Raw genomic sequence first — 52,582 nt, 5'->3', positions numbered from 1 at the left:
CTTTAACAAGGGAAATCTACTGTCACCTTCTATGTTTCTACTCCTCTTACCACCACACACACACACACACACACACACACACCACACTACATGCACCCCTCCCACACCAACACCCCTCACACAAACACACCCCACACTCTACACTCCCCCACACCCACAAACACACCACACACACATGAACACATTACACACACACACACACCACACTACATGCACCCCTCCCACACCAACACCCCACACACAAACACACCCCACACTCTACACTCCCCCACACCCACAAACACACCACACACACATGAACACATTACACACACACACACACCACACTACATGCACCCCTCCCACACCAACACCCCACACACAAACACACCCCACACTCTACACTCCCCCCCACACCCACAAACACACCACACACACATGAACACACTACACACACACACAAACACAGCACATACTCTACACCCCCCCACACACACACTACACACCAACTACCTCCACACACCCCACACACTACACCCCCGACACAAACACTGAACATACTCTACACACACACCCATACTACATACCATACCACCTACCCCCCCACTACACACACTACACACCCCCCCACACACAAACACAGCCCACACCACACACACTAACTGCACACACACACACACACACACACACACACACACACCCTGTACCTCACAGACACGCACAGAGGCCTGGTGCAGGCCAAGGCAGCCTGCTTGAACCACGCTTCCCACTTAGCCTGGTCTTCTTCCTCCCTCGGCCCCAGACCACACACCCTAGAGGCAGCGTGAGGCGTGCACACAGCAGGCGAGTCTGCATGTCAGTCCTCTGTCCCAGCTGTTGGGTGGTGCTGCCTGCCTGGCTGTTCTGTGGCCCCACTGTGCTGTGCACTCCTAGTAACACGATGGCTTCGAGGTGCTGGCCACGTGCTGTCTCTGCTGGGAGCTGCCCGGGGCTGGCGGACGGGTGGCGAGGGAGCCTCAAACAGCAGAAAAAGTCAGCATTTCCCCAGCTCCCCTGGGCATGTGGCGCTCAGCCTGGCCAACCCAGGTTTATTTGGTGAGTAGATTTGGCTTTGTTTTTTCCTCAAGCCTCAAGGGTGTGTACCATGCAGAACCAGGCCGGGTTGTCTTTATTATTTACTAGAGTCCCAGTGCACGGATTCGTGCATTGGTGGGGTCCCTCGGCCTGGCCTGCGGGGATAGGGCTGAAACCGGCTTTCTGACATCCCCCGAGGGGTCCCAGATTGCGAGAGGGCGGTTCTTGGGTGACACATCCCGGAATCGGGCTTCCTCCTCTATGGTTCCCCGTGTGTCACCTGAGAACTGTAGCTGCCAAGTCACCCTGCGTTGAGTGTCTGCCTCCTGGTGGCCAGTGCATGTCGTAGCTACCGATCGGACGGTCAAATGGTCAGCTGGGCGCTTAGGCTTTTCTATATATAGATTAGTTCCGGAGCTGCCCCTCTGAGCCGGGCTCTGGTGGGCACCAGAGCAGCCTGGGTCAGAGCAGTCTTGCTCACCTGCGTCCTCTTCTCCGAAGGGATGGTGATGAAACGGCCCAGGAAATGCTGCCCCGACCTGCTGCCTCTGTCTAACCCCCTGAGGACCAGTCTCACCAGAGGCGGGGATGGGGTGGGGGTGGGGGCAGTCTGCAGTCTGTCGGCTCGGCTCCCTCTGCCTTATGGATTGGTCAGCGTGCCCTCTAGTCATAACAGGAGGGATGCTGTGGGCCCTCTGATCCCCCACCCCCCACCCCATGTGGAACATTCTGTCTGTGGTTTGGGCCTGGGGTGGAATCTCCACGTGGCTCTTGCAAAGATAGACTCTAATCTACTAGCTCCGGGGCGTCTGCAGCCCAGGTGGGCTGGCCAGGGCACTATCATCCTGGAGGCATGAAAACATGGCCACTCACTCGGGACGGCCTTAGGGGGTGCGCAGCCTGCACTCAAGGCCCCTGTGCTTGGCTTAATGATCCACTGTTGCTGTCTTGAAATCCTTCATAACTTCTGAATAAGGAACCGGGCATTTTCACTGGGCACTGGGTCCCGCCAGTTATATAGCTGGTCCTGCTTACGTTCTGTTGTCTTCCCGTTAGTAGCTATGGAGACATCCTTTCCATTTCATAACGAAACCCCGCAAAGGATCAAAACAGAGGACACATTGATCATTTATTGTACACATTCAGAAACGGTCCACATGTCCGTTGTGGTGCCCGAGCTGCTGCGCGCACATTCCCACACTCCATCCCTCCGACCCACAGCCCCTCCGACTCCCAGGAGAGCCAAGCGGGGTGCAGAATGCCAGCCTAGGAAAGACACGGACACAGCTGGTCTCCAGGCCCCCGGCCCCCGTGCCGGGTCCATACTACTGCCCAGGACAAGCCAGTTTTTACTCCACAGCTGGGGAGGGGAGAAGGGGCTCCTGACTCCCTCTCTGACCACCCCCACCCCCTACCTCTTCAGGGTCAGGGGACACTCAGAAGTCGTAGACTAAGGTCGCCAGCTCTGCTTGCAGCGCAGGAAGGATACCTCTGTGTAGACAGGAGACTTCTGTGGCCATGAGGACGTCTTGGCCACCCGCTTGGAGTGAGCCCTGTCTACTTTCTGCAGCCAGAAGAAAGACTATAGCCTTAGACTCTGCAGGGACAGAGAATCCATGAGCTCTTGGGGCCCCTCATTCTAGCATTGGTCACTGATGTGGGGTTCTTGCTTGAATCACCGATGTTGCAGTTTTGCCCACATCTTACTAAGCGTAAGGAACTGGGATCCTCCGTCCCCACGAATCTTGAAGCGCTGACCTACCCAGAGCCCGCTCTTCAAGCGTCCTTGGAGCGTCCCCTTTCCGCTCAGCCTGAACGAGAGAGCACTGCTGCCCTCTGGTGGCCAGTCAGCAGAGGCTCAAGGAACCACCCAGGAGGCGGGGCTCCCTTCACTGGCCCAGGGACAGCAGCTGTGAGCGCTCAGGTGAATGAATGTCCTTTCACTGTTGCTAGTACACAGCAAGCTCATCCTCACCTGGGGCCTTGGTCCTTGCTGCTCTCTCTCTGGAATGTTCTCCGTCCAGATCTCAGGGGGCAGCCCCTTTCTCATTCTCTAGCCCTCACGCCAAATTTTACCTCCTCAGGGAAGTCCTCCTGGACCACTTCTCTGTAAATTCTCTGTCTATTGCCCCTCTTCCTACGGGCTCCTTGTCTGTTTTGTGTGTCAGTGGATCTCAGTGCATCACAGGTAGTAGAGAGTCAAAACGACTTGTTGGAGGAATAAATAAATGCATGTCAACAAGAGTAACTGCGATGAAGGCAGAGCTCTGCTCCTCAAAACCACACTCTGAGGTGGGTGGACCCCCATTCGACAGATGAATAGGCTGAGGCTCAGAGACACTTATGGGAGTTGCCTGAGCACCCAACGAGGGGGAATGAGCCCTTCCCTGGTGGCTTTTCCTGGGCTCCTCAGTCCTATACTCTGGAGGGGACAGAGGGTGTCCCGGGACTGGACAGCTGTGAGCGCTCAGGTGAATGAATGTCCTTTCACTGTTGCTAGTACACAGCAAGCTCATCCTCACCTGGGGCCTTGGTCCTTGCTGCTCTCTCTCTGGACAGCTGGACAGCTGTGCGGCGGGCCCCTACGTGAGGTCCAGACCGTCACTTCCTGGCCCTGGCTACTGAGGGAGGCTGAGTCGCACCCTTGTCCAGAGCTGAGCGGCGGCCTTGTGGGTGGCGCTGGCCTGGGAGTGCACAGGGCTCCCGGACAGCGGCCCGTGTCTGCAGAGATGAGCGTCAGGAGCAGGAGTGTGTTGGGGTGGGTGGGTGGGGACAGGAAAGCAGCCAGAGAGGAAATGGTGACGCCTCCAGGCCAGGATTTCACGGCGACATTGAGTCGCATCAGGACTCCCAGGACCCAGCCCTGTGCCCACTTCTCTCGGCTCAGCCCAAGGGAGGGGTCGCCCTCTGATTCTGGGCCCAGCACAGACACAAGGGGCCAGGGCCCTGCCACAGCGCCTGGGCCGAGCCTGGGCGGGCGGTGCAGCTGTTGGAGGCCGGGATGACCAGGCCCAGGGCACGCCGAGTCTCTGGTGTCCAGAGCGGGAGGCTGGGAGGTCAGCAGCATCTTCTCCTGGTCTGGTCCTCTGGCGAGAGCTTGATGGAGTCTGTGAGGTAGTTCTCTGTGTTCCGATACTGGGGAGGAAGGAGAGGAGTCAGAGCCCACCTCTGAGAGGCCGCGAGCACCAATTGCCCGTCTCCTGGTGGCCGATGGTGCTGGCTTTCTGTCCACCCCCTCCCTCGGTGCTGCTGGGAAACAGGCCCAGCGCGGAGCCCCTGGTCGCCTCGCCCCCTTCCGCCCTCACCTCCTCCAGGGACTCCCAGGAGCCCAGAGCGGTTGGGTGGCTGGGTCAGGGACAAGGTGTCCTGACCTCTGAGCAGGTCCCCTAACTCCCCATTCTCTGCAGGGGCAACTGAGGTGACGTCTGACCTCAGCAGAGATGATGACAGCCTACGCCTCGTTTCTGCTGAGACCTCTCCCCGCAACATCCCTACACCCCAACCTTCTCTCACCACGGCCACCTCCCACCTTCCCCACCCTCTGTCAATCGTGTTCTTCCGTGTCCAGGGAGGCTCCGGACACAGACTCATGGCCTGTCTGCCCACCTCCAACTCTCCTGTCCCAACACGGCCCAGAGAAAGCCCCGCCCCTGCTGGGCTGAGGGAGGCTGAGTCGCACCCTTGTCCAGAGCTGAGGGGCGGCAGACAGATGTGTGTCAGTGGATCTCAGTGCATCACAGGTAGTAGAGAGTCAAAAAGACTTGTTGGAGGAATAAATAAATGCATGTCAACAAGAGTAACTGCGATGTAGGCAGAGTTCTGCTACTGGTTCAGGAGCGAGGGTGTGTGTGTGTGGGGTCTTCCTAGGACACGGTTCCACATGCAGAGAGGTTCCTTCTCAAAAGCACCCCATCCCCCTGTGCTGCTGCTCTCAGCCACCGCGTCCCTCCCACAGCGGGTGGGCATGTGCGAGAGGGCGGGATGGGCGCCCTCACCCTGTGTGCAGCTGTGGCCCTGAGAAGGGCAGAGCCTCCTGAGTGGCAGGTGACACTGTGCCTGGTGGTGTGTCCCCAGTGCTCCTCTCTGAGGGGACAACTTCTAGGACCCTGATTTTTCCTCCTCCATGGCTCCCGGGCTCTGGCTGGGTGTCTAGCTGGTGAACATCAACCGAACTCTGATGCCCTTGACCCTGGACCCCAGGAGATGGTGTCAGGCCCACCTGCTACACCCTGATGATGGTGACCCCCAAGACACATGGGATGGTCCCCTGATGCCCTGTCACTCACTGTCACCCCCAGACTGAGCAGTAATGTAGCCGGTGGCACACAGCCAGGGATCGGCCCTTCTTCACATAGTGTGTTTCGTGGAGAGCCCCATGTCTCACTCCTCCCAGACAGGGTCCCGGGGCAGCCACTGTAGTCAGCCTGGATGCTGGGCCTTGAGTATCCCTCAACAAATTCTTTTGAGTTATTAGAATTTTATTTGTAATATTTGAGGCAATATATGCCTGTAAAATTGCATATATATATAATGCAAGGGCAGGGTCAGTGTTGGGGGTGGGAGGAAGTCTCTCTGGTGGACAGCCTGTTCCCTGGAGATGAGAGAGGTCCCCACACCTCAGATGAATCTCAGTCTCTCCTCTCCAGGGGAGGATCTGAGCCTGCTCCGCACAGACCTGACCCGGGGTGCCCAGCTGTCCCCCTGTGGGAGCCCAGACCTACTGTGAGGTGCCTGAGGAGGGACACGGCCCTTATCCCCAGCACCGCCCAGGCCTGGGGCTGGGGCTCCAGCCTATGCAGCCCTGGGCATTGCCCAGTCCTCCAACGGGCCCACTCACGCCACTGAGCTAATTGTAGCTAAAACCCTGATGTCTCTGGACCCTCACGTGAGGCCAGGTCTAGCCAGCTGCAGGGCCCCGCTCCTCACCCCAGGCTGGGGCGCCCCTCCCCCTCCCAGCATCACCCCTCATACCTCCCTCTGCAAACACTCCGGGCCAGTGTGAACCAGCACACGGCTTCCCTGGGAAGGAGGGGAGAGGCCCTTGGAGAAAATGCCTTAGAAAATTCTCCTTTGACCTTAAAACACAGATTTTCAAACTCCAGTTTCTCCTTAAAAATCCAGGTGACTTATATTCTATGCCCTAGTAGAAACCAGGACCTCCTGGTTCATAGGTCGGCACTCAACCACTGAGCCACACCAGCCAGGCTCTATCCAACTTTTTGATTGGAAAATGCCAGCAACTCCTGCAGGTTTGATATTCTACTTGGACAAATACTTGGCACCATAGGGCTTCTCCCCCACCAAGGAGGATTGAACTAATCACATCTCAAAACTCTTACTAATTAGAATCTCCAGGGGTGGGGTACAGGATGGCATTTTTTCCTTTTTTTAGAAACTCCACAAATGACTTTGATATCAGCCAGATGGAGGGACCACCGACTCTCCTCTCTAAAGTAGCTTTGTGCCTCTGGCATCCTGCGGTCCCAGAGCTGGAGTCCTCTTGAGCCCATTCGGCAACTCATTAAGTCGATGAGCAATCCTGTCCGCCCACATCCCTACCCGTGTCCAATATGTTCTGTTCTGGAAGCTCCCAAGTTCCCCCACCCTAGGGGGCCGCCCGGCCAAGTGCTGCCTCCACAGCCACTCACCCTGGACAGAGCTCGGCTGGCCAGCATCTCGAAGGCTTGTACCACGTTGATGTCATTCTTGGCACTGACTTCAAAGTAGGGAATATTCTTCTCTTTACACCAGTCCTGGGCTACCTCCTGTGGCACCTGAATGGACGGAAGACAGGATTGCCGTTTCTGTAGCATCATCCCCACCATCCCTACCTCCATTCTCATTTATTGAGAACCTTCCGAGTGTCTGTAACTTTACACATGCGATTTCTTAACATAAATGTGAGATGGCTATTGTTAGCTTCATTTTCCAGATGAGGAAACTGAGGACTAGAGAATAAAAGAATTTGCCCCAAGCGTTGGGGCTGAGCAGGATTTGAACACAGGCCTGGCAGAATGAGAGCCCCCTGCACTGTGCTGCCTTCCGAAGGCCTACACGAGGGGCATCTTCCTGTCATTGGCTCCTTCTCCAGTCCCTTCAAGAGGAGATGGACATGGCGGACACGCGGCAGGGACGGAGGACTCTCTTCCCGTGAGCTGGCTGACCCAGGAGGCCTGTTGCCGGGCAGAGACTCAGGTCCCCACTAACCCTGTTTTCCAGGGTAGAGTCCTAGGAACAGTTGATAAGCTCCTACTATGGGCCAGACACTGGGTTAGATATCTTGTCATATTAACTTATTTAATCCTCAATAACCCAGTGAGACAGTCTTATTAGCTCTACTTTAGAGATAAGGACACTGAGCCCTAGCCAGATTGACTCAATGGATAGAGCGTCGGCCCGCGGACTGAAGGGTCCTGAGTTCAATTTCGGTCAAGGGCACATGCCCAGGTTTCAGGCTCAATCCCCAGTAGGGGGTGTGCAGGAGGCAGCCAATCAATGGTTCTCTCTCATTATTGATGTTTCTATCTCTCTCCCTCTCCCTTCCTCTCTGAAATCAATAAAAAAAATATTTTTTAAAAATAGAGATAAGAACACGGAGGGTCAGAGAGGTTCAGCCACTTGCCTCAGATCACACAGCTGAGGAAGGCAGGGTTCGGATGAAGCCCCAGCGCAGTGCTCCCATACCATCTGAGCCGCCCTATGCAGAACTGTGCTGCTTTTCTGTCTCTCCCGCTGGACTGCAGGTATTTTGAGTTCAGGGTCAGGGCCTTTTCAGCTCTTGGCCTGGTGCCCTGAGCCACGCAGGGCAGTGAATGAGTACATCACGGCCCACGTGCCAATGGCCGCGCCCACTTAGAGGGTCCGGATTGGAAAATGTCTGGCAGCACTGCAGGTGACTTCCAAAGACATTGGTACCACTGCGTGTCAGGTCTGCTTCTTTCGGGAGGAGGAAATGGCCATCTATTGAACATATGCTACACCTGGGACTTTATAACCATTATTTCCTCTTAAGGCAGCCAAGGTTTTTCTCATGGGGAGAGGGCATTGTGCCCGCCCCCAGAGCACAGCGCAGCAGGGGGAGACCGGAGACTGCCCTCAGCAGGTTGTCTCCCTTGCTCCTGCAGGTTCTCTGAATTTACCCTACTGCGATGAAAGGTACCATTGCTGTCCCTTTCGTCTTTGGTCTTTGCTTTTCTGGTCTCAGGAGTGGCCTCAGGGCCCAGGGCTCATGGCGCGCTTTCACATGCCTCTGCTGTCCCCCAGCATTGCCCTGGCCGGCCGTGTGAGGCTGGCTACCTCTCACTGGGGGGTGGAGACTGGGGTCGGCCAAGCAGCCTGCGCTTCGGGGGGGCCCAGATGACTCCTCTACCTCCCATGCCCAGGCTCTGCCCAGTCGGTCCCCCAGGTGCTGCTGAACGTGAGCAGAGCAGGGAGAATCCCCAGGCCCTGGTCTTGGGCTCTGAGGGACATGACCCTCCTGCCTTTGGGAAAAGGCCCCAGAACTGGCCACGAGCACGCGTGCTCCGTTCTGAGGAGCAGAGTTGCCCACGACCGGGTGAGTCACCAAGAAGCCTCCCAGCTCAGGGGAAACCCGGAACTGTATTTGGGGGAAGAACCAGGGATGGCCGGGCTACCGGTTACTATTGTCCTCACGAGTAACATGCAAATAAATACTCATTAGAAATGAACACGTTATACCTGGATGGCATTTTAGTAACACAAAGGGCTTTGTATCTTTTTAAAAAATGTTTTTATTGATTTTCTTTTTTTTTTTTTTAGAGAGAGAGAGGACCGGAGAGAGATAGAGAGATAGACACACCAAAGAGAGAGAAACATCATCCACTGGCTGCCTCCGGCACACCCCCTACTGAGGATCAAGCCTGAAACCCAGACATGTGCCCTGACCCTGGGAATCGAATCAGTGACCTCTTGGCTCAAGGGCTGCTCTTCAACCACCAAGCCACACTGGCTGGGCCAGGCTTCGTGTCTTTTAAAGTCCTTGAGGGCAAAGACTGCTCCTACCCTTCTGATTGCTCCTTCCTTGTTTATCCCCCCGCCCCTCCTCCCCCGTCCCTCCCCTCTCCAGTCCCACCAGGTGATGAGTATTTTCCTGGGCCCATCACTGGGGCTCAGGAGCTGCGGTAGACTCTGAAAGGAGGCGCAATGAAGTCACGTGCCTCTGCCCCTCCAGGAGGCAGGGGGAGTCTTTCTCTTTAGTGGCACAAGAGGCAGGAGCCAGGATTGGTGCCCAGGGTCACCCAGGGACAGAGCTAGGAAGACAAGTTCCCAACTCCTAGCTGGCTGATCTCAGCTGCCCCTTCTCTCCTGCTGGACCGTGGCGGGACTATGGCGGGTATTTTATTTCATTCTCTCCACGGGTTCTCTGCTCTGTTTGCATGCCGTGATTAAATACACAACTCCAAAATAGCGGTGGGGATCATGTTGCCAATTAACATTCTTTTTCTGTCCCCAGCACCTCTCCATTGAACCTCAGAAAGCTGGCCTGGGAAGAAAGCAACCAGACAGGACTTTTTACTTTCCTCTCCAAGTCCAGTTGCAGTTTCATGCTTTTTAAAGCCGTCTTGTCTTTTATTTATAAAATAATGGCTATGTATGCCTTAGGCTCTGACTGTGGAAATAAACTCGGGGTGTGATACTTGGGGACAGGAGACGTATGAAAGTTTTAGAAATGTTACTTCTATTAATTTTGCTTCTGGCTGACAATATACTACTAATATTTTACTTCTCCTGTTCACCCAAGGGTCTGTTTTTATTGAATTTAGAGCGAGAGGAAGAGAAACAGAGAGAGAAAGGGGGGAGAGAGAGAGAGAGAGGAAGAAACATTGATCACTTGCCTCCCATATATGCCCCAGTTGGGAACTGAACCCAAAACTGGGTATGTGCCCTGGCCAGGAATGGAACCCACGGCCCTTCGAAAGGTGCATGGGATGACACTCAACCAACGGAGCCGCACCGGCCAGAGCTCCTATTACCATTTTGATGTTCATCAGAGGCCAAAAGTTTGACAAAATTAGTTCAGTTTATGTAATTTTATTTGTGATACTTTTCCATCTCATATACATTTTTAAATCATCCATTATATGTGTTAAAATTAGTGTGTCAAATACATCTTAAACTGCTACCCCAAATAGCTAATATTTTCAGAAAACATAATCCCAACATTATGCCTCGGTGGAAAGTCAGAAAGTGCCTACCTGAACTTAGAGCAAAGACTCCACAAGCTGGCGAAGAAATTCCTTGTAGCATAGATGCTAGCAGAGCTATTCTTTTAAACAACCTAACATTTTTTTTCACTCTAGTACCTTCTGTAGAAAGAGTAGGGACTTGAAAAAAACCTAGGTCAGTAATTTCTTTAAAATCATTCTGCCAGCATATATTTCTTATTGTGGTAAAATATACTTAGACACAACGTTTTCCACTTCAACGATATTTAAGTGCACAGTTCAAGGACATTGGTTCATTCACGTTGTTGTGCAACCGTCACCCCCATCCATCTGCAGAACTTCTCCTTCACCTCACATCTTAGCAACAGAGTTTTCAACATTTTCTTTGTACTGAGTAGGAGACGCTCCCCTGTCTCCCCAGCCTGTGCCTTGGAGATAATAAGGAGGATCAGCCTCGCTCCCATCTATTAAGCTCCCCACATGCTTTATAGGCATCATTTCCTTTAATCCTCAAGCAACCCCATGAACTCTGTGTCTGGCCCCCATTTCACAGATGAAGAGGCTGGAATGGGCTAACCACACGGCCCAGAGATGGGGTTGGGCTTGCCCGGGGCTTTACTGCTTCTTTCCAGCCCTCATCTTCCTCTCTCGGCAGATCAGAGCTCATGCCCCCGCCCAGCTTGGACTGGACCCCTCCACCCTCTCAAGGCATCGCCTGTGCTTCCCATCCTGCCAGGACCCCCTCACTCATTGAGCTCTGCCGTCTGGCGAGGCTTCCTCTCCACCTCACGCTGTGGCCTCCACCCCTCACAATAGCTTCCAATGCCTTCCCTTCCGACAGACTTCACCTTCTTTCCTCTTCTTTGCAGGGCCAGACCCGGGATCTCAGAAGATAACATTAAATACTGTCTTCCGCTCTGGCCGCAACCGGCGTCCCTTCAACCCCCTCCCGTGCTCATTCCTTCTGCCCTGCTCCTCCACCTCTGCTGGCCCAGTCCAGGTCCCTCGTTCCTGGCTCCCCCCCCCCCCCACCCCCCCAGGGCTCTTGAAGAAAAACACAACACAGACTCCACCTCAACCTCCTGGTGTCCTTCCGATAAGCCCTGAGTGACACCCATCAGTTCTCGTCTTTGTCGCCAATTAGCTTCTTCACCCGTTTCTCTCCAGGTGACTGGTGAAGAGTCACCATTGTTCCTCAGACTCCTACTCGGTTTTCCCTCAAGAAAATGGTGCCTCTTATTTCACGGAGAAAAAATCAGACTCTCAGTCTTGAACTCCCTCAACCCCCCACCCTACAAGCTATAAGTATATGAAGCAGGATGTTCATTAAAATGGACGTTTTGGGGGAGGCACTACAATCTGATAGATGTCTGATATAAGGTGGGCTGGGAAATAGACTGCCCCCGACCTTGTATATTTCCAAAGTACATGACCAAGAATCCATGACTCCAAACCCCACACCATGGATACTAACAGACTGAAAAGGAGGAGTAGAAAGGATTTCTTTGGAGAAAGTTGTGTTGTGTTGTGCACCCCGCAAAAGACAGAGAAAAGGCAAAGCCTCACCTCCACCCCAAAAAAGGCTTCAAGGAGGCCACTTGGAAAGCCTAACATTCAACCCCTGGAGTTTGGTAGCTACTGGGGATTTGTGTCTGACATGCATCTGAGGGATCCAAGGCAAAAAGTAGCAGGGCAGAGCATCGTTTACGAATTAAGTCTACCTCTGGTCTCTTCTTATTAGTAGGCAACGGCAGTAAACACCACTGCCACTGCAGTAAACACCTACACAGAGTTGTTGCAACCATGGAACAAACAAGCCATCCGGTGGTTAGCCAGATGATCCAGAATATGCTTAAGCTAATTTATTTTTTAAAATATGTTGATTGATTTCAGAGAGGGAGAGAAAGATAGAAACATCAATGATGAGAGAGAATCATTGATCGGCTGCCTCCTGCACGCCCCCTACTGGGGATCGAACCCACAACCCGGGCATGTGCCCTGACCGGGAATTGAACTGTTGACCTCCAGGTTCATAGGTCGACTCTCAACCACTGAGCCATGCTGGCCAGGCTATGCTTAAGCTAATTTAAAAATATATACTACTTTCTCGGAAAATTTGTCGACTCAAGTATTTATAACTGCAGACCCCCTACCTGACCCTGGGTAGACATACTGTTCTACAAGTTAATTCAAATTCTATCTGCCTACCTTTAATGCCTTCATTCTTCCACTCCCTGTCTCTAGACAAAATTGTCTTTAATTCTCAGCTCATAGCATGCTCATGTTGTTTTATCAACCTGGAAGCCACCTACCATAGGAAGCCCCTTCTAGATTTTGGCCTTAGTAAATGCACTTCCACTGTGGTCCCCACATTTCCAAGGTCTATCGCTATCATCGTATTTACCATATTGTATCATAGTTACCTTTTAAAGTGTCTCCCTCCACTACTAGACTGCGAAATTTTAAAGCGAGGACTGTGTATGATTCAGCTCCGTATGTGTGGGATCTAACACAGTGTCTGGCCTGTCGCCAGTGCTCACACAATGTTGGGTGAATGAATGAGTCAATAAATGAATGGTACCTGCCGGTCTTCCAGATCGATCTTGTTCCCCAGCGCCACCATGGGATAGGACTGCTCCGTTGGAATGATTTTGGCCAAAACATCACCCCGCCAGGTATTCAGAGCTTCAAAGGACTCCAGGTCAGTGACATCAAAAGCCAGGATGCAGCCGTCGGAGCCTTTGTAGAATGTGGACACCATGGAGCGGAATCGCTCCTGGCCACCTGTGTCCCAGATCTGGAGGAAAAAGCAGCCGTCCCACGGGGCTGTGATGAGTGGCTGGAGGTTTGGCCTAACTGGATCACATCATGTCAAAGCTTCCGTTTCTGGGTAGGGAGCAGGCGGCCCTGGCACAGGTGCATGTGGTCTTTTCACACACAGGTATCTCGACCCTGTCACCCTTCTACACTGCAGGATCTTGGCACTCACATTTAGCATCCATGAGCACTTTCATATCTGGGCTCTTGTTTTTCCCTGGGCCATCAGAACAGATAATGTTATTCTCATCTGATAGATTTGGACCTTGGGAATGATTTGCCAAGGCCACTCGTCAAATTTTCCAGGGACCTAAGACTAGAAGTAAGACTCTCCAACTCCTGTATTTGAGCTCATCCTTCTAGATCAGAGATCAGCAAAAAGTTTCTTCTGTAAAGGGTCACAAAGTAAATATCTTAGGCTTTTCAGACCATATGGTCTGTTGCAACTACTCAGCTCTGCTGCTCTAGTGTGAAAGCAGCCTTAGACCATCAGTAATCAAGTGGGCATGGCTGTGTGCCAATAAAACTTTATTTGCAAAACCAGGTGGTGGACCAGATTTGGTCCATTAGCTGAAGTTTACAGATGTCAGCTCTAAACCATTCTAGCTCCTAGAACACATGGCTGTGGGTGGCTGTCCAGAGAATGTGGGCTGATTTTCAGGTATGAATGTTGAAGAGGGAAAGGGAGGGCCGCTCACCTGTAGCTTCAAAGTTGTGTCATTCAGTATGATAATCTTGGAGAGGATACTGGCCCCTAGCGTGGTCTGATAATCCTCAAAAAAGGTCTTGTGCACATATTGGTGGAGGAGGGAGGTCTTTCCTACACTGAGGAAAAACCCCAGACACATGTGAACACACACATCCATACCATTCTCAAACTCTCACCAAGCCCCTCTTGCCACCGTCTCTTCCCGAGATTCTGAATTTCTAACATTTGTGGTCCAAGGACCACACTTTGAGTAGCAAGGCACTAGGGAATGGTTTCTAGAAGTAGGAACCAGTCAAAGTGAGCAGAGAGGCTGAAGAGAGCTGGGTGCCCCAAAGCAAAGGTCAGGTCTTTCCTGTAAGTGGCAGGAGGTAGGAAGGCAGATAGATGCTAACTGGCTTGTTTCCACAGAGCTTGGACCAGAAACCAGGCAACCTGATTCCCAGCCTCTTTCTCCTACTGAGCTCCTTTCCTTGGGTGGGATGCCCTCCCTAGTGCCACCTTGAATCAGAAAGGCACCCATGGGAGGTGGAAACACATTCAGGAGGTATCACTACCCTTGGCTAGGGGCCTGCATCCCAACCTCAGACCCCAAGCGGAGCTTGGCTTCACTCACCCTAGGGCTCCAACGATGATGAGCTTCAAATCCACCTTCTTCCGGGGATTCATGGAGGGGCTTCAGAGCCTGTAGGGAAACAGGAGTCACCCACATGTGGGCCAGAGTCCCCTGTGGCTGTTGTCACTGAGGCTGGCCTCTACTGTCTTCTTCTAGGTGTGCAGGTCACTGCCCTGGGCTGAGGACTTGGGTGAGGTCGACAGGTGGATGACTCAGCAACCCGTACACACCCTCCCCCTCACTTCCTCTGGGGGCTTCCCCAAGGCTGGGGGGAGGGCGGGGGAATCCCCACAGGACAGTTGCATCTCTCACCTTTCAGCTCTACCAATTCTGATCTCAGGGGCAGCCTGGAGTGCCAGGAAGGCGGGAGGCGATTGAACAGAGGCCTCACAGACAGTCAAGCCTGGAGCCAGGGATGGAGGGCAGTATGGGAAGAGGAGATGGGGGCAGGACAAGGAGTCCATTGTCAGGACGACCCAAGAGGCTTTGGATGAAAGAGTGCCCCTCCCCCAGCCCGAGGTGTTGCTGCAATTGCAGAATCAAAGGCTCTTCTTTGAGGCAGCTGGTGGGGTTGTAATTGGTACATGTTTCTGGAAAGCTACTTGGCAGCCAGTAGTGAGAGTCTTAAACATGTTCCTGCCCTCCACTTACTAGGAATTTGTCTAAAGAAATAATCTGAAAGCAGACAAAGACTTTTGTTCAAGAATGTTCTTCAGAGGATTATTCATAAACATCCAACAGTAAAGAAGTGGTTAAATAAATTATGGCACACAGTGAGATAGGGGCAGAAATAGAATATTGGAGACCAGCTATAATTGTAAGAAATATTAATTAGGCTCCGTTAACTGTGATTGTTTCATTTTATTTAAATAAGTCACGTTCTAACCTGGCTGGGAGTTGCACAGGGGACCCGGGAGCTCACCTGGAAATGGGACCCATCCTCTCCATGTGGGAGCTGCCTATTATCATGGAAAGATGAACAACCTTGTTGCAGAAACCAGAGCCGCCAGCTCTTTGAAGACTCCCAGCCTTTGCATACCACAGGCCTTTGCATACCCCCCGCCTGCATTACCTATAAACTGCCCATTTGACATTCCCTTTTGCCTACTTTCCTACGTAATCTTCATCCTTCTACCCAATATAAGCAGCTGCCTTATGTGGGGGGAGGTGCAGAGCAGATTTCTGTGGCTGACCTGCTGCTCTCCCGTGCTGCCGGCAGTATTGGAATAAATGCTCATCTATGATTCAACCCTGTCTCTGCTGAATTGGCTCAACTAGTGACAGGTAACCTAGACCCATTGATTGTCTGGGTATTAAAATGATGTTTTTAAGCATCTATAATAATAAAAGCATAATATGCTAATTAGACTTGACGACCTTCTGGATGAAGCTGGGGCTGTGAGGGAAGCCTGGGTCCCGGGTGCCAGAGGGAAGCTGGTACCAGCAGCCGGGGGAGGGAAGGCCTACTCTTGCACGAATTTCATGCATTGGGTCTCTAGTATTATAATAATGTGGGAAAGTGGTGCCTTAAAACTTAAATGAAAAACAGAAGACATTAAACTGTATATGCAATACCACCCCAAATATTGAAATGAGTTCCTACTTGCATAGCAAACGTTCTGGAAAAAAATATGTAAAAAACTTAAGTATTTAATTCTGACTGGTGGGAAATTATATGATTTTAATTTTATTCTGTATGCTTTTTGGTATGCTCCAATTTCTTTACAATAAACATGTCAATCATGTATTGCTCCTATAAGAGAAAAGTACTTGTGTGTGCACTTGTGTGTGTTATATATATAAAGTTAGATATATATGTTTATTCACCTTATTTTATTTAACAAGATAAAGCAAAACTGTTGCAGGGGATTATGCTTAACTGGCTCGTTGGTTCTACCCTTAAATGCACATGTACATATACATTATTCCCAACTCTTGGGTCTTCCGTCCTTGGATGCGCTAGCATATGAGTAAACATTAATCTAACTCTGCCTGGCTGAGTGTCAAAAGTTGGCTAGCTTGAGTTTCCCATGGCACCTGGAAAAAGCTCTAGATTGGATGTCCTACGGCACTGGATGTTCTAGTTCTCACTGTGCCACTGTGTGACCTTGGACCAGTTACTTCCCCTCTCTGACTCTTGGCTTTCCAACTAGAAAATGAGCCACTTGGGCCCCAAAGACTCAAGGTCCCTTCTGTTAGGTCTGATGAGATAATTGAATCAATACCCCCTCCCCTGGGAACTGACCTTTAGACCATTCACAACCGACATTCCCTTTTGCTTAGACCACATTCCACTTGCTAAGACCATTATCTTCCCCCTCCAGACCCACCCAGAAAATTCTCTGCCCAGAAAAAGCCCGCCTGGGTGCTGATGCCATTTTGGGGCTCGGCCCATCTGGTTTTCCAAATGATCTAATAAATTCTTAATTCTTTATCCTCTTTGGCCTGTGTGTGCCTTCTTCCCCGACCCTAACACCTCTGGTTGAAAAATGCTTTATCTACTAGAGTCGTAATTCAGTAGACCACAAGAGCCTTGCCTGGGCATTCCTAGTTAGTGCAGTTAAAATAGAAAACTCTTAGAGGCGCAGGCTTAGTAGTGTCCCTCCATGCACCATGCCATAGGCCCAAAGGTAAATTGAGGCTTTGCTCAGAGCTGTTTGTCCCAGGAGCCAGAGTTGGTAGCACTGGACTTCCTACCCAGGAGAGCTGGGTTGGCGTGGTGGCCAATAGGTCTTCTTGGTGCTTCATGCATTCACTCAATAAGTGCATACACACCTACTGTGTGCACAGCCCTGCACTGGACACTGGAGGAGCACAGAGATGAAGTAAACATGACTCTCCAACCTCCCACCAGTGAGTCATCAGGGGAGAGAGGACAGAGCAGTTACACCAGGAAGTGTCAAGTGCCCCAACAGAGGCACAGAGAAAGTGCTATGGGAATTCAGTGAGGAGAGAAGCTGCCATTGAACTGGTCCTGAAGAAATAAAACATGTGGTTGGAGGCTGATATTTCAGGGGGAGGGAATGACCCTCTGAAAGGGAATGACCTGGGAGCAGCCGAGTGAAGAAGGTGGATGGTCTGCTTCAGGGAAGGATGAGGGGAAAGGTATAGAGAGAGGAAAGCCTGGAGGGATTCAAGTGGGCTTGGAAAGACCAAGGATCCTGTCTCCATCCATCCATCCATTCCTCCATCCATCCATCCATCCATCCACCCATCCAACATTTCCTGCGCTCCAGACATGGGAGGAAGAGAATTCAAGGTATTCACTGGGGCTGGCATTTTGAAATGGGTGTCACTGCCCACAAAGAAACCAGCCAAGGGAGAAGTGGCTCAGAAGCTCCTGATAGCCAGGCCTCTGAGCATCACTTACCACTCTGCAAGGGAAGTGGGAGTGATTGTGAGCTCCGTCCTAACGGCTTTGGTGCACCGTGCTAACAGCTTCAAAGCCAATACTGTGCCTCAGAAAGGGAGTCAGAATGAAAGGAAGGCAGAGGGAAGTGGAAAAGAAACCTGCAGGATGCTCTGCATCCTCCGTGCAGCGTAAGGCATCCTCCCATAGCCCTACAAGATGCTTACAACTGAGGCTCAGAGAAGCCACACACCCTGCCACTTGGTGCCCCTGTCAGAGGCTGGAGGGCCGGGTGGTGTGGGCTTGACCCTGGGCAGCAGAGCTGAGTGCATACGAGCTGGTGTGCATACGAAGGGAAAATTATGTGGTATGTACAACAGAAGTCCAAAATCCAGTATGTGCAAAGCAGTCTACAGATAGGCAAAGACAACATGCAACATAAAAGTGGGCAAAGAACATAAACTAACCCAGTAGAAAGCTTATGAATGATTAGTAGTAAGCTTTGAAAAGATGACTCAGCCTTACTAATTTTTAAGGAAATGCAAATTTTTAAAATATCACTTTACTTCCCCACCGGAGTGGCAAAAAGTAAAAAGATTAATGATACTATTTAGTGTTGGCAAATGTGTGGTGGTAACGCTCTTGGATATTGTTGATAGAGTATGAATTGCCACAGTCTTTCTTGGAGGGCAATTTGACAAGATCAGCACTTAATATGTCCATATTTAGGTTCTAATTCTAGGGATCCTACAGAAATACACATATACTCAAACACACATTTGTATAAAGATGATTGCCGAAAAGCATTGTTGTAACCTAAATGTCCATCAATAAGACACTTTCTATGTAAATTATAATCCATTCATATTCTGCGTGAGAGTGAAGTAATGAAAGATGTGATGACAATGTAAGTAAAAATAGAACATTTTGGCTTGGCCAGTGTAACTCAGTGGTTGAGCATTGACCTATGAACCAGGAGGTCACAGTTCGATTCCGTGGTCAGGGCACAGACCCGGGTTGCAGGCTCAATCCCCAGTTGAGTGTGTGCAGGAGGCAGCCAACCAATAATTCTCTCTCATCATTGATGTTTCTATCTCTCTCTCCCTTCCTCTCTGAAAAAAAAAAAATATATATATATATTTAAAAGAACATTTTGTATAGTAAAATCCCAATTGTATAAAAACAAAAAACTACCTTATATATGACTATATGTTTGATATTATATTTATGCTTGTCTTGTATATACACAGAAAGCTATGAATAGACACATTGAATGATTACTAGGAGGTGGGGAAAGATAGATTAGAAGCTAGAGCTATGTTTTATTTTATACTAGTGACCCAGTGCACAGATTTGTGTACATTGAAAGGAAATTAATTAGAAGGTGGCCAGTGGGGCAGGACTGGGCGAGATGGGCCAGACACAACCTGGAGCCAACCTCCAGGGGTCCCTTCCCGGCCGGTGGCACCTGGGGTGGTGCTGGGGCTTGGAGGACATCTGTGGAATGAGCGGGGTCCCTCTGGCAGGTGGGGTCCCTCTGCCTGGCCTGCGGGGATCGGGCCAAAGCTGGCTCTCCAACATCCCTCAAGGGGTCCTGGAGTGCGAGAGGGCACTCTGCAAAGTTGCTGTCGTACAGGGTGTGGAACACAAACGCAAGTGTGCAGTAAACCAAATTCGTGCCAACATTGCCCCAGCAACAACATAACCCGCGGCCGAAGGTGGAATCGTGTGGCCCTGAGAGGAATCAGGCTCCCTCCTCTCTGGTTTCAGGGTGCATCACCCAAGAACCACCACTGCCAAGTCACTGCAGCTCAGCAGCTCCTGCATTGAGCATCTGCCCCCGGTGGTCAGTGCGCATCATACCTACCAGCCAGTCGGCCAGTTGGCCGGTTTGCAGGTCGCTTAGCCTTTTATATATATAGATGTCTTATATTAAAATTTGTTACACAATCCTAAGTTGTTGTAATTTAAAAATGTCAAATAAAGACATTTCTTTAAATAGAGCACAGGGGCGGAGGGAAGTCCAAAGTCATGTAAATGTGACTTCCTGGCAGGACAAATCATTTGGGGCCTGGGCAGGAGAGAGAGGCTGCCTAGGCTCATGGAGTGATCATGAGTTCTGCAATTTAGAGTGCTCATCCCACTGCTATATATACCTTGGGTTACTTAATCTTGGTGAGTCTGTTCCCTCGTGGGTAAAACGGACATCACTCGTGCCTGTGCTTATTCGGCAGGGTGGCATGTGTCATGTTCTCATAGCAGATCTGGTTCCCCAAATTGGGGAAGAGTCAGATCAATGGTTCACAACTCGGGGGGGGGGGGGGGGTGAGGAGGAGGCAGATTTGCTGTGCCTGCCACTTTCTATGGTGTAAATATTCCCACCATGGCTTGTTTCAAACTCCCAGTGGAGCCTGCTCCGGCACACAATCAGAAGGGCATCTAGTCCGATCTCCCACCCAGTGTTTGAGCCATCTCTCCGCACGCATGGAAAGATGGTCCAGACCTGCCTCCACAGAGCTTCTTCCCCCAATGAGGGTGCTTTTTTCCTGGGGGCACACAAGATGCTTCCTCCCATGCCACCCCTTCTGAGGTGTAAAGTCTTCTCTGAGTTTTACTTGAATATTTTCTCTTCCAGATCCTTGTAACTCACCTCAGCCTTGACTCTGAGCTCCCCTCACCCCACCTCCATCCAAATCCCCTTCCCCTGACGGCCCTTAAAGTGTGCTGCCACTGCAGGCTGCCCCCACGCCCCTTCAGCGATTTGCTGAGACTGCTATTTAAATAGCCTGGCCCTTGGGCCCAGGATAACTGGCAGCAACAAGAGGGTGACCAGGACTGTGTCAGTGGCAAGGAAGGGCAGCTTGAGGGTAGACACTGGCTGGGCTCACCAAGAAAGCATGCACAGATTCCAAACGGTGACTTCCCATGCCCTCTGTGCTCTCCCGTGTCTGGAGTTTGGCAAAAGGTGTCCTTGTAAGCCTCCTCCTACCCATTCAGATCACCCAGTTGTTTCAAAGCCGGGCATCCTCCCACAGGCCAGACTGAGGCAGCACCCTCATTGTTAAATGACAGCGAGAAGCAGGGTTGGAATGCAGGGCACTGCCTTCAGTCAGCCCAGGTCCGCACACAGCAGAATCTCAGGCTGCTGCTCTCCGCTGCAAGTGACTAACTCGACTCCCCACTCCCACCCCTGCTAGCCTGGCAGCACTTCTCAGCCGGGAGCCCTGCCCCTGCCCATCTGCCAAAAGTGAGTGTAGCTCAGTCTCTGGGGAGTACGGAAGATGGAGTTGAACACACACACACACACACACACACACACACACAACACTTACAAATAAAAACCCTAGGTCTTGGGGCCAGTTGTCCAAGAACTCCTGGGCCTGTTGCGCTCGCACATTCCCACTGCCCTTCTCTTCTTATCCCCCTGGCCAACCAGGACTCACTCTTCTGCCCTGTTTGTGCTGAGTGAGGTGCCATGTCTGCTGACAGGGAGGGGGGTTGAGGGAGACCAGTGAGCAGGGGGACATGCGAATTCTGAAACAGGCAAGTCTCTCCACTCCCCTGGACTCTCACCCGTTTCCGTGCCTCGCCTCCCCGCTCCCATGCCTTGGAAAATGCCAAATGTATCCACTTTAAAATGTAATGGGACTTACAATCGTGGGAGTAAAGTTTGTCTTTGAGAAGAGGCTATCCAGGGAGCACAGGCTTCTTGCCTCTCAGGAAGCCTCACAACTCTGCCTTCTTCCCCTAAATCCCAGCAGGTCTAGACCTGCTCCCTCCGGGAAGTGCACCAACAGTTCTGGTTTCAGGAGGCTCAGCACTCCTGCTATGTAAGTTCTTTGGGAGCATGAGTCCCGCCTCCTGAAGTGGACTGGCCATGCCCAGAGGGCAGGACAGTGCCTCACACCTCTCTGAATCCCTCCAAAGAGGCTGACCCATGCTGGGAATATTGAGTTTTCAATAAATAATCATCCATCCATTGATCCATCTATCCATCCAATTTATTTATCTATCATCTCCATCTACCCATTCATCTGTCCATCCGTCCGTTCATTCATCCATCTATCTCCATTCATCCACCCACTCATCATCCTTCTGTCTGTCCATCTGTCCAGAACACATGTACGATATGCCTACTATGCATCAGCACTATGTAAGGTTGGGGATATGGACAGATCCTGTCTCCATGGGACTTGTGTGGTGGGGGGTTGCTAGGTAAGACCAAATAGATTATTTTTATTAATTCATAATGCCTAGCAATTATAGGGCACTCTGCAATTTACAAAATGCCATCATAGCCTAGTGGATTCCTGAGGCAAGCTGAGACTAGAACCCAGGTCTGTCTGACTCTGTTCATTGGCCCGCCCAGCATTTCAGAGCTGTGCTAAGAGCAATACTAATGATTTAGAACAAGAAGAGCACTTTCTTACTCCAGGGTTTCCCCCTTCCTGATGAAACCCTTCGGATGAGATGGCTCCATCCCAGAAGATACCCTGTTGATGTGTCCAGGGGACTCCTGGTGCTGGCAGGACTCAGCCCTCTCCAAAGACTCCAGTTTCTGACTGTTCTTCCTCTGACTGTGCCAGCAGCTGCATCTGCCCATGCAGAGCCCCGAGCTGGGCCCCAGTTCCCTGGGCTGGGCAGAGTCTCTTCTGCCTGGCTCATTGCCATGCCCTGGGAGTTTCTCCTGCGTGAGGGTCATTGGGCTGGATCTCAGCCCTCAGCTGCCAGATTCTAAGACTCATCCTTGTATCCCCTGTCTCCACTCCTTCCCCCCAAAACACACATACCTCCGGGGGTTGCTGGGACAGACAAGAGAAGCAAAAATAAGCCTTCCAAGGCACTTACAGCTGTGGCTGCTTAGCATCCGGCCTCTGAGGACAGGCGGGCGTTCTCGCTGAATCTGAGGGGTCTCCACTTAGATCAACAGTCTCAGCCGGGTCGGAGGAAAAAGGCTTTGGGAGCAAAAAAGAGTTTGTTGAGATCAAGCCAGTTCCTTCTGAGTTTTCCTCCTCTCCCGCTCGTGCACAGACTAGGGAAAGTTGCAAAAGAGGTTGGGCCGGGTGACCTCAGCTGTGTGGGTGGAGGGGGTGGAGTGGAATAGAAAAGCTAGGCTTCAGCACTGCCTGGATTTGGGCCCTGTGAGAATTCAGTTTTTAGGGACTCTGCTCCTTAGGGTGGGGGGTGGGGGTGGGGGTGGGGGTGGGGGGATGAGAAATGGAAGGCTTGAGGGCGAAAGTTTGTGGGTGGCAGGACCTGGAAGGTAACATGCCTTTGTGGGCACCAGAAGCAAGGCCCCTGGCTGGCTTTCAGAACTTCTGCTTCTGTTGCTGGAAGCCACTCAGCAAAGGGGCCCTTTTGTTTGTTGAAGAATTAGGCTCACATGTGTAATAGGTTTGGTCCCTCCACTTGCCTGGTCAGGAGAGGTCCTGATGCTTTGCCCTGTATACACACCACCTCATGCCATCTCACTACAACACACACACACACACACACACACACACACACACACACACACACCCCAGACATATGGGAGGCAAGGCAAGTCCTGACATCTTCCTGGGCTTCTCAGATGAAGATATGTGACCCAACCTGAAGTAGCGAGGAGACTACAGCAATTGAAAATACTGTTAGTGTGAGATGAATGTTGGTATCTCTGTGAGCTGCCTGGAACCATGCTTTGGGTAACTACGGTTGGCAGACATGTCAAACAAACTCAAAAAGGGTCTGGAGGCTTTGGTTAGAGATAAATGACAAAGATTTATTCAAGGGTCTTGGGGTTTGCAAACTGGAAACACAACTAGGCAATACGCAGCGTGTTCCAAAGAAGAAAGGAAAGCTAAGAGTTCTCATAGGACAGAGCACATCCCGGAGAAGAATCAGTCCTGCAGTCTCAGCCTCTGATTGGTCTGGGAGGACAATCTTCTAGAAGACCAGTGGTCTGGAGAATGGATGTCAGGTGGTCCGGGTGCGTGAACATTCTTTCCTTAGTCCTCCAGGGGGGATCAGAGGGTTCTCCAGAGGTTTCATGTATCTCTAGGCATTGACAAAGGACTAGAAAGTTTAAGCTCCCAGGTTGTTAAAACAAAATGGAATGGTTGCCTCCTGCCTCAACCTACTTGGTTTTAGTAATTGAGGAGCTTGACTATAGTGAATCCATTTTACTTTCCCACTCAATTCCTTAGATAAAAGGGGGATAAAGTGAGTTTAGACATGCCCAAATTAAGTGGGTCACTAGATCTCAAGGGGTCCCCCTAGAGCTCAATACAGTTGATGTACCTTTCCACCCCCCATTCCTTCTGAGATGAAATTTTTCCTCCTTTGTTTAATAATCTTAACTGTCAAAATGTTTTTCCTTGTGTTCAATACAAGTCTCTGATGTTGCTGCATTGCTACAGTCTATGTTTGTCTTGTCAACTAGACTATACATTCCTCAAGGGCAGAGGTAATACCTTAAACCCCACACTCAGCCACAGTGCCAGGACAGGCCTTGGTATGGAGTTTTTGATGGAGCAAAAGCTCCAGTTCAAGGTCATTTTCTTGTTCTAATTAGCAAACATGCCTTTCCATGAAGTGTAATATTGGACTTTAATATTTAATAATATTCCACTGAAGTTGGTAAAACTCCAGAGCATGTTTCCCCCAAAATATTCTTTGTTGCTTACTTGGAAAAGGGTGCATTGGTCCACCCTTCAGACAACCCCTGATTCATGCCTGCCGAATTGTTCTTAAATTGTTGCCCTTTAGGATCCCTGAACAACATTCTTCGACTTTTCTGAGACCAGGTTTTAAACATCATTTGGGTGTGTGTGTGTGTGTGTGTGTGAGAGAGAGAGAGAGAGAGAGAGAGAGAGATTTCAGTTCTTGTTTTCTTTTTTTTTCTTTTTTATATTTTTATTGATTTTTTACAGAGAGGAAGAGAGAGGGATAGAGAGTTAGAAACATCGACAAGAGAGAAACATCGACCAGCTGCCTCCTGCACACCTCCCACTGGGGATGTGCCCGCAACCGAGGTACATGCCCCTGACCGGAATCGAACCTGGGACCCTTCAGTCCACAGGCCTAGGCTCTATCCACCAAGCCAAACCGGTTTTGGCAGTTCTTGTTTTCTTGAAGGAAAAAAATTTCAGTCAAGAGACAGAGTGCAGCAAAGCAAGCAAGAATTTGCAGCAAAAACACGCGTAGGACAGGGAAACAAGGAAGGGCATAGAAGAAGCAACAGGAGAGCCCAGGTTGGGCAGCTTTGGCTCAGAGAAGTCAGAGCAAAGGAGGCCTTAGAGACAGGTTCATGGGGCTAGACCAGGACAAGCTGCTGCTGCCCATTGCGCCCCTGGTTGCAAGTCTCGTGGGGTCCCTTACAGTAAAGAAGGGGGGAAGGAAATGGTGCAGGCGAGCTCCCCTGGGGGAGAGCACAAGCTAGGCCCTTTGAATTGCAGGGACTTATCTCTCTTTGCAGGTGGGAATCTCAGGGGAGGTTTCAGGGAAGGGTTTCCGTAGAATATGCATCATCTTTCCAGGTGTGCTCTTTCAATGTCGTGGTCTCTGCTGATTGGATGGCAACAGGACAGGGTGTCATTAGTCATTGCAGCTGGTCCAGAGGTGGCCACCATGTCACTTGTCTGGTTTTGCTGCTTTTCTGGGCCTGGAGCTTAAATACAACTGAGGCCTTGGTGTTATCTTTAGGGGGGAAAGTCAGTGATATGCTATGGAAGAGAAGGTAACGTTGGGGCGAGGTCCTTGTTTTCCTAGTTTTGCCTGTTGCTACACACCCGGGCTTTCTGCCTGGTGACCTTTTGTACCTGACCCCTTGTCCTTGCTCTGCTCATGTCTGTCTAGCTGCCTACGACACTTTTGGGTAGGGGAAATGAGCTATCGTCAGCTAGTCCTTGCAGCCTCTGAACACAGGATGCAATGTATACCTTTAGGGGATGTTTGAAGAACTATCATGAACACCTTTGGCAGCCAAGTCACCAACCATCCCTAGACTCTCGTCCCCACTTCCTCTGTCCGAGTGGATCAAGAGTCAGCAGCTTCCCTTTTCTTGTTCTGACATGTGCTCCAGTGGAGGATGACGAGCAGCCTCTACCCTGCGGGGGAGGCCCTGACGCTGCACTCACTGAATGTCCTTCTTCCCCCCCACCCCCCCCCCCCCCTCCCCCCGCTGCATGCAGTCATGTAATTATCAGGATCCCTGGGGAACACAAAGAAGTGGATATTTGCATTTTATCAGTGCAAGTAAGGCATGGTGCACGTCATGGTATAAGGAATGCAGGGTATAATGGCATAAGAAAGGGTTGTGGGGATCTACAAGACTCCTAGAGGAGAAAATGGCTTTATGGGAAGGAGAGATTTGAATTCGAGCTTGAAGGATGCAAGGATCTGAACCCGTGCAGGTGTGTGGGAAGTGGAGGTGGGAGTCAGGTGCAATATAAGAAGTGATCTGGGGTGTGGAGAGCAGATGCTGCATCTCTGCTCAGCAGAAGAGACTGTGCACAAGACAGGCTCCCAGTCAGGGCAGACCACCTCCCAGCATGCATCCCTCGGGGCTCACATTTCAACCTGCTTTTTCCTGGCACTGTGTCTAACATCCCTTCAATATAATCTTAACGGGGTCCTTTGGGGCCCGGCCGGTGTTGCTCAGTGGTTAAGCGTCGACCTATGAACCAGGAGTTCAGGGTTCAATTCCTGCTCAGGGCACATGCCCAGGTTGCGGGCTTGATCCCCAGTGTGCAGGAGGCAGCCGATCAATGATTCTCTCTCATCATTGATGTTTCTTTCCCTTTCCCTTCCTCTCTGAAATCAATAAAAAATTATAAAAAGGAAAAAAAGAAAAGAAAAGGGGTCATTTGGGGAAGCGTGTTCCACTGGTGAACAGGGTAGAAGAAATCCTAGGAGCAAAAGTGTGCAAGTGAGAAAATGGGGGTGTTTCTTTTGGGTTTGGGATAGAAGAGATGTGAGTGAAGGACAGGAGGTCTGACTGAGGCAGGGCCCTGGAGAGCCCTGAAAGCCATGTCAGCTTGGATTTCATTGGGTGCACAGTGGGGAGCTGTTGGAAAGTTTGGAGCATTGATTGGAGCCAAGTTTCAGAAATGTGTCTGGAAGGAGGAGAGACCAGAATCAGCGCACCCAGATGCTCTTGCAATGCTCTTGGTGAGAGGTAATGACAAGGGCATGGGGACAAGGAAACACAGGAGCAATTCTGTGACATTGCTGACAGGGCCATTGTGAAGATGAAATCACAGATGTGTGCAATCATTCAGCAGATATTACAGCGAACCTACTGTGCGCCAAGACCTGAGCCAGGTGCTGTGTATTCGGTGGGGAGCAAGACATCCCTCATCCTCCCACTTCTGGCATTGAGGGGGTTCTCAATACATAGTCATTGAACCTGAGGGTGTGCTGGGGAGTGGGAAGGACTGTGAGGCAGATGGAGGAAAGGGCCTGCATAACCAAGGGGTGGTGATGCTACCAGCTAAGATGGGAAACACAGTGAGATCAGAAGGGGATTATGGGGCTCCTGCTCGATCAGGATTGAGGTTGATGTACCAGCAGGACATTTCCATGACACCAATTAAGCTCATTGAGAGAAAACCCTGTTTTGTTCACGATTCTGTCCCTACTGCTCGATGCTTTGGCCTTGGCTCCCCTACCCCACCCAGCCCCAGCCCCTTGTCTTGCTTCCCCCCCAATTCTGGTGATGGCTAGTGCTGTTTCCCTGGTCAAGGAGCCTGCAAGAAGGGAGCCAACAGAGAGGAAGCTGGTCCAGAGCCTACACTGGGCTGGTGGTCTCCCAAAGGCCCTAGCATTTGTCCAGCTTTCTGGACAGACCAGGAATATGAATCAGAAGTGCAGGGACTAAATGCCCACAGGCTCTGACCAACTAAGGCAGGAGAAAAAGAAACCAGCAGGTAGAAGCTCAGACTTGCCCCATACCCCACGCCCTTCATTGGACGGTTCTGAGCTGCACACACCCTCATGGCCTTCCTGGAGATGTCCTGTGCACCGAGCAACAGCTGTGTTTATTGCAAATCTGTAGTCAGCTCGGAAACTCATCTCCTTGTACTTATTCCCCTCTCTCTTCCTCACTTCCCCTTTCCCATCTCTTGCTTCCTTTGAATTGAACTTCCCAATAAAATGTAAGCTTCTGACTCAGGCATTTAACAAGTTTCCCCTTCAAGAACTGGGACCCAGAGAGGGCTCAGTAAGTATTTGTTAGGTAAATGAATGAGTGGCAGGTCTGACCTCCACTTAGTGTGGGGCAAGAAACAAAGGTAGAGGAGTTATTCTGAAAATTTCATAGCTTTGCAATGACTATTTAGAAATGTCAACAGGAGGGTTGCCTCCATAGACTGCAGAGGCACCTCATCTCCTAGGTGTGAGAGGGGCAGGGGATAGAGAGAGGAGAGAAGTGAGGCAGAACTTGAGGCACTCATGTTTAAGAAGCAGGAGAGCCTGGCCAGTGTGGCTCAGTGGCTGAGGGTGACCTATGAACCAGGAGGTCTCGGTTCGATTCCTGATCAGGGCACATGCCTGGGTTGCAGGCTTGATCCCCAGTAGGGGGCATGCAGAAGGCATAATTCTCTCTCATCATTAATGTTTCTCTCTCTCCCTCTCCCTTTCTTTCTGAAATCAGTAAAAATATATTAAAAATAAAGAAGCAGGAGAAAGGAAAGGATCCCAGGTGGAGGGCTGTGAGACAGAAACTGCTGGTGTTCATCAAAGCCCACTCACCCCTCCAGGCCACAGCTGGGTGGCATTTCCAGCCCCTGTAGATGGGCGTGGCCATGGACCATGATTCCTGAACAGATAGGATGGTGAACGAGACAGAGCTCCTGCCCGCATGGAGCTCAAGTCGAATAGATGTAGAGGAAGTGTCCTGCCTGGTACCTGGCACGTTAAAGCCTCTTGCAGGAGCTGCCACACTCCCAGTCTGCAGGACATAACAAATAACTCTGAGTTCCCAGGGGATGTGGGAACCACAAGGCAGAAGGGCCCAGGTCTTTGAATCACGTGATTCTTCAACTGAACGCCCCATGAATGAGAAATAAATGCTTATTGTTCAAACCACGGTGATTTGGGGGTTTATCTGGTACAGTAGTTAGTACCAGATACATCATAACCTGGCACGTGTTGAGAAGACAAGAGGCAGATGTTGAAGCTGAGGAGTAGTGTGGACAGCGGCTATAGCGTTTGGACAGGTTCAAGCCTTGGACTGATGAGAGGGCACAGTCTTCTCGTGGCAAAGCCACGTGCAGGTCCCAGCTTGGAGGGCAAAGCCCTCCCAGCACAGTTACAGCCAAAGGCTATGGTTGTTAGCTTGACCTTATGGTCCGAACCTGTGGTCCCAGGTGGCTGAGTGATGTGGGCTGTGGGAGGTGCAGCAAGTGCTGCCAAAACAAAGCTTGATAGAGTTCTCAGGTGCATGTAACCAAGTAGATTCGAAACTCGAGAGAACATTGTAAACATCTTGACCACGCCCTTACTTGCCTCATGGGATCTGACTATAAAATAAAGACTTGGCTTACAGGCTGTGTCACTGTCTCTCCATCTGAGAGCAATGACCTACCCGGCCCCAACTGTATTCTCTTGTCTGTCTTCTGTCATCCTTCGCCACCCCTCCTCAGGTTCACCCCTGGCCGTGCTGGACACGGTTCAAGTAGGAGCTTGTTATGGTCCTGAGGTCTGGACTTGTAGTTCCAAGTCCTGGTGTCCTTGACACAGCCCAGGTGGGTGGGATATTAAGTAAGTTCTCACACCTTTCCTCTACCCTGACCATCCTTCCAAGAACACGTTCTTTGATGAGCTGAAGTCACTGAGCCATGTTCTCAAACTTTACTTAGAGAAGGGATCAGACCTCACAGTCCTGAGACCGCCGACTCCCACGGCAGGACAGTCCTCTGGTCTCCCGCCTTAGTACGAGGTGTGTATGCCAGAGATTTTTAGTTGAGAACTGTAGGAAGAGATGAGCAACAAGGCCTAGGGAGGACAGAGCCAAGTGGCCCTGGTGGTCTGGGCACTGGGGACTTGGGGGCTGTCTCTCCGTGTGCCTGCCACGCATGCCTCAGCCATGGGGTCCCACTCAGCATTCAATTTTCAGAAGAGAGAATCTGAGAGGTGTAACGTAAGGCCTGTGTTCACCCTGTAATGTTGATGATGACAGGAACCTGGCTCACAGAGAACAGGAGAGGGACAGTTCCTCCAAGGAGTAGCAGGCTCCGTGGATCCTCTTAGCAGGGCCTTATTTCCACATTGGAGCAGACAGGAGGATGCCGTCTGGGTCCTCTTGGGATCAGCAACCATTAACCTTTCAGCAGGAAATGCATTTTTATTTTAAAAAACAAATGTTACTGGTGGTGCGGGGGTTGGGGCGGGGGTTGGGGCGGGGGGGGGGGGGGGGGGTGGGGACTGACTAGAATCTACCTGCTATCCTTGCATTCGAGATCCCCTGGGCTTGGGGGAAGCGATTACATGAGAAGCTGTGGATTAGGAGCCGGGAGGCATGGATTCACTTCTACTTTTAACTAACTGTTTCATTGTTTTACACTCCAATTTCCCCATTTAGAAACAGGGTAATAAAAGCTGTTCTGCCTAATTCACAGATTTGTTGTGAGGGGGATGGGGGGAGGAAAAGAAAGATAAAATATCAGAAAGCTTCTGAAAGGATTTTAAGAGGCCAAAAATCAAATTTAAGAGCAGTTCATTAGCAAAGCATCTGTCATGAGTTGAACTGTGTACCCCGCAGGTATGTTGAAGTCCGGGCTCCCAGGTCCTCAGAATGACCTTATTTAAAAACAGGGTCCTGGAAGGGTCGGCCTGTTGACATGAGCTCAGACTAGAGTAGGCCAGACCTTAATCCAATATAACTGGCGACTTTATGAGAGGAGAAAAGACAGAGACATGGACACATAGGGGGACACCATGTGACATCAGAGGCACAGATGGAAGGGTTGTAGCTATGAGACCAGGAGCACCAGGGATTGCCAGAAGCTAGGAAGAGGCAAGGAGGAATTCTCCCTCACTGGTTTCAGAGCCAGGATGGCCCTGTTGACACCTTGATCTTGGACTTCTAGCCTCCAGAACTGTGAGACAATACATTTCTGTTATTTTAAGCCACCCAGTCTGTGGCACTGGTTGCGGCAGCCCTAGGAAATGGATTTAGCATCCTTTGACAATTCCCACCGCACAGGGAAGCTTGGCCGAAGCACTAGGCCCCTCCCTGAGAGGTTTGTGACTAGAATCAGACATGGGTCATGGGACAAGCACATGGACAAGGACCAGCACCACAGATGTGAAGGTCACACAGAGCAAAGGTCAGTTTTGGGAAACTCACAGCAGCTAATAGGGCTAAGAAGGTTTACAAAGGGGGGGGGGGGGGGGCTGGGGGGGGAGGGGGAGGAAGAGGTGGTGTTTAGCTCATGCTGACAGAAGTGTCACTTCTGCCCTGAGGGACCAGTGTGCTCAGAGTGGAACTGGGTTAGGGCAGCCTGAGGACTGAGTCGCTTTCACTTCCTGCACGTGTGGTGTAAGTGTCACTTTCATACTCCAGGCCCCCATCCCGGAGCCTCCTGGCGCCAGGCAGGCGGCACATCCACACACCAGGGAGGCCCAGGCCTGCAGGGAGAAAGCCTGCAGGGTGCTCTCTAACCATCGGCTTCTACTTGGCTCTTGGAGTGCTTGTTTTAGAGGAAAAGTCATTCAGCCTTTTTACTCTGGGGCTTCTGCGTGGTGTGCGATGCGCCTGTGCTGGGTGCAGGCCAGTCGGGCCCTGGGCGAGCACAGACACACAAGCTAGTTAAGGTTTCCCACGCATGCATCATGCTGTTAAATCCTCTCAGTAACCCCAGAGGCAGTTCTTCGTACCACGTCCATTCTACAGGTGAAGAAACTGAGGTGCAGAGGTCCCGCCCTGGTGCCAGGAGCTGTCTGACTCCGGAGCCTCTGTTGCTAACCACTCTATTTGCTACTTGGAGAGCTTATTTGGATCAGGCTGTTCTTAATGAAATCTAAAAGCAATAAGTTAGTGAAGAAAAAAACAATGGTCTGTATCAAACAACTTCAAATGATAATAATGCTTATCTCCAAGCAGGAAGAGCATGAAGGACTCTCACATATTTTATAATAAGAAAAAGCATGAAGATATTTCCATTTTGAAAAAAAGAAGTGAAAAGAAGGAAAAGACAAGTTGTTTCTGGTGGCAAGAGATTCCACTAGAGTGGGGGGTGCACCTCAGACCTGGATTCTCCACGTCTGCTTCCTCAGGATGGACGGATGGACTGATGGACCGACCCTGGGCCCCACGCGTGGGAAGGGTTCATTCAGAGCCTCTCACTGTATCCTGTAATATCTCTCTCTCCATCTCTCACCCCCCATACTATGAAATATTTCCATTTACAACAAACATATAAACACACTTCACAGTACCAGGACTCTTTGGAAAATGGAACAAGTCTCTTTTTTTAAATTAAATCTTTATTGTTGAAAGTATTACATATGTCCCCTTTTCCCCCAATTGATCCCTTCTAGCCAGCCCCCACCCCACACCCCAGGCCTTCACCACCCTATTGTCTGTGTCCATGGGTTATGCATATATGCATACAAGCTCTTTAGTTGATCTCTTCCCACCCACCCACCTACCCTCTGAGATTCCACAGTCTGCTCTATGCTTCTATGGAACAACTCTTTGTATTGTGTGAAGTAAAAAGTTCAGGGCCCACTGGCTAAGTAAAGGTGGGGTGACTGAGCACTAAAAACTGCAGTAAGCTGAAGCATCATCATTCTGAAACTGGTAAAGAAAGGGGGAAAAACAAGTAATTTTGCCTTTCCTGTATGAGCTGTACCTCATGGTGAGCAAACCGTTGATAAAAGAGGGGGTTTGGGGGCCTTATTTTATTTTATTATTTTAAAATTTTTAGTTTTCAGTTACAGCTTATATTTAATATTATTTTCTATTAGTTCAGTTGTATAGCATGTGGCTAGACCAGTGGTTGGCAAACTCATTAGTCAACAGAGCCAAATATCAACAGTACAACGATTGAAATTTCTTTTGAGAGCCAAATGTTTTAAACTTAAACTATATAGGTAGGTACATTGTTATTAACTTAATTAGGGTACTCCTAAGGCTTAGGAAGAGCCACACTCAAGGGGCCAAAGAGCCACATGTGGCTCCCGAGCCACAGTTTGCCGACCACTGGAGACAATTATATACTTTATAAAGCATTTCCCCCTATATTTTCAGTACTCACCTGGCACCGTGCATAGTTATGACAACATTATTGAGTATATTCCCAAAGCCGTACTTGACATCCCTGGGACTGTTTTGTAACTATCAATTTGGACTTCACCTTTTTCACCAGTTCCCCAATTCCCCTCTCCTCTGGCAACCAGCAATCTATTCTTTGTGTCTACGAGTAAAAGAGTTATTTTTATTTTACTTTTTAGTTATTTTTAGAAAAGAATCCCAGCTAACAAATACAGGAGGAAAAACAGAATTAGAAAAATCCCTGTTTTGTATCCCTTCCTAATGACACCGTGGAGCTAAGCACTGATCATCAATGGCTGCCAAAACCTTGAGGTAAAATACCAAAAATAAAATAAAATAAAATAAAGGGAAAAATTTTCAAAAAATACCAAAGGGAAATTTGTCATAAATGGATGGATGAGGCTGAGAACTCTGGGACCCACTCACCATCCCTACCACTCCTACCAGACAGGTGCCAAGGCGCCAAGCATTCCTGTCTCCTGATGGGTTTCAGTGGCATGGGCCCAGCACCACCTATGAAGTATTCTTGCCACAAAATCAGGCCCCGAGATCCAACCACCATTTTATAGGAAAGATGAGCCCAGAGAACCACATTACCTGACACCTCTGCAAAGTTCAGAATGTGGTAAACTCGACAGATGAAAAGAGACATAGAGACATCTCAAGTAAGTGTAATTTGTGGACTTTTGAATCCTGATACACACAAGTCAACTGCAAATGTGACCAAACATTTATGAGACAATAGGAACCCCTTGAACACTGACCGCACATTTAGGAAGTTACAAGGATTTATGGATAAATCCTTGATATGGTGACTTATGATGTGATGCTAAGAATTTGTTTCAAAATAATCCAGGTATGTGGGGCTGGAGAGAGGAGTAGGTGGTGGTGCAGAAAAAAACAGTCCTGGCCATGTGCAGGTGGGGTGAGCATAGGGATTTCTTACACAACTGGAGGCCCAAGTCCCTAGCAGCTGCTGGCTGCCTGCCGGGTACTCCCTCCCTTCCCCTGGCGGGCCCCGCCCCCTGGTCAAACTCCCAGAGGAACAATTTGCATACGATGCTTTTATTATATAGGATAATCTCTGCTTCTATACATAATGCCCATAATTGGAGATTTCCATAATAAAATGTTAGCCAAAAGCAATAAAAAGTTTGGGCATACAACTTAATCCTATCATGATGGTGGTAGAGGTGGTGATATATGGAAATGTGTGAACGTGTGTGTGCGCGCACGCGCGCGTGTCTCAGCTGTGTTTATTTCTAATTGAAGTTGCCCCTCTGAACAAATGCAATCTATTGGAAAGGACTTTTTGACAGGTGTGAATAATGCCCCCACCTGACAGGCCCAGCTGGATTTCCAAGGGGCGTTAGGCAGCAGGCACAGACAGGAGGCCCCTCGTTAGGGGACGGCTGGGGCCAGCCCCACACGGTTATCCCCGCGGTCAAAGACAGAGTAAAACTGTCTAATGAAGACGTCGCCCAGGATCCAGAGGGGCCCGGCTGGAGGCTGGATGTCAAGGCCTTGAAAGCCACTGGAGCAGAACTCCATTCCATCTACGAAGTCCTGGGGGTGGAAAGAAGAAGGTAAGTGACATACAGGGGAAGAAGGAAGGAGTGCTGCCTTCAGCGACACTGTGGTGGTGGTGGCCGCAGACAGCTGCTTCACAGTTTTGGTTGGCTGGTTCTTCCTCCTGCTTCATACACCTCTACCGATGTATTCATTAACCCTTTTCGGTCCAACGTCGAGGCTGACTCGACAGACCAGGTGCTAGTAGCAGGTCCAACGTCCAGTTGGTGATTGAGCTAATTGGCAATTTCCGCCAGGGAACTACTGCAACCAAGAGAGGAAGGACTTCCAATTCGGACCAGACTGTTTAAATTCCAAAAACAAAATTGGGCCGCAAAGGGTTAAAGTGTTTGATAGATGTGGGTCTGGGCTTCTAAGTTCTACGATTTTGAGAATTGTTCATCTATTATACACTCCCCCCCGACCACCCCCCCCCTCCCCCCCACCTCCCAACACCATTTCACCATTGGGAAAACCAAAAGCTGGACTCACGGCTGGAAGAGCAAAAGGTTTGGCATTAGAAGACCTTGACTTAAACTCTGGTTTCTTTAGTTTCTGGTGGAGCTCAAGTCAAATTCTTTAAGGGAAAGAAACCGCTTATAAATGGCTAGCCACTGCTACTTTCTTGTTCTGGAAAGAATCACTTGAGTGGCTCCTACTAGGTGTAAGGCAAGTAGGCATCCCTTACTCCATGAGGCCCTCCCCCAATCTTATTTTTCAGTTTGGCAGAGTTGGGATCTAACAGACAGGTGTGGTCTTTCCAACAACCACTGGAAGTTTGAGGTTGCTGATGAGGGAGTGGGAAGATTTGCGGAGGGCTAAAGAGCCTTCTTGAGAGGACGGGGATAAGAATGCAAAGGAATTACAGCACCCGTGATGGGTTGAGGTGGCTCTGATGGAAACGTGCTGGCAGAAAAGGACAGTGGCACCATGTTGGGTACAGGAAAGGGCGTGGGGGTGAGCAGGGGCTCACAGAGGGTGAAGGTGGGAGGGGGTGCTGGAGTGGTGACAGTTGTAGAGACTGATGAACTTGGCAGTTGAAATGTCTAGCTTGTCCTCAGTGTGGTGGTCACAGTGGCAGCTGCAGAATTCCTTTGTTGGAGGAGTTTAGGGGACTTGACATGAAGCTGTGTTTTAAAGTAAGACATTTGTTTTCCTGATCCAGAGACAGAGAAGCATCGATCAGACCGTCAAACCTCAGAGGGAAGGTAGGGGAGGGTGGGGGTAAAGGGGAGAGATCAACCAAAGGACTTGTATGCATGCATATAAGCCTAAGCAATGGACACAGACAACAGTGGGGTGAGGGCATGAGTGGGGGGGGGCGGGCAATGGGGCCATAAGGACACATATGTAATACCTTAATCAATAAAGAAAAAATTTTACACTTTTACTGTAACTGTAATAGTAAAAGTGGCTTAAGGAAGGGGTTAATGGAGATCAAGGTGTGGGGGTAGGTAAATCCCTAAAGCCCTCAGTCTATCCCTTCCTACCTCGATTCTGGCACAGTCACGCTGATGCTGTGGGTGATCTTGGGCAAGGTTAGTGCATTAAAGTGTGTCACCAAAGAAGTATGATACTGAAAATCTGTGCCCACTGTGTATGAGGTGGTCATGGATTTCTCAAACACCTGGGGGTTCCCTTTCTACCTAACCCTTCACACTTACGCATCTACTGCACCAAGGCATTCTCTGGTTGGAGGAGCATGTTAATCTGCATATATATTAGAAGAGATATAACCTTAATCTGTACCTCCCAACCCAAGCATCTCACATCTAGAACCATTAACAGGTCTCAATGTCCTGGTCTATAAAATGGGGTAATAGCATCCCCAGTCTGACTTGGTGGTTGAGGTTAGTGACAACGTCAGAGAACCTCATTGAATGGCCTGTTCCAGGTTTGCTGCTGCTTCATGGCCGAGCAGGAAGTTAGAGAACCAGCCCAGTGGTCTTTCCACCACACACAGGCAGCTGTGTCCTCCCCTGAGGAAGTGCCACTTCAGTGCAGGGTAAGATGGGGGGGACTTGGGATAGACGTGGCCTGAGTGCCAGCAACTGTTTGAAAAGGGGAAGTGGCAGGTATCTGGGGAAGGCCCTGTGACTTGCAGAATGAGGAAACAGTCCTTTAATTCTTTTCTGCTATATTGTGAATATGTGTGTGTGTGTGTGTGTGTGCTTTTTTAAAAAATTGAATTTATTGGGGTGACACTGGTTAATGCAATGATACAGGTTTCAGGTGTACCATTCTATAACACATCATCTGTACAGTGTATTGTGTGTTCACCACCCCATGTGAGGAAACAGTTCTTACCAGCAGGGTGTAGGCAGCTGGTTGAAGAGTGTAGGGGACTCCATTGATGGTGAAGGTGACATCCGGCATGACATTGAGATTGTCACACTCCACGGCATACTAAAACACCCCACAGAGGATCAGTTTAGAATCTCCCGTCTCCCAAGAGAGGCCCTCTCCGCTCCCCCCTCCCACCCAGACAGGCACACACTTCTCCATCCACGGGCTCTGCCCCTATCGCCTTCTGCAGCTGCTTGATCTCAGCCGGGGGGCCTGTGATGAGGGAGGTCCCTGTGTCCACAATGGCCTGGCAGCCTTCTGAGCAGAACATCACGGCACCCCCCACCTGGATTCTGAGGGCAAAGGAAGCGTGGTCAGTCCCTCACCTCTTCGCTTCTTGTCCCCTCTCTCCAGCCTCCAGCTCTCAGTCCCTGCTGAGCTCTCTGATACCTGAAGCACATGCCTGGCATATGGCTGGCACCTTGCAGGAACTTATTCCTGGCTGAGTTGACACTTGAATTACGTTTCTTTGAATCCCTGCATTGTCTAATGTGGAGAGTGGCTACAGTGTTTGGACAGGTTCAAGCCTCGAACTAATAAGAGGGCACAGTCCTCTCATGGCCACATGCAAGTCCCAGCTTGGAGGGCAGAGCCCTCCCAGCACAATGATAGCCAACAGCTGTAGTTGTAAGCTTGAACCTATGGTCCTAACATGGCCCCACGTGCCTGAGTGATGTGGGCTTGATAGAGTTCAGGTGCATGTAATTGAGTAGATTCGAAACCCATGAGACTGTTGTAAACATCTTGACCACGCCCTTACTTTGCCTCGTGGAATCTGGCTATAAAATAAAGACACGGCTTGTAGTCCGTGGTGCTGTCTCTTTCCATCAGAGAGGGCAGCGTCCCAACGAGACCCAGCTTTCTTCTCTTGCCTGTCTTTTCTCAATCCTTCACCAGCCCCTCTCAGGGTCACCAAACCAGGCTGAGCTGGCGCAGCACATAAGGCGCCCTGGGGCTGAGTATGCCATGGCCGTGCCAGCTCACCACAGTCTAATACAGTGCCAGGAAGGTGTCAGACATCCAATCCCACTTTCCCATTGCTCCATGCCCAGGTGCGTGTGTGGGGGGCCGGGAGGGGGGGCTCAGTCAATGCTGCCACCTCCATGAAATCCAAGGATTTCTTCAGACAGAAGCTGCCTTGCCCTGTCTGCTGGGCCACCTTGGTGGCACATCTCATGGAGCACTGATCACTGTCCTCTACATGCAGTCGCTTGTATGTGCCTCTCACCTTCCGTGCATCCTTTATGCAGGCACAATCTGAGTCCAATTCACTCTGCACCCATTTCAATCAGCCCTTGTCTGTGTGTTAATTTATGGTGGGTGAACAAGAAGCAGCTGGTGGAGTGTTTGTATTTACCATGGGTTGAGTTGAAGGCGCACCTCTCCTACAAGGAAGGAAGCTGGTCGTTGGTACCGCGTGCCTGTCACCCTGGTTACTGATGCTCCTTCCTGCACCTCTGCTCGGCACCTCCACGCCCCTAGCCTCACGCAGGCTCCTGGCATCCTCTCCCAGTGACCAGCACTTCCATTCAGGTCAATGTAAGTTGTGCCTGCCATGAGTTATGAGTTCTTCCCTCAACACCATACACTGTGGAGGATACTCACGTGTCCAGTGCTATCTGCCAGTAGCCTTGCTTGGTGACCGGGACCCAGTTCAGACTCCCAGAGAAATGGGAGTGGTCATAGCCTCCGAAAATCAGCTCGCTCCCTGCACCGCCTTCTGGGTCACTGCAGGAAGAGAAAGGCAGGCTGCCAAGGAAGGGCCACGGGAAAACCCTGGGAATGAGCTCCCGCCTCGTGGTCTGATCACTCCCACCAAGTACCTAGTCCTAGACAAGCAGAAACACAAGCTCGGGCTTTGGGACCAGGGCTTCCAATGACTGTGAGTCAGTTAGTCTGGAATTTGTGGGCGAAAGAAGAGAGACAGCTCTGCCCAATGATTTGTGAATGAACCACAAGCCTGGTTATGCGCCCTGACAGGGAATCAAACCCACAACCCTTCCGTGCATGGGACGACACTCCAAACAACTGAGCCCCCCAGCCCGGGCCCATCGTAATCATTATAAGTGTACAGCTTAGTCGTGTTAAGTATATGCCCACCGTTGTGCGACCAGTCTCTAGAACCTTTCGTCCTACAAAACCAACATTTCACAGCCATTCAATAACTTCCCATTTCCCCTTCCTCAGTCTCTGGCAACCACCATTCTACTATCGATTTCTATGAATTTGACCACTCTAGGTGCTTCCTGTAAGTGAAATCATACAAGGGGTCCTCTTGTGACAGACTTAGTTCACTTACCATAACGTCCTCCAGATGTATCCCTGTGGTGGCATGTGCTGAATGTATTCTATTGTATGTATATATCACATTTGCTTACCCATCCATGAACATGTGATTACTTTACTATCAGCTTATTGTAAATTTTTTCCTGCCTCCCCCACTGGGATTAAGCTTCTTGAGGACGGGGACGGTCTTTCTAGCTTCACTGTATTCCCAGTGCCCAGCATTGTGCTCAGCACATAAGAGGGGCTTGAGTTATTCACTGCATAAATGAATACAGTGGGGCCTTGACTTACGAGTGTCCCGACTAACGAGTTTTTTGAGATACCAGCTGTCTTTCAGCCGATTTTTTGCATTGAGTTGATAGAGTAATTTGAGTTAATGAGCTCCTTAACAAGCTCGGTCTCGGAACGAATTAAACTCGTAAGTCAAGGCCCCACTGTATCTAATTACAGGTATTCCTTAAATTAGTCCAGTGTGCTACAGTTTACAACGTGCTCTTCACAACGACTTTCTGAGGCAAATCCCATTTTCTCAATAGTCAGAGAGGTTCAGTGTTTTGCCCCAAATCACGCAGCTGCACTAACAAGAGATCCAGCCCCGGTGTGTGACTGCTACATCGAGTGCTCTTTCAGCGGCCCTGTGCTGTCCCCCTGGAGGTATAACTGACCTCAGCCTGGCAGGCTTGACGGGCCTTACCTGCTCATGTAGACAGAAAACATGGGAACGTCCACCAGGTTCTGGGCCATCATGTTGTCGAACACTGGAGTCACCCCTCCAACAGCCAAGGAGGGGTACCCCAGGCCCAGGATGCCATCGAACTCTGCGTTCACAAAGGTCTGGCCAGGCTCCGTGACACTCTCTCCAAACTGCTGGCCGACCACAGTCAGCCCCTCCACCTGACGGGAGAAAGCCCAGAGGGAATTTGCCCAGGAGCTCTTTGCAAAGGGCCTCAGATCCCCAGCTTCTCCTCTCTCCTGAAGCTAATTCTTCTCCGACTCAACCTTTCTTGATTAAATGGGCACAACGATTTTCGCCATAGTCCCACTCAATGTTTAAATGGAAACCCTTTTTGCCGAAGTATAATACAGAAGTCGTAGGTGTGCCGTTCAGTGAGGGTTCACATACTGTACTCACCCATGTGGGCAAGCTCCCAAACTGAGCAGCAGGACATTGCAACCCCCAGAGCCCCCCAGCACCCTGCCAATTATCACACCTTTCCTCACAAGTGACCCGTCTCCTGGTTTCTAACAGCCTGTATTGGCTTTGCTTATTTTTTAATTTTATATAAATGGAATCATACAGTATGAATTCTTTGGTAGCTGGCTTCTGTCACCCAACATTACGCTTGTTGCACACTGTTTTAATTTGTTCATTGTCTTTGTATTACACAGTCTGAATATGCCACTAGCATGTATGCATTCTACCATGAGGCCTATTTGGGTTGCTTCCTGTACTTGAGTATTGCTAATAATGCAGCTTGTACTTGTCTTTGGGTGAACACGTGTACATATTTCTGTTGGATATATGTTTGGGAGTAAAATTGTTAGGTCATAGAGTATGCGTAAATACTGACAGAACTGAATAAATATTGACAGAATTTTCCAAAGTGATTTGTACCAATTGATGTTTTCAGTACCAATATTTTGAGAGTTCCGTTGCCAGTAGCTTCATATCTTCACCAACACTGGACGTTGCCTTCTTTTCCTTCTCAGTCTTCTGGTGGATACGCAGCGGGTACATTTGGTTTTCATTTGTTTTTCCTGGTGACTAATGACATTGGGCGTTGCACAGCTCCTTTTGTGAAGTAGGTTGTCTGCGTTTTCCTTATTGATTGGAATCAAGTCCTTTGTTGGATGTATATATTAGAAACATCTCCGGACTGTGGCTGGCGTTTTTACTCTCTAATGGTGTTTTTTGATGAACAGAAGATATGTATTTCAATATAGTCAAATCTATCAATCTTTTTCTTTGTAATTAGTGGGTTTTGTAACTTCAGAAAATTTTGCCTACCTTAAGGTCATAAAGATATTTTTCTATGTTTTCTTTTAAAAGCTTTATTGTTTCACTTTTCCCATTTATATCTATAGTCTATGAGAAGTTCTATGATTGATGTGTGAGGTAGGAGTCACTATAGATTCTTTTCCTTTTTTTTTTTTCCTATATGGATATCCAGATGACCGAATACCATTTAATAACTACACCATCATTTCCTCCACTGTTCAATGTTCAATGTTCAATGTAGGTCAGGTGACTGTGTGACTAGTTTCTCTATTTTGTTCTGTTTTTCTATTTGCCCATCCTGTGTCAATATTACATATCTAAATTACTATATATTCATAATGTCTTATACTTGGTAGTATTTTTCTTCATCTAGATTGTATTACATATTCATATAGATTTTAGAATTGGCTTGTCAATTTCTAATAAAAATTGCTCTTGTTTTGATTGATGAAAAATTGACTTATTTATAGTACTGAATCATAAGCATGGTTTATCTTCAATTTATATAGATCTTTCTTAATTTCACTCAGTAATATTTTGCAGTTTTTAGAGTAGAGATCTTGCACATTATTTTGTTACCTGTAGGTATTCGATACTTGTAGGTATTCGATGTTTTTGATGTTATTATAAAACATCATGATATTATGAAGTGTTCCATATATATATATTATTGATTTCAGAGAGGAAGGGAGAGAAATAGAAACATCAATGATGACAGAGAATCATTGGTCAGCTGCTTCCTGCATACCCCACACTGGGGATCGAACCTACAACCCAGGCATGTGCCCTTGGCCGGAATCCAACCCGGGACCCTTCAGTCTGTAGGCTGATGCTCTATCCACTGAGCCAAACCAGCTAGGACAAGTGTTCTTTCTTTATCAGTTATCTGGGAGAATTTGTGTAAGGTTGGTGCTATTTCTTTGGAAGAATTTACCACTGAGGTTACCTGGGCCTAGAGTTTTCTTGTGGAGAGGTTTTTAATAACAGTCAATATTTAAATAGACATTGGAGTATTCATATTTTCTATGTTTTTCTTGTGTCAGTTTTAGCATGCTGTATTTCTCAAGGCATTTGTCATTTTTTTTTAAAAATTGTCAAATTTATCAATATAAAATTATTCTTTTTTTTTTTTAAATACATTTTATTGATTTTTTACAGAAAGGAAGGGAGAGAGATAGAGAGTTAGAAACATCGATGAGAGAGAAACATCGATCAGCTGCCTCCTGCACACCCTCCACTGGGGATGTGCCCGCAACCAAGGTACATGCCCTTGACCGGAATCGAACCTGGGACCTTTCGGTCTGCAGGCTGACGCTCTATCCATTGAGCCAAACCGGTGAGGGCTATAAAATTATTCTTGATATCCTATTATCATTTTAATGTTTCAAGGTCTTTATTAATGCATTATTTTTCATTTCTAATATTAAGTTGTATTTTCTTTCAGTTTCTTATTAATTTTGCTAGAGGTTTATGAATTTTATTAATTTTTGTAAAGAGTTAATTCTTGGTTTTGTTGATTTTCTCTATTGTATGACTTTTCTGTTTGATTGACATCCATCCCATTCTTCTATTTATTTCCATCCTTCTTTCTTTGGGTTTGATTTGTTGTTGCTTGTGGTTTGCTTGTTTTCTTATTTTTTATTGCTTAAATGGTTGGTTTTCAGCTTTTCTAGTATATACATTTCAGGCTATAATTGTCTCATAAGGGTTGCATTAGCTGCATCCACAATATTTAGCACATCCTTTTTTATCTGTATCAGAGAAGCAGAGCCATTAGGAGCTACATACACAAAGGATTGTATTCTGGACAGTTGACTGTTTGCCATTGCGGGTGCTGGTTACGTGGTGTACAGTGGGAATTCGCTTTGTCCTGGTGCTGCAGACTGAAGTCTACAGTTTGGCAGTCAGTCAGGGAAGACAGGTGTCAGGTGGGAGAAGGGTGAATTGGAACTTCGAGGTTGAGGGTGGACTAGAACCCACATTGTTCTCTCACTGCCTCTAAGCCTCAATGCTGGGCGTGTCCTGTGGCCCTCGCCGCCACTGTCTGTTACAGAGTTAAACGTGCTGCTGGGCTGGGAGCCAGGAAACTTGAAGGAGGAACCAAGGGAAGCTGCAGTGGCCATGGGCTTGGCTGTTGCCCCACACCACCCAGCGAGCCAGCAGATAAGCAGCAGCAAAGGACACAATTCCCCTTCCATGCCCGCCTCTGCTTCCCAGGGGTAACTATGATGATCAGTTAGGAATGTGACGTAGCCTTCTAAGCAGTCTTTGTGCCTTTACATATGTTCTAATAGAAAGTACAGTGTGTTGTTTTATCTGTATGTGGTATTTTTTTTACATAGACACTGTGTTTCTTGCTCTTGGCATTTTTTCCCCCAATCCATGTGTTCTACTCCCACCCACTTTAAAGGGATGTTGATGGAGTCTTGGCCCTGTGGCTTCAGGACCCCCCAGAACTGTAACAATGCTCATCAGGAGTGGGTCAGCCTCTATTTCCCCAAAGGCCTGGGCATAAACAATGGTCCCCCCTTATCCACAGGGTGAACATTCCAAAACCTCCAGTGGAAACCTGAAACTAAGGATAATACCGAACCCTACATATGCTGTTTTTTTCCCTATACGTACCTATAATAAAGTTTAATTTATACGTTAGGCACTGTAAGAGATTAACAATAGCTAATAATAAAATAGAACAAAACAATACACTAATAGAAGTTACTTAAAGTGATCTCTTTTTCTCCCTTTGATAACTGATCTGATAACTGAGTTGTCTACCAAGTGACTAATGGGCAGAGAGCGCATGCAGTGTGGATACGCTGGTCGAAGGAACAATCCACATCCCGGGTGGGACAGCGTGAAGTAGCGCAAGACTTCATCCTGCTCCTCAGATCAGCGTGCAATTTGAAACTTAGAAAATGTTTATTTCTGGAATTTTTTTATTTCATACTTTCAGGCTGTGGTTGGCTGAGGATAACTACAACCACAGAAAGCGAAACCGTGGAAAAGCGGGGACTACTGCGCTTGTGCCCATAAACCTGGGTAGGGCAGGACCGGGGCTCCCCTGGCTCTCTGTCCCCACCTTGGTCTGGTTCCCACAGTTCTGGGACCCGTGGGACCTTTGGTCAAAGGGAGTTTAAGGAGCAGCTCACGAGCTCAGCATCGAGTTCAGGGCTGACCTGGGACTTGAATTCGGCCTTGTCTCTATGATTGGACTCCCAGCCCCTACCTTGTTGCCTTATTTCAGTAACTGAGTTCCCACCGTCTGTCCCGGCTTGGACATCTTCTTCCTTCAAGATGGAGGCCTGGTCTTGTCTCCTTGGTGCCCTGGGGCCGTTGGTCCAGTTGTGAACCCTGCCACCAGGTGCCCTGTGTCCTGCAGGAATCCCCCCTCCCCCCGCTGCCTCTCTAGGACCCAGCACATGGCACAGACTGGCCCACGGCCGCATCTCAGGCCAAGCCAGGCCTCCCCCTTCCCTGGAAGCCAGCTCCAGCTCCTTGCTTCCACCTCTTCCTGCGGCAGATCTGAAACTGCTCCCCTAAGAGCTCTGAACAGTGTTCTGTCTCCCAAGTTCCTGACCAAGAGAGGGAACATGAAGGAGTTATACTCACGGAGACCTGGTCAGCTCCGATGACTCCGGACAAGCTCCCCGTCCCGTACTGAATGAAGAAGTGGCTCCCTGCGGCACTGTACGTGCTGGACCGAGAAGGGCTGAACCTGGGGTGTGTCTCTGGAAAGCAAGGATGCCGCTCTTGCCTGGGCCACCAGCTCGCTGCCACCATCCCTGCCCCACACCCCAGCGTGCAGAGCTGCTTCCCTAACTTCCGCTGTTGGCCCAACCAGCAGCTCCTCTCTTGCTCTGCCTCAGCCCTCCTTGCCACCGCTCCTTTCTTCTGTCCCACGGGGCAGTGGGAACCAAGTCTCCCTAACTGACCGGTCTGAGGACACAGTGATGAGCAGGTGCATCTGGAAAGGTTGGCCATGGCCCTCCCTAGTGACCCCTACATCCCCCTCTAGACATACGTGCTGGGCTGACAGGAGCCAAATAGTTGTCCCTGGGCAAACGTAATTGCCTGTGAGCTCGTGGGGCACACAGAATAAACGCCAGGCATCAGCCTCTGCCGACCACTGTGCGCCAGGGACTGGCATTCAAAAGAAACTCAGGATAAACTCCTGCTATTCCAGGAAATTGCTCCCAACATCTTGCACAACCCATGGACACCTTTCTTTTTAAAAAAAAAATATATATATTTTTTTATTGATTTCAGAGAGGAAGGGAAAGAGAGAGAGCTAGAAACATCAATGATGAGAGAGAATCACTGATTGGCTGCCTCCTGCACGCACCACACTGGGAATCGAGCCCGCAACCCTGGTATGTGGGAATCGAACCCGGGACCCTTCAGTCTGCAGGCTGACGCTCTCTCCACTGAGCCAAACCGGCCAGGGCCCCATGGACACCTTGAGTGTTGCCTGAGACATCGTCTCTAAACGTTGTCCTACATGGACTGAGACACCTTTCCTTAGCTCTTTCTTTTCCAGTTTTCACAAAGGCCTCTGAGTGACCTCTGGCCAAATGGGTCCACCACCCATTGTCCCACCAGCCCCCACTCTGGTATGTGGGAGTGAGGTCACCAGGCCTCCTGGATGCAGGTGAACAGTCCACACTGGAACCTGACCCACCTACCTGCCCAGAAAGAGCCACTGCAATGGAACTGTCCCCGCATTCCTTGAGGTGCTCCGAGGGGAGTATTCAAAAATATGCGTTTGTTTGGTGGTGGTTTCCCCCTGCTGATTCTGGTCAGTATGGAAGTTGCTAGCTTGGATAGCAATCAATTTTAACTTTCTTCCTGACCCAGCCCTGTTTCTGCCGAAGGCAGTCCCAGGGCAGACGCAGAGGAGGAGAGGGGAGGCTGGTGTGCAGGGATGGCCAGTTACTGGAACCCAACCCCTCCCCCCAGGGTGCCAGGCTCAGATCCCAGGCCTGGCCTTCAGCCATTCCCTGTGGGGGCTCCTGGACCACTTACTGCAGGCTGGGCTGGTGCAGTACACGGAGGGGACCCAGAGGTTGGAGGAGCCGGTATCAAAGATGACGGTGAAGTTCTGCGGTGGCGAGCCAATGGAGATGGTGCCAAAGTATTCCATCTGCAGACAAGGGAGGGAAGGGCGCAGGGTGTGGGTGCTAGGGAGGGGGAGGGACCCAGGGAGAGCTCCGTGGGCAGGGCCTGGGCCAGCACAGACCGGGGCTCAGAGACCTGGGAAGTGGCCATCACAGATAGAAGGAGCAGAGGAAGGGCTGAGAGGGAGGAAATCTAATCACTATCCTGGTTCTCATTATTATGAGAATCATTGGGAGCAAGGCAGGGAGGCCTGCCCTGCTCCTCCCTTCCCTCCCACAGAGGTGCACACATTCAGGTGCCCTGGGCCTTATTGGACCAAGTCCAAGGGGACCCGGGCATCAGTCCATAAGGGTCATCCCAGAGGAGAAATCCAAACTGCCTCAGTGCTGCTGCCCCCTCGCCATGCCAGGCTGTGCCCTGCCCCCTCCCAGCCTTTGCCCAGGAGGCCTCACATCCAAGTAGTTGACGAGGGGCTCGTTGACACTCTGGTCCATCGTGCAGGACTCGGTGAACTGGATCATGTCCAGATGCTGGGATTTCCAGAACTCGGAGAGCTGGCCCCAAGCTCGCAGCTTCTTTCGGAGGGACTGACCCCTCCTGAGGGGCACCCTGAGGACAAAGCCCCGTGTGAGGAAGAGAGGCATTCCTGCCTCTCTCTGACTCCCCTCCCTGCCCCATTTCCCGGAGGTTAATTGGGAAGTTACTCAGAAGGGGTCTGCAAGGTAGTGTGAGAGGGTCAGGGCCCCTCTGCCCCAGCCTGCCCAGCCTCCTGGAGACCCTCAGACCCTTAGACTTGAGATGCCCCTCCCCCACTCCCAGAGATGGGCTCTTGGAGATCAGGGGCAATGGGGCTGTGGGATGGTCTGCATTTCTACATGAACACCATGAGGGCTGCCTCAAAGGGACGGCACACCTCTCGGGGCAGTGGTCAGCCCCTTGGGGGAGTACTCAGGTCCTCTGAGCTGCACAGTCCTGCTGTTTCCAACGTGAGACGGCCCCTGGGGCTCAGGCAGGCAGCTCCGTCAGAGGTGGAGGCCGAGGAGTGGCTGGTGCTGGGCTGGAGACTCAGGCTAACTCCCACAAGGTGGCCGCTTGGCCAACCTTTCCCAGGCCCTGTTCCTTCTCCTCCCTATTTCTCCAGCAGCTTTCCTCTCCCAGGGGAGCCCTCAGCGTGATAGCAGGGCCCCGCCCCGGCCGGACACAGTGCTGGGACGTGGCCTCACCTGTGCAGGGGGCCTGAGGCCCACGCCAGGTCCGGGAGCACCAGCAGCAAAAGCAGAAGCGTTTTCATGGTACAGCCAGCAGCTTCGTTCTCGCTGGCTCTGCCGCCGCCTTCCCTCCACTTCTCCTTCCTTCTGTGCCCCGGGGCAGTGGGACCACATCTCCCTCACGCAGCCCCGCCCAGCCCCGTCTGCGGACCCAGCGATAAGGCCCCTGGAGTCGATAGCCAGGCCCAGAGCAAACACAGCCTGTGTCCCGGGCGGGCGTTCCCCTCCACTCCTGGGGGTGGGAGGAATCCGGGTGGGACTTGGGAATCTGTGCGCCCAGATCCTAAGGCGAAGGGGATTGTCCACGGCTCAGCATCTCCTCGAGTCTGGCACCCACCCTGACCCAGGAAGCCCTGTATTAATTAATTGAGGGAGCGCCTTCCCCCCACCCCGGACACGTGGGAACCGCCTACTGACTGTTAGTTTCCTTGTGTCTGTCTGAAGACTCCTGAGGGGTGGAAGCTCAGTTGTCACAGGCGGGGCAGGACTCCAACTCAAAATTTTTTTAAAAATCCTCACTGGAGGATTTTTTTTTTCATTGATTTTCTTTTAGAGAGAGTGGAAGGGCGGGGAAGGGGTGAGGGGAGAGAGAGAGAGAGAGAGAGAGAGAGAGAGAGAGAGAGAACATCGATGTGAGAGAGACACATTGATTGGTTGCCTCCCGCATACACCCGGACCAGGGCCAGGGATGGAACCTGCAACCCAGGTATGTGCCTTTGGCCAGGAATGAAGCCCACAACCCTCTGGTGCACCAGCCAACACTCTAACCACTTGGACCCACCAGCCAGGGCTCTAACTCAGCATTAATCAGTTTGTTGTCTGTATTTCCTGGTTTCTCCTCAGCCGCTTAGGAGCCCCAATCTCAGGTTACTCCTCCCCAGTCCACTTTGAAACAGAAATCAGCAAAAGCCCTTAAGATGAGATTTGGCAGTGATTGTGGAGCCAGTTTTTTTCCCCCCTAAGGACTTGATGAATCCAGGGCTACAGGGTAGGGGGAGGTTCAGAGGAGAAAACAGAGGCAGCCCTCGAGGGCCAGAGAGGTGCTGGGGGTGAGGGTTCTGGAGCAGGTGCCTGGATTAGTTTACTCAGACTGCCACGCAAAGGACCACAGACTGGGTGGCTCAAACAACAGAAATTTATTTTCTCATGATTCTGGAAGCTAGAACTCCAAGATCAAGGTGTGGGCAGGGTTGGTTTCTCCTGAGGCCTCTCTCCTTGGCTTGTAGATGGCCACCTTCTCCTCCCTGTGTCCTCACATGGTCTTCCCTCTGTGTCTATCTGTCCAAATGCCCTCTTCTTATAAGGACACCAGTTATATTGATTAGGATCCACACATAGGACCTCGTTTAACCTTAATCACCTCTCTAAAGGCCCCATCTCCAAACACAGTCACATTCTGAAGTACTGGGGGTCAGGACTTTAGGTGAAATTTGGGGGACACAATTCAGCAGCAGCAGCATCCTGTCTGTCAGTGGGACTTAGGGGAAGGCAGGGCTCAGCATTTCACTATCCCAGCATGTGAGGCCCCTCAGCATGCGCTGATCTCTGTGGACATCCCACCTACCACACCGAGGGTGGCCTTTATTTCCCCGAGTGGAGATGGAGGGCGACAGGAAGGAGCACCTTCCTCTGACCCTAACCCGAGTGCATGGGACACTCTGAGCGAGGGCTGCAGAGGCCATCACTGCTGTCACATGTGACAATACTTTCAGGCTCTGGGTTGGAGGTCAGGGACCTAGGTTGAGATCCGCTCTGCTTTCCATCTCGGAAGCCCAAGAAACAGACAGGGTTTGGGGCTAAGTTGAATCCTGCCTTGGGCTCTAAAATGTTAAAAAGACATCAAAAGAGCTTGGGGAATAGCCCAGATCCTTGACCCCTGACCCTAAGGGAACAAAGCCTCTTTGTCGTTCGCCCACTTACAAGGAGCCCTTCTCTTTGGCCTTTCGCTGGGGAGACAGTCTGCACCCAAGAGGGCGGTGTGGGCCACAGGTGGCCGGAAGTCAAACTAACTCATTTTAGCACTAAGCTCTGCCATGGTTTGCCCAACCAATCGGTACCTTAATTTCTTCATTTGCCGAACACTACATTGTTGTGTTTTAGGGAAGATTAAATACACAAAATACGGCATGTGGAAGTACTTGAAAAGCTGTACTGTGTCATCGGGACTGAAGATCGTCACTCTAAAGACCTGGCCCTAGAAGCCTCTTCCAGGCCGTGAAGGCGAACCCAAGCACAGAGCAGAGAACACTGAGGCGCAGAGGCAAGCGGCCAGCCCAAGAACATGGAGTTCATTCAGTGGCCGAGCCAGGATTAGGGCCCAGGCCTCCTAACTTCCGGTCCAGTGAGCTTTCTGCAGAATTATCATCATTGTTTCCGAAGGGTTGAAATGAGCATAACCGTGGCCCCTCCCTCTGTCTCCCATGTTCCAGGCCCCTCCCGTCTCCCTCTCACCTCTGATTACTAAATGGAGAGGGTTCGGCTGGCCCGGGCTTAAAAAACAACGGGTTGGTCTGGGCAGCTGTGAAAATTTGTCAGAATTAATGGATTCTCTTCTCTCTGGAAACACCAGGAACTGTACTGCCCTGACTGCAGGTTACTGGATCCTCCTATACTGGAATTGAATGTTGCTGTGGACAATTTAAATACTTTCTGTAGGGAACAAAAGCTCATGGGCACGTGTGTGTGTGTGTGTGTGTGTGTGTGTGTGTGTGTTAGTGTTCTGTAAGGAAAGGGAAAGGGAGGAGCATTTGAGGTAAAATTGTACCATGTGGGCAAAAACACGGCTGTTGTGAAAAATTTCCGAGGTGTACTGGAATGACTCCAAAGGAATATGGGGCTGAGAGACTAGAGAAAGAGGCTGTCAACTCCAGAATTAAACCAAGAGTTTATTAAGAGAACTTACGGACCGAAGCAGTCTTGGGCAGCAGCAGGATGTTGGATCTCCCCACCCAAAAGGGGAAGGGGGCTTGATCTATACCATCTCCAGGAACATGGAGACTATCCCTCAGAGAACCGGCCATCACTGGGAGCAACTTGCTTCTTAAGATGTCATCGGTACAGAAACCAATTTGCCCAACAGGGGCACAGGATAGGCCAGCGGTTCTCAACCTGTGGGTCACAACCCCTTTGGCGGTCGAACGACCCTTTCACAGGGATCGCCTAAGACCATCCTGCATATCAGATATTTACATTATGATTCATAACAGTAGCAACATTACAGTTATGAAGTAGCAACGAAAATAATTTTATGGTTGGGTCACAACATGAGGAACTGTATTTAAAGGGCCAGCAGGTTGAGAACCACTGGGCAATCACACAGGCTCTCAGCATTGGGAGGGGGGCTTTGGAGACCGAGAGAGACCCTCAGGGATGCGGATTGGGGCTGGTTGGACACAAAGGTTTGTCTGCTTCCGGAGCGTTTGAAAATGTTTGATGGTGACACCATCCTATCAACTTCTCTTCTCTGGAGCTTCAGCTTCCAAAAGATAAATGAGCAATGAGAGGACGGTTGCTGAACGCTCTGTGGAAATCAGCTTTATCTGGGCTGATCGCCCCAGAGGCAGTGTGTCAACGTGGCATTCACAGCTGCTTCCCCTTCCTGCTCAGCTGGCCCCTGATCGTGGGGAGCCAGCAATCCAGGATGCTCTCGGCCCCGGCCCTAGCACCATCATCAGCTCGGCATGAATGTGACCACCTGGAAAATGTCCCAACGTCATTCTGCTTGAAGTCGATGAATGAACGATGCTGTGTGTGGTACCGTAGGAAGAGGACTGGGATCGGCTGCCTGGATCTAGTCTTGGCTCTGCCACTAACTGGCCATATGACCGTAGAGAAATCACTTTTTTCTGATGATAGTTCCCTTGTCTATAAAATGAAGGTCTTGGGTTGGATGCTAACAACAAGGAACACTTTGGGAACATGGGCTTTGGGCCTGGCTCTGAGCTGAGGACCTTAGGAACGAACACTAGTTCATTCAACCCTCAAACCAATGAATGCTAGGTATTATTATTATTATTATTATTAAAGTCTGTTAGTTCTTCTTTTTATTTTTTTAAATCCTCACCTAAGGATATTTTCCCATTGATTTTTAGAGAGGGAAAGACAGAGAGAAATATCAATGTGAGAGAAACACATCAATTGGTTGCCTCCCGCACGTGCCCTGACCAGGGCCCAGATGCGGGAGGAGCCTGCAACCAAGGTATGTGCCCTTGACTGGCTTCTAACCCAGGACCCTTCGGTCTGCGGGCCGATGCTCTATCCACTGTGCCATACTGGCTAGGACTAGGTATTATTTTTAAGCCCATTTTACATATGAAATAATTGAGACATAGAGAATTTAAATAACTTGCCTAAGGTGCCAGAGCTAGGATTCAAACCCAGATTTGCCTGACTTTAAAATTGATGGCCTGTATTGGATGATCTCTAGTGTCTGACACTGAAGAATTTCTTCCCGGAAGAGAAAGACAGAAAGAGTGAGAGAGAGGAGGAGAGGGAAAGGAGGAGCGAGAACAATTTTCAGCATGATGGACAATTTGAGATGTCTTTATTGTAGGAAGAGAGATGAGTGTGTGCAGGGTTCAGTGTGGTGGTGCAGAGCTATGTGATGAGAAATCCTATCATTGCTCATTTTTTTGCAAATATTTTCTATTTTGCCTTCAAGAATCATTATTGTGTTGCTGACCGGTGTAAAAATCCCCCCATGCACCCCTCTGCTAGTTATGCCTGCCCAGACACTGAATTATGAAGAAGAAAAGTTTAAGGCGATCAAACCATGTGTTTATTGCTCAAGAGCTTACTGGCACAAATGCAAATTTTTCCCCCAGGGCTTGGTCTGCTTTTGTTTGGCAAAGCCTCTTGTTTTCCTGAACTGGAAGTAAGAAGGATCCAATGTCCCCAGCATCTCACCATGTCAAGAATTCATTTATTTTGAGTCATTTCCTAAATCACTATCAACCATATTATGGAAAAGTGCCTTTCAGACTAGAAATCATGGCAGCACAGTCAGCAGAGGGCA

At 50.0% G+C, this 52,582-nt stretch overlaps 2 protein-coding genes across 2 annotated transcripts; both read right to left on the bottom strand.

Moving 5' to 3' along the window:
• Positions 1–2,177: 2,177 nt before the first annotated feature.
• On the bottom strand, positions 2,178–22,749 carry RAB7B (RAB7B, member RAS oncogene family). The gene is made up of 6 exons (XM_070395756.1): positions 22,575–22,749; positions 14,378–14,446; positions 13,754–13,880; positions 12,820–13,035; positions 6,702–6,827; positions 2,178–4,188 (listed from the first exon to the last, which is right to left on the bottom strand). The coding sequence occupies exons 2-6, from the start codon at positions 14,428–14,430 to the stop codon at positions 4,111–4,113; spliced, it is 600 nt and encodes a 199-aa protein (XP_070251857.1). The 5' UTR covers positions 14,431–14,446; positions 22,575–22,749; the 3' UTR covers positions 2,178–4,110.
• A 10,891-nt stretch (positions 22,750–33,640) lies between these two features.
• On the bottom strand, positions 33,641–47,647 carry CTSE (cathepsin E). The gene is made up of 9 exons (XM_070396612.1): positions 47,524–47,647; positions 46,753–46,909; positions 46,208–46,325; positions 44,795–44,913; positions 39,881–40,080; positions 38,506–38,628; positions 37,052–37,193; positions 36,862–36,960; positions 33,641–34,551 (listed from the first exon to the last, which is right to left on the bottom strand). Exons 1-9 carry the CDS (start codon positions 47,589–47,591, stop codon positions 34,387–34,389), a joined length of 1,191 nt encoding a protein of 396 aa, XP_070252713.1. The 5' UTR covers positions 47,592–47,647; the 3' UTR covers positions 33,641–34,386.
• Between the last annotated feature and the right edge of the window lie 4,935 nt (positions 47,648–52,582).

The sequence above is a fragment of the Myotis yumanensis genome, unplaced genomic scaffold, assembly GCF_028538775.1.
Source record: "Myotis yumanensis isolate MYYU_CA2020_CCGP unplaced genomic scaffold, mMyoYum1.0.hap1 SCAF_17, whole genome shotgun sequence".
In the NCBI taxonomy this organism is placed as follows: Eukaryota; Metazoa; Chordata; class Mammalia; order Chiroptera; family Vespertilionidae; genus Myotis; species Myotis yumanensis.
This window is presented reverse-complemented; position numbering and strand designations above follow the sequence as displayed.

Bases quoted from the DNA above. Each gene is read 5' to 3' on its own strand.
- CTSE (XM_070396612.1), bottom strand. From the start codon at position 47,591: ATGAAAACGCTTCTGCTTTTGCTGCTGGTGCTCCCGGACCTGGCGTGG. The intron at 44,914-46,207 runs GTAAGTGGTCCA...CTTGCTTTCCAG, and splicing joins CTGCACCAGCCCAGCCTGCA to AGACACACCCCAGGTTCAGC. The intron at 40,081-44,794 runs GTGAGTATAACT...TTCTCCCGTCAG, and splicing joins TCGGAGCTGACCAGGTCTCC to GTGGAGGGGCTGACTGTGGT.
- RAB7B (XM_070395756.1), bottom strand. From the start codon at position 14,430: ATGAATCCCCGGAAGAAGGTGGATTTGAAGCTCATCATCGTTGGAGCC. The intron at 13,036-13,753 runs GTGAGCGGCCCT...TTTTTCCTCCAG, and splicing joins ACACAACTTTGAAGCTACAG to ATCTGGGACACAGGTGGCCA. The intron at 6,828-12,819 runs GTACCATTCATT...CCGTCCATTCAG, and splicing joins TCGATCTGGAAGACCGGCAG to GTGCCACAGGAGGTAGCCCA.